This window comes from Pagrus major, chromosome 6, assembly GCF_040436345.1.
Source record: "Pagrus major chromosome 6, Pma_NU_1.0".
NCBI lineage: Eukaryota > Metazoa > Chordata > Actinopteri > Spariformes > Sparidae > Pagrus > Pagrus major.
The window spans coordinates 5,201,349-5,260,734 of NC_133220.1; the positions used below are offsets into that span (position 1 = coordinate 5,201,349).

Sequence of the window (59,386 nt, forward strand, 5' to 3'; positions counted from 1 at the left end):
ATAAATGAATAAAAATAATTTAATGTTAAAAAAAAGACAGAAAATTATAGACAGTGAACCCAGTTTGACTGCAGACAGCAGATGCCCCATATTTAATAAAATACATACCAGTGCAGTAAAGAAATTCAAAACTCAAAGAAAAAAAAATAAAATAACATTAGTTTCCTGCTTTACATTAGAAACTGTAATATCGCGAGATTTGCCCGAGAACACGTGCTGTGAACCTTCTCTAAAATAGAAACCATGCAACTGCTGTGATCTGTCTAATGATGCGTTCATGAATATGGGAAATAAAACCCACTGCATGATGATGGATCCATTTCATCTTCCAATGTCGTGGATTTTTTAACAAGCAACAACCAATATCTAATTTTTTTGGGTCAGGACTTAGCTGACTGCAGAACCCTCACACCCTGGACACAGCTGAAAAATCTGCACTCCTTACAATTTCACTATCTGGTACATATCAGTCTCGATTTTTCGATTATTATTATGTTTATTATAATATTCCCAAGCAAACTTGTTTGTGAACACACGCTTGGCCCATAAATCTGATTCCGATTCTGATATGGGATATTAACAGCTCCCTCACCACTGTCTCTCGCTGTTATTCAATGTGTCCACCAGAGGGAGCACTAAGGTATCCAAAGTCCTACTTTTTTCCACAGGACTTGAACGCAGCGTGACGAAGAAGCGAAACCGATACACCGGACTCGGCAGAAGTTACCAGACCCAGCCGGCACAAAGTACCCCCCGAGGAAGCCCATGTGGGTCTGAGCGAGCACGGGAGAGTAACGTACAGTAATGCCAGTATTAACAGCGAACACAGATAGTCTGAGGAGCCGGTAGCCGTGAGTCATTCGCGTTGAGAAGGAGCAGGACTTCCTCACTGCGTCGCTATCAGCCGGTAAGAAGCGCGAGCTGCCTAGCTAGCATTAGCAGAGCGGTTAGCATGCTAATGCTAGCGCTCCTTTAAAAACAACACTCGAAAGCCCCACTTTGAGCTAGCACAACTTAGCCTGCGAGCTAACTTAGCAATTGAGCAACAAAAGAGGGTATTTAGCAACGCGGGTTGAATTGATACGAGACGAATGGTGTTAAATAATGTGGCGGAGATTATCAGCAAACATTAGGTCTTTATTTTTTATACTGACAGTTGTGAGTCCACCTAGCTTAAACTAATGTTACATTCTGACGTTAGCTTTGTGAATTCAGTCTCTGTTGAAACTGTTTTCAGGAGGTTACAACCTTCTGGACATCACAACATTTGGCTAAAAGTGCCTCATAAACTGCCCCAAAATGGGTCTATTGAAGCTGAAAAAGTCAGGATGACTTGCAGTTACCATGTAGATGTGTAGTTATTTACAGTGTCAGTGGTGAAAAGTAGCAAAATACATGTATTCAAGTACTGTACTTAAGTACAGCTATGAAGTACTTGTACTTTACATGAGTATTTTCCTTTTTTGTGGCTTTATACTTCTACTCATCAACATTTATTTAATAACTTTTTGATGAATCATTATCAATACAAAATATGATAAGCAAGTAAATTATGTTAGTTATAATTTTTGGTTAAAGGGTAATTCAGCTGATTTTACATATATAAGTGTTAAAATTACCCACAATGCAATTTAGCCACCGAGTGACATCACTGGAGGCAATTTATCAGATTACATGCAGCTTCCTCTGCAGCCACAAAAGGCCTCGTGCTTCTCCACAGATGCAGTCGTACTCGTGGAGCCTTTAAGTCTTTTTGATTCAGGGGACAAGTTCACACAGTATATGAATGTGTCGCTAAAACGAGCTCAACCTTTTCCTGCCGTAACAAACAGTAGCGGTGATGTACACGTTAATTAATGTCGATGAAGGTTCTCAGTCATCCAGGTCCTGGTAAATCTAAGTGTCATAGGCAACTGGACTCGTTTCAGTTTCTTGAAAAGAGGAAACTGAAACGAGTTGCCTATGATACAGCACTTAGATTCACGTTAATTAATCAATAACTAGACATAACAGAGTATTTTTACACTGCGATATTGATACTTTCACGTAGGTAGAAGATTGTACAGTGTGATCCAGAGCAGCACACATTGTACAATAAGGACACAACATTCTTGTCTGTACAAAACCTGTGGTATGTCAGTGACATGACAGCTTATGTACCATCCCACCTCATGTAAGGGGTATGTTTAACGCTGACAGGAGAATGTTTTTAGATTTTTTTTAATTATTAACTGCACGCAGGCTCAGTAAAATAATTGTAGAGACACCAAAGAGTCCATAAATGTTGGTCAGTGCAGTAACAGTTCACACACAATGAAAAGATGCATGTGAGCAGTGAAGGCCACACAGTAAAGTAGTATGGGAGGTGACTTTACATGATCAGTCGACATATTTTTTCATGCACAGATGGTTAACCAGCTTTTTCTTCTTTCCAGATAACCATTAAAAAGACGAGATGCCTCAGAAGCAGAAGTCCAAGTCCTGGGCGGAGTTGAAACAAGCTGGAAATGAAAGTTTCAAGACGGGCCAGTACGGAGACGCCACCAATCTTTACAGCCAGGCGATCAAAGAGCTGGAGAAGTCCAGTGAGTGTGACTTGAATATTACCTGTCGATACCAAACATTACAGGGCACTTTGAGAAATAATGAGCATAAACACAACCATGTTTGTTTGCATTTAAAGCAGCCAGACTCGCACACGCAGTATGTAAAACATTCGGTAGTTTTAATATCTATCTGGGCAGCATTTTGATGAAGAAAAATGTCGACCGCATCAGTGATTTGATACCCAGCCAAGCAAATAAAACCCCAATTCAGAGACGAAAGGATTTGAAGCATCAAACCGAATCCAACATTTTCTTACTTTCCCTTTGTGGTATCAAGCTACACCGACGTGTCTTTACAGAAACTGTGTCCCAGTGAATCAACAGACGTCCCAGTCAGCAGTTTGAACAGTTTGTGTGCCTTTTTGATAGAAAATACTTTCCAGCCTTGTAAATATTTCAGTGTCCTTGACCCTTAAATCGATGTTTTGTCCGCTTCTGTCACTCACGACTGTCCTTGTCACTTGGCCTTCTCTTCTTTCTCGTACAGTACGTGTGAAATACTCCTCTGAAACAGATTTCTTTTCTCTCCAGGTAAAAAGAACCCAGAGGATTTGGCCATTTTGTACTCAAACCGCGCCGCAGGCTACCTGAAAGACGGCAACTGTGGAGAATGTGTGAAAGACTGCAACATGTAAGTGTACGACAGGAGTTACAGCCTCCTTTATTGTCAGTTTATGTGATGTTATTTTGAGCCTGTCATTCTCAGGGTTTCTGTTCTTAACACTCCAGATTTCACCGCAGACGAAGCTAAACCTATGAAAGAGTCAGACAATCAATCACGTCTTCATGCCAGCAGCTACTGTGTTGTAGCGAGGATGCCTTTATAGGCTTTGAAGGCTGTCTTTCAGCTGCAGCCTCGTTACATCCGTTCATCCGGATGAGAGTTTCAACAAAATGTCTGACTGTACATATTTCCTCCCTGAGGTCTCTGGAGTTGTCGCAGTTCAATGTCAAGTCTCTGCTGCGTCGTGCCGCTGCCTACGAGGCTCTGGAGCGTTACAGGCTGGCCTACATCGACTACAAGACCGCTCTGCAGATCGACTGCAACATCGCGGCGGCTCACGACGGCACCAACAGGTACCTGTATCTATAGTTTCTGATGGTGAAAGCACTCAGGATGTTTTACCTTTCCAGGCGTGTGCTTACTGGACTCAACACGACACCTCGGTGATTTCCTTTAACATTTTTTGACTGTTTTTTTATTGTTTCTCAGAATGACGAAGGCGCTCACAGAGGCAGACGGGCTGTCGTGGAGAGAAAAGCTTCCTCCCATCCCCACCGTCCCTCTGTCTGTTAGAGAGAAACTTAGTCAGAAAAGTCCAGCCACCTCTCCACAACCGAACCCGACACCGCAACAGAACCAAACACCGCAACAGAACGGCACCAAACAGACAAACAAACCTGGTGAGAGGAGTTATGATTTCTGTTGCACTCTCTACTTGCTGAGAGAGATCATGTAATTTCAGCGTTGATTTCTCCCAATTAAAAGGTTTCTTCTGTGCACGTAGTCAGAGACGCTAGCAACTTGAGAGTTTTTAAAGCTGTTTTGAATGTAAATCCATTTCTTTTCTTCTCCTCTCGTCAGCTCTTAGTGATAAAGACATGAAGAAAGGCCAAATCCTGAAAGAAGAAGGCAACGCCCTGGTGAAGAAAGGCGAGCACAAGAAGGCCATAGAGAAGTACAGCCAGAGCATCAAACACAACCCCACTGAGATCACAACCTACACCAACCGGTGAGTCACCTCTCCGCTCACACAGCCAGATTTTTTATCCACTTTAACGGTCTCTAGAATGATGGTTTAGCTGTTGATTTAAACTGCTCTAGGAGTAAAAATTATGTGAAACAGCTTTTAGATGATTGTGGCATATTACAATTAATAAAATAGTTGCCTTGCCTCAAAAGACTTATCTGCAAATGTCCATTCATCTGGAACCTCTTAGTTCATTTAGGATTGGACCAAAATGTCTCTGAATGCTGTTGGATAGACCTACATGCTATCAGAGCAACGAAACATGTAGTCCTACTCAGCCAGACCTCTCCACAGTGCTGGAGAAAGAGGAAAGGAGGAAAAACACTTTTTGTTTGTTTGTATTCCTTTAACCAATCACCGTCGTCTTGGGCAGAGCTAAGTCCAGAATGAATTTACAGTGCCGATGGCTAAATCCCCTAAAAGAAAAGGTAACGACTGCTAGCTTCGTTCAGGTTTGAACTGTTAGCGACTGTTGGGGCTGAAGGAGTTTAAAACGGTCCAGATGTTTTTTAATTTAACGGCTAATTTTAAATCCCTGGCAGTGATCGGCCAGTTTCATAGCTAGAGCCTTGTTGGACCTGCAGGCTGGACATGATTGGACAGACCTCCAACCAGTCAGATTGGGCTGGCCGTTATGTCCTTTAAAAAGGCATCATGCTGGTTTCAGGCTACATCACAATACACTTTTTATATCTTGATATTTTAAGCCAGTTCATAAATGCTGGGAATGGGCGACAAAATCAAATATTATTATATTTCTAACCTGATTAAAGGCTTTTAGATCATTATGTACACAGGATCAATCAATCATGTATACATATGTGTTTTTTTGGGTTGAGAGTTAAACAGACAGTTCGATGAATGTAAAGAAAATCCTTTCTAGAAGCTCTGATGTTTGATTGTGGTTTGTGTGTGTGTGTGTGTGTGTGTTATCAGGGCGCTGTGTTACCTGTCAGTGAAGCAGTACAGAGACGCCGTCAGAGACTGTGACGAAGCTCTGATGATTGACAGCAGCAACATCAAGGCTCTCTACAGGAGAGCTCAGGCTCACAAGGAGCTCAAGGTGAGAGCCTGAATCCTCATCAACCGCGCTCCGCTCTCCGATTCCCACACAGAGTAATCAGACGTTAGCTTTTCATGCGTGTCTGTGTTGGAGGTTTTCATGGCGGGTGACCAAAATAAAAGTGTTTTTCCTGCCTTGATAATTGCTGATGTTTCCCTCGGCAGCGTCGCCTCATCAGTATTCTACACACAGAAGAGGACACGGTTAGCAGCTTCGTACGTTGCAACTGTCGACTCCGTCTGGAGGTTTGACTTGTGTGAAAAATGTCCAGAAAAGAGAGAAAAAGAGACACGACTGGCTGATGTGCTGGTTTTTGTTTCAGTCGGTAGAAACAGACGGCAAAACACTGATGCGCTTTCAGCCTGTTTCTACCTGGTTTTAACATCTTGATCTGGATTAAGGGGGAGGGAAAAAAAAGCTTTTGTAAATGAACACGTGACGATTGTGATCAGATCTCAGGCAAATGTTGGACCTGGTGTGTTTATCTGCAAAAATAAAGTGGCCCTGCCAGAGCATCTCAAGCAGCAGACGGGCTCACTGAGAGTCAGCAGATCGAAGATACAGGCAGGAGACTGAACGTTCACGGCTTTAAAAACCTATAAAGTCGCTTCTAGAGCCGACAGGTGAACAGTGAAGGGCTGATAGGTGTGATGTGGACTCTTCTCAGAAGTCTAGCATCATTTTGGAGTATTGAGTGTCTCAAGTCTCGCTGAGATTAGACGTCTTTTTCAAGATGGGCAGTGGCGCAGTTACACGGCTGCAGACGTAGAAACTTGTAACAGTTGAAGAAAAAACAAAAAACAAATCTTAAGATATCAAAAACATCTACAGCCTGATGTCCTTGCGTCCAGGAGTGTGTGGTGCTGTTGGATTGTATCGCGTAATATTAACAGTTGTATATCATATTTTTGACGTCTTTGAGGGTTGACGTTATTTTATTCATCAGTGTAAACTGTTGCTTTTAATTTTCAAAGCACGACGCTGATCCACCTGTTTGTTTAGTGACCACAAGAGGGAGATTTAGCACAACGGAAACTTCACAATCTTACCACCTGATGAGTTCAATTATATTCATGCAGACAGAATATTTCAGGATAAACGTCATCTTCAGGGATGAATAAATTGAAGTGGATGAAAGCTTTCACAGGGTACGAGCCTGCGGAGGGACCTGCAGCTGCCAGATCAGCCTGCAAATGTACTGTTTCCTCTCCTCAACCATTCTCCTTGTCATTCCTGCAGGATGTTAAAGCCTGTGTGGACGACCTGAACAACCTGCTCAAAGTGGAACCAAAGAACTCGGCTGCCCTGAAGCTGCTGCAGGAGGTGCAGAAGAAGAAGTGAGGACACGTCAGGGACCCTGGAGGATACAGCGGTAAGGATCCGTCACTGCACTGCGTACAGAAGAGAGGAAGACGAAGGAAAACAGCTGAGCAGTGAAAGCGATTCAGCCGCTTTTAATCAAAGTCCGAGCCTGCGTTTCCCAAAAGCTCCTCCCCACTGAACGCATGTTTGACCTGTTTACTGTCGCTGGAACAAACATGAGCTCGGTTCTCGAGACGCTTCTGGAAAACGCAGCTCTGGTTGGTGAGAATGGAGGGTGTTTGTCAGGAACAGTGTTTTTATTTCACCAGTTTTAGTGTCACTGAGTATTTATGGTTATTTAAAAAGAGCTGAAATGATTTAAACACGTCATTTATTCTAACTGAGAATAAGCTTTTACCATCACCATTTGTTAGAGATCAGCAGGTGGATGCCAGATCTGTCATTCGTTACAGCGTGGAGGTTCATTCACTCACTGCCGTCTTCATCATTGAAGTTTGAGGCGTAACAAGTTTGAGATGAAGGATCCAGACAAAATGAGGTGTAGATAAAATGTTATTCAGAACATGAGACACCATCGATATACTGTACGTCGGCCTTTCACCATAGCTACCTTTGTCGGACAGTATATTGTCCCAGAAATGGATAATGAATGACATTATTGGCAAAGTGCAATAATCAAACCACAGAAATGTTTTCGTATCCAGATGTTAGAAAACACAACTGTAAAAAATGGTGAATCATATCACAATTGTAACATTTCTTGACCATATCAAGCATCTTAATTATCGTGACAGGCCTCAGTATGTGTCGTGAAAGTAAGATTCCTGGAAAGTCAGTTGATAACGGCCGTACGCAACCAATATATCAAGTGGATCTCCGCCACAGTGCAGCAAAATAATCTACCAAGCCATCCAGGTTCTCCTAATTAGAGCTACAACTGGTAATTGATCCTCCTGCTGATTACTTTGATTGGCCCTTTGTCAGACAATCAAGAAAGTTACTCAAAACTCCAGATTTCAAATTTATTGTGACACAAACTGAAGAAAAGCAGCATATTGACTCTTACTTCATCTGAACAGTGGTGATTGTAAATGATTATTCTGTATTTGTATTGACAAGTAAGCAGCCATTTTTCACATGTTTGACACTCAGGTAGTTTATTTATCCTACATTTGGTTTTCTGAGGCTTTGAGTATGTGTGAGTGTTTCTCAGTGGATTGATATTTCTGATGTTCATATCATTATGGGACGGATGGAAGAAAGTGATTACCGGGACAGATTCTTGTTAACTTAAATATAACACGACATAAATTAGGATTTAATTAACTTCCAACTATTATTTTGGGGCGTGAACGCAGCATCAGTCTCGAGTCGTTAGCCTTGTATTTTCAGTTTCGAAGCTTCGGCCAGCAGAACATACTGACGTATTGGTGACGTTTGGTCACAGCAGCACCTTCCTGAAATCCAGAGCCTGTTGGAGACAACATGATGTGTTCTTACCTTCTTTTCCTGCCTTGTTGCAGATGTCTGAAATGCATCTGTCACTCCACTGAGTTTTATTCGTGTTTGTTTTACTACGTTTAGGTTCAGAGCACCAGTTTGTTTCCTATTTCCATTTTTACAGACGAATATGTGAACTGAGTGAAACTTTCAAACGGGTCGTCACAGTACTGCCTCATCCTGTCAGTTTTTTTTTGTTTTTCCCCATTTCATTGTATTATTGTGAAAATAGGTGATCCTGCTGTAGCTTGGCAATCTCCATCTTTGCCTGAAGTGCCTGTCTTCATCATTCTGCTGCAATGTAAAACATCGGTTTCTGGTTTAAGACAAACAACAAGAAAATCGCACCTACAGTTCAGTTTATCATACAGAGAAACGTTTGTGATAATAGAGCCACACTTCTTCTTCATGTTTGCACAGTCGAGCCACGAGGCTGCACAGTGCGACGACAGCCTGACACTCTTAGAAACTGAGATCCTTTGTTTTATCACATTTCTGTTGTTTTTGTCAACCTGCTTCTGTTTGAACTGCAAATAAAAGTAATAAACAGACCTGAGTTACGTCTTTTCTTCATCTTTAAAGCAAAAGCTGCACAAAAACACAGCAACCGACACGTTTTGTCCACGTTGTATCACATAGACGAGCAATCGGTCGTTTCCTTTTCCCAAAAGTTGTACATTTTCATGCTTATTCACTTTTTTGGGGGCGACAAGGTCGATACCAATCATGTCTAGTTAGTTAATGTGATGCTAAGGCCAGCAGCTAACTTTAGCTTAGCATAAATGTGAGAAAGCAGCTGGCCTGGTTCGGTCTACAACAGAACTACATCTGACTTCCAGCACCTCTAAAGCTCGCCATTATCCTGTTTAAGTGTAAATTAAATAAAATGAATAAATCCCTGTGTTTTGAGGTGAGATGTTGCATTTCTTACCAGGCAACCGGAGAAAACTCCAGGAAGCTACTGGTCTGTACGGGAAATAATCCAAAAAACATACTGCTCCTTCATGATAACCATTATCGCAGCCAAACTAATTCATGATAAGAATGTTATCGCAAAAAAACAAAACTAGCAATCGAATCTGTCTTCACTTTGTTCACCGTGTGTTTTGTCAATGTTTTGCAAATAAATTACCCTCCGTATACCAGTGTAGGGAGGAGAAGAGAGGCTGTAACCGTAACTTAAAAAAACAATTACTGATTACTGTTTATTATTAGCATATGTCAATATTTCATTCATTAATGCAATAAATATCGCGACACCCCACAGAAGTCAGTTTTATATAAAAAAAACTTAAATAAGAATACTAATATCTGCCAAAAGCAACTTTTTCAGGACATTTCTGCACTCGCAGGCCTGAACCCTCCCACTGTTCTTCAGGATGTCGATTTTAAGAATCTCCAGCTATTTTGTTGAATTATTAGATCTGAGCTCAGCTGCACATGCAGACAAAAAAAACTGGAGTCGAAAGTGCAACTAGGAAATAAAGATAAGTCATGTTTGTGTTGGCAGCGCACCGAGACATGACTCTCTTCCCACATCCGGTCCAATTCAAACAAAGGAGGGGAAGCACACACACAGAAGCACAGGACACTCGATGGTCCAACAATGGCTTCACCGTCGGCGCTGGAAGAACAAAAGGTTCAGTCAAAAATGAAACCGGATCAGGACCTCACCTGTAAAACCCTCTTTTTTTAAAACCACTTCACTGATAAACTAGTTGAAACTAAATTAAATCTTTACCAATTTTCAATATGTACACTGTCTTGCTCGTGATTTCTACTCGGGGAACGGGTTAAACAGAATTTAAGTGCCTGTATTATTAATTTTCCTTCCTGTGGGGGAGAATAAAAAGGTTTGACTGACGGGCGTCGACCCATTTTGACCTCAGGTAGTTTTTTTTTTTTTTATTCTGCCGTTTTGTCTTCTGTGAAAACCAAACGAGAATAAAAAAAATTTGCATCTCGCCCATATTTGCATAAAACAGTTGGGAAAGCAGACATTATCCCGGAGAACACAGCAGCCTTCTGTTATCCCGCTCGACATTTGCATTTCTGTCCCCAAACGTCACGACTCGTTCAAAAAAAACAAAAAAACCCCAGACCTTCGGAGGTGTCGAGACGTGTGTGTGGAGCGTTTTCTAACTTTTTTTGAAATTTCTTGCAATCGTTCTCTTGTTTCTTTCCAGACAAACTTCCTGCCATGCATCATCAATCAGGAAACTCTTAATAAAGTTAAAAAAAGAAGAAATAAAATACAAACATGCGGCATTAACAGGCTACAGGTGGTAATAAACAGAACAGGGCTGATTCGGAACTGATAAAACCTTTATTTCACTTTAAATTGTCTTTTACATTTTGTCCTGTTTATAACATGTAAGGTGAAACTAGAGTTGGATTTTTTTTTTTTTAAAAGACATACACAAATCTAGTATTACGTCAATAACCAGGGTGCGGGGGGAAAAGGTGTTGAAGGGTCATTTTTTTTTGTCATTTTGTCTTTTTCTTTTTACTGGTGTCCTTTAAGCTAAGTTCTAAATTTTCACAACCACGTGCGCGCTAAGCAATAAAACCGTCACAGAAGCAAACTTTTTTTTTTTTCGTTGTTTTTTTTTGGGTTATTTTTTTTTATTCCTTTTTATTTTTAAGCAGAATACTGGTCAGTAAAAACAAAATGATTTGAGATACCAGATATACAGACAGGCTCGGTGCCACATTCACTACTGCATGGGATCATTTTTTTCCTTAAAAAGCGAAGAAGAACTGCCTTTGTTTTTTGTTTTTTTTGTTCAGCTAACGAGAAAAAGAGCGGCAGGGAGGAATTATTATTTTTTTAACCTTTTACACTTCAGTGCATGAAAACATTTGTCCCCAGCAAAAGAAAAAAAAACAAAAAACATTGAGACACATGACTTTTCTACACCTACAGAGTGGAATGTCGAGATGGTTAATGACAAGGTTATTGTGACACTGAGTGGAAGAAAAATAAAATACTCAAGTATTTCTTCTGACAGACTCGCGATGTCCGTTTTCTGGTCTGTCGTTTTTTTCCTAAGAGTTTAGTTTGGGATTTAAACTGCTTTTTGTGCAGCAGCCATCGCATAATCGTTTAAACAAGAGAAACCACAGTTCAAATATACATACTGTTAAAGATCAGATCTGAAAAGTGAGCTGGGAAAGTTACAGTTAACCGCCGACTGTTTTCTCTTTTTATAAATGCAGTCGAAAAAGATCGCCTAAAAAAGATCGATTTGACACAAGAGCCTGAAAATATTAACCGTGATCCAAACTACAGGTTCTCTCCCGTCCACAAACAGATGATTGGCTGAGCGGCTGCAGGGAGATTTAGCTGTCGTGGACTCAAAACTGCACCAACAGACGCACTTAAAATAACCACTTCCTTATTTTTTTCCAAATTTATTTGCACCTTTCTTGCTGTTATTACTCAAAGACACAACTTCTTGGAAATGTTTGAACTCGCAGTTAAAAGCTCTAAAAAGTAAATCTTGATTTCAGATCTTTACCTCCATCGAGGAGGTTATCTGGTTCGCTGGTGTCCGACCATCGGCTGGTTGGTTTGTCAGCAGGATTACACAAAAACTACTGAACAAATCTCCACGAAACTTGGATGGAGGACGGGTCTCGGCCCAGAACAGACCACATTAACTTCTGGTCCAGATCCAGATTTATTTAGGTGGCTGCGAGTACAATGAAAAATCCACATCTAGCAGATTTAAATATGTTTTCATGGAGGGCAGCCTTTTTTCCCCACCGCTGTACGGTAACAAATGCCGGCTGAGCTCATGGGGATTCAGAAAGGTACCAACGGTGGATCTTGGCGGAGGTATGCAACCATTCTAGTTTTTGCCTGTTTCCAATGTCAAGAATGAAATCTGACACTTAACGTTTGATTTCAAGGCTGATACTCTGTCGTTGAGGAACAGGACCACAGCTGCCGCTCATCATTTTGGTAAATAAGGAAGCAGGAAGTTTAAGTGCGTGATTCCTCACTCGACGCCTCGCAGTAGATTTACACGGTGATAAATGACGGCATGCATTCTCGATCACACCATTCAGCAGCGAGTGGAAAGTGTTTCCATACTTGTCAGAACAAGCAGTTTTTAAAATGGGGCAAAAATGAGTACCAAAAAAAAAAAAAAAAGAAAGAAAAGAAAAACATGATCTGGTCCAAAAAGCTAAAAGCAAAAAAACAGCAGCTGACTGTAACGGCTTCAAGGGTTTTCATTGCAAGCAGGTGTTAACGAACAACATCGACAAACCGTTTTTTTGTTTTTCCAAAAGACAGATTTACAGTTAAGCTCTAAAAATGTTTTACAATTTTACAGTTTTCAAAAAACCGGAAAGAAGAGTTTGATTTGTTAACCACACAGAGAAAAGGAGAAAAAGCAACCGCAAAAGGGGGGAATGAACATGTTAAGGAATTGAGTTTAGGGACAGCTGTACGATGTTAACAGCACCTTGGACACGAGGAGGTGGACCCGCAGGGAGCGGGCCGAAAATTTCAAGATGGAATGTATGTTTTTTTTGTTTTTAGTAAATTTTTCAGATCAGTTTTAGCTCCAAACTGGAAAATATGCAGAATGGCGTCAAATAAAACTCGGGGGAGGGGGAGGGGGGTCCCGGTTAGAGAGTAAAAATAAAAAACGGTGAGTGTTTGATTACACAGCAGGTAAAACGCTTTTGTTTTTAGATTCGTCAGTGTCACAATACAGCCTTGTAGGAGGACCCTTCTGTATAAACCTCAGCAGAAATCGCACTGCTGCTTCAGAGAACACACCCTTCTTCCCAGCTGAATATCATTTTTGACCTCAAAACGAGGCTCTGGTGGCAAGGTGGAGGAAAAACTAAGCATCACAGTGTTTGTTGAAAATAAACGGACAGTTTAATAACCTTTTTTCGTTTTGTTTAAAGTGGAATAAAACCAGCCATTCGCCAGTACACTAAGAAAAGCCAAAAAGAGAAGGGATGGACAACTATATAAATGCATTAAAACCGCTAAAGAGAGGACGAGGGCGGGGAGGGAGGGGGAGGGGAGGAGGGCGAGAGAACGTACTGAGATGTTAGGAAGGAGGGAAGAGGAGCGAGGGAAGAACGGAAGGAATGGAGGAGGAGGGTTAAATGAGGAGGGTAAAAACGGGGGACTGTGGTCTCTAAAAGACTTTTAAATTCATTTGTGGTTTTTGGATAAAAAACCCTCCCTGCGTGCTATAAGACTAGACCGGCCAGTGGTTTGAGTCTGCTGGCCTGCCTTGGAGTGCCATGATAAAAAGGGAGGGTGGGAGGAGGGATGGAGGGATCGTGGGCTGATGGAGTAGTTTCTCTTTTCCCCCCTCCTTTAATTTGTTGGGTTTTTTTTTTAAATCTGTGAAGGTCAGGTACTATTCATGCTGTTGGTTATACAGAAGGGAAGTCGGGAGGCTGGGCTTGAAAAAGTGGGACGAGGGAATGAACGGGCTGTTTATGTGTACGAAGAGAGGAAGAAGAGAAGAAAGAGGAAGAGAGATAAAAGGAGGAGGAAGAGAGTGGGGATGGGTTAACAGTGAAGTGCGCTCTAGTTATCTCCGTCGCCGGTTTCGCCCTCGTCGCCCTGGTTTTCTGATGTCCACAGCTGCAGAGAGAGAGAGAGAAAATATCTTTCAGTCATCCTGTCGCTGTAGAAAAGGATGTGACTCATTAGATTTGTTATGATTCACGTTGTTTTTTAATGACGAGCTCCAGAGAAAAAGTTGCTTGACATTTTCACTCAGGTAGTATTAAATATTATAATCTGTAATATTAGCAAGTTCCCTGAAAAGACCAAAACCAACAATGAATTTATGAGGGGTGATGACGAGCACAGAACTGAACTGAACGACAACAGAAAGCGTCTTCTCGTGCTGTTATTATGTCACCATCACAGGCTTGCTACTCAACGTGAAACCTACAAAAGGACGCAGTAAACTCACTATCGACGGGGGACACAGCCTCTTTCTTCCCTGATAATGCAGATAAATGTGTTTGAAAACACATGCATTTGGCTGGTTGGTTACCTGTCCTGCATTGTGTTTGGCTAACGAAGCTAACAGAGCTAATGAAGCCAACAGCAGGTCTGAGAGTTTCTGTTCATAGAAACGTGAACTGCAGTTTAATGTGACAACACAACAAGTTAACAGTAAATAAATGTACTAAAGTACGTAAAAATACTTTGAATGCTAACATTTTTAACTTAAAACTGCAGATGACGCATTAAAGAAATAACATTTTGATTTTGGGATGGTTTACATTCACTTCAGGTTTTTGGGGCAGCTGTGACAACAATTAGTCTGGAGAGAGAGCTAAAAGCTAACAGAGCTAACTGGGCTAATGCAGCAAACAGCTGAACACAGCAGGATTTAGAGTTTCTGTTCAGAGGAACACGTACATGAAACAGCGAACTGCAGTTTAATGTGACAGCACAACAAGTTTACAGTTAATAAATGTGCTGAAGTACTTCAGCTGAGTACATTTTGGGTGTAAAAGTACTTTGAATGCTAATATTATTAACTTAAAACGGCAGATGTTAAAGTAAAGAAATAACACTTTGATCTTGGGACGGTTATTTTCAGCCTGATAGTGAAGAAATGAGTCTCGAGTCCTGGAACTGATTCAACAAACACGCGTCTGTGTATCCACAGCCTGATATCTCTCATTCTGCATCATAAACCTCCTCTGTTGTCCAAAGAACAGATCGAGTGTTTGTCACTTATAACACTGTAGTTTATTGTGGTTCGACCCCACAAACACCACCATGCTGCTGGAAATATTCACTTGACAGACAACAAAGGCCAACTGTTAAAGGAAATGACTGCATCTCTCAATACTTCCTAATTTCCTACCCAACTTCCTGTCGGTGCCTCTCAGCACCAAGCCCATTGGTTCCTACTGAAGATGTACAGCTTTTTATTTTTTTATATTTACATCTTCAGTTTGAACCAAGTGAGCCACAGACAGGAAGTTATATAGAAGATCAGGAAGTATTTAGAGACAGAGCAACATGTTGGTTGGTTTGTTGTTGGTTTTTGGTCTTTGAGGGATTTCAAGGGTTATATAGAATATCACCTGCCTTATCCTATGATTTAAATAACATTAGATTTTATATAATTTAACTTGAATCTACACAATGAAATAAAACAAGTCTCACATGCAATTTTACATGAAACACATGAAAGCCACAGCACTGATTCTCTGATACAATATGTTGGGAATTGATCCAATTTCTCGTCTATTAAATGAAGCTTATTGTATTTAATGACTCAGTGTAAAACATCTTTAAGACCTACAGGTTAAAATCCACCCCCGTCCTCACACACTGCTCTCTAACAGGTGCTCTGCTGTGATGTTACTGGAGCAGCCACTTTCTCTTAATCTGCCCTCATCTTCAGTCTCACTCCAGTTTTACAATTTTCTGCTGATATGGTTGTACAAATTTGTCTGTCAGCCTCTTTTTTCTGGGGCAGTGCAAAAAATAAAATCATAGAAAGAAGCCTTTTACTCTTGGCTGATGCCAGAGCTCAACATGTACCGCCAACTGTTTTGGATCGCCGCACATTTTTTCTATCATTACACTTAATTCAGCTAAAACTACAAAACAAAGACTGCAGAAATGATCAGCTTAAGAAGATGTCTCATGTAAATGTGGACGTTGTTTAATATTAACACATGGTTTGTCTGCTATAAGACACTATGAGTGTGGTTTTTTTTAAGCCTAATGTAACCACAGCCTAACCCACGTGTTGCAGAGTTACTGCAGGATGTGACGTTTTAAAGGTTTGACATGTGCTTACGTCTCACCCTTAAACATGTTGCCTACCCAAGGATACATGTATAACTTTGTATTATGTGTACGCAGTCGAATGAATCACTTCACATCAATATTTAACATATCTTACTAACTTTAGGAAACAACACAGCAGATAAAGATATTCGCAGATAACTTTGTGTCAGTGTGTGTACTCACAGTCAGGTTGTCCCTTAGTAGCTGCATGATCAGCGTGCTGTCTTTGTACGAGTCCTCGTTCAAGGTGTCGAGCTCGGCGATCGCCTCGTCGAAAGCCTGCAGGGACGAGCAGAAAGAGTTTGTCAAAACATAACACGTATTTGGCTTTTTCAAAATGACTGTCAATAAAGTTGGATTTCTGGTTAAGCTTTTATGTCGGATTGACTTTTTCCCCCTAAACATGAATGAGTGGTTCAGTCAGGTGGTGCAAAGTAAAGGTGACTTTGACTGACTTTCGGCACAGCCTGCTCATTTCAACTACATCTTTTTAGACCAAACCACAAGTTACTGGGGAGTCTGAAAGCTTTGATGTCTGACAATTGTGTCCAGAAAATGGCTGTCAGTTGTCCAAGGACTACAGGTCTGTCACGAGCAGGAGCTCAGCAGCTGGCAGGGCCAGTGCTCCATGCTGACTGTGGAGGAGGAGGAGCCACCTGTCCGTAACCTGTATTACCATAAAACATTCAAATGCACCCACCTGCTTGGCCAGAGAGCAGGCCTGCTCGGGCGAGTTGAGGATTTCGTAGTAGAAGACGGAGAAGTTGAGGGCCAGGCCCAGCCGGATGGGGTGTGTTGGCTGCATGTCCTTCTTGCTGATGTTGAAGGCGTCCTGGTAAGCCTGCTGAGAGTTCTCCACCGTGTCTTCAAAACACAAAAGAAACAACTGTCACTTTTTGTATCTTACATCAACTTAACTTTATACAAAGACCGTCTTCATAAGAGTAACCGGTTCACTGTGTCCTGCAGTGAATGCTAGAGCTGCAACAAATTATATTTTTCATTTATCAATTAATCTGTCAGTTATTTTCTTGATTTCTCGATCAGTTGTTTAGTCTATGAAATGTCAGAAAATGGTGAAAAATGTCGATCAGTGTTTCCTAAATCCCAAGATGATGTCCTCAAATGTCTTCTATCGTCCAGTACCCAAAGATATTCTGTTAACTGTCACAGAGGAGTAAAGAAACCAGAAAATATTCACATTTAAGACGCTGGAAGCTGAGAATTTTTAAGTTTTTTCTTAAAGATTTACTCACTAAACAACTAAACAAGGCATCGTTGCAGCTCCAGTAAATGTTCTGAATGTTCGGCACCCACAACTCTTTGATATATGGGAACAAACAAGACCAGGAGTCTTCAGCTACAGTAGCAGCTTTGAGCTAAATGTTAACATTAGCATGCTAACATGTTTCCAATGGTAACTGTAACAAGCTGATGTTTTTACGCTGTATGCTTCCCACATTCACCATCTCAGTCGTTAGCACTAAACACAATGTGCAGCTGAGGCTCATGGGAATGTCGTCATTCGTGCAGGCATTTGTTCCCAAACCAAAGAATTGGACAAATCCAAATTTTGACCTGATGATGGCGTGAGATAAAAAAGTGAGAGGATCACCAGAGTTATTATAATTCACCCTGTGGGGAACACAGATGTCTGCACCACATGTTGTGCCAATCCATCTTGTTTATGCAGAAACATTTCACTGGTTAATTAAGAACTTTGACCTGCTGGTGGCGCCTTTTAAAAGACGGGGGATCAACAAAGCTCGAAAGTATTTTGTCCTCTAGAGAAAATGAAAGTCTGTGCAGAATTTCATGGCCATCTGTCTCATTATTTGTTGAGACATTTCAATCTGGACAAAAAGTGATGGACTGACCAGCTGAGAACAGAGGCCTGCTGCTAGCCTGGCTAGAAAGGACTCCTGTTCGATAAGAGACGTCGTGTTACTTCCACGTTAGACTTCATTTACTGCATGAAACCTCTGAAACCAAGACCCAAATGACTGCTAGTTTACATAAAACTAGCAGTCCGTTCAAGATGTCGCTGTTGGGAACATATCCAAGACGCTAGCGTTGTAACAAGTTACATAAAAATATGCCTCAGAAAGGTCAGACCACCGTGTTTAACTAAACATCTTCAAATGTTACAGTTACGGCCAAACAACTTTGCCGATTTCAGATATCTACACAACGCATATCACCTGTAGTCTACCAGAAAGTGACCGTTGGTGCTTTGGCTTATTGCCATGACAATCAGAGTCAGCTGATTGATAACCCTGGCAACAGCAACAACAACAGCAGCAGCAGCAGCGACGCATTGAGGGTAACTGTCTCTCGGCAACAGTCAGAATGAATCTGTCTCACCACTGATAACAGGAGCAGAACGATATAAATAGACCACAAAAGAACTGGGAAATTTATCTGTAATCTTAATGATGGATTTGACCTTTTTGAAGGCGTGACGACTGTAATTCTTAATCCCAGTCTCACAGTCAGCGACTTGTAAAACCTTGTTATGACTAATGTGAGCCGATGACCTCATAGCCGAGAATGTTCCCATAAACGCTGATGCTTCTTGCGCCTTTTAACCCCTTCCTGCCATCAGTCTCTTTACTGAGGAGGACGCACAAGGGACATATTTTTAAATCAGTTTGTTAATGTCCTATACCATCTGCAATTATGATTAAAAGCTGCTTTTCTGTCTCAGCCAGTTCTCTCAGTCTGTGCCTTAAAGCAATCTGGCAGTAAATGCAACACTGAGGCTGCTAGAGACGAACCATCTTCTCAGCAATTGTCTAAATGTGATTTCCATGGTATTTCTGGAGAATTTAAGCATCTATCACTGATAACAGTTGGTCAGGACTCGAGAGAGAGATAAAGTAGTATCAGCGGATCACCAATTAAAACAGAACTTCTCGCTCTTTGCAATAAAGGGGTCCCTGTCCTCCAACTGATAAAAAGGTTTACAGAGTCCTGTTTATTAAAAAGGAATATTTACACTGAGCACAGCAAACAGCAACTGACTTTTGTTTGAGCAATAAAAAGTCACTCTGGTGATTGATTAGCTCAGCGCCACACAGAGAGAGGAGTCCTTCCTTTAACTGGGCTGCAGCCTCAACAAACATCACTCTGCTCAACATTAGTAAGAATCCCACTGAGCTCCAGGGCTGCTGCACAACTTCAGTTCAACTGAGTGTCCAAAATGATGATGAGTACTGTAATTTAACTACTTTCTCCACCTAGAATAACAGCTTGCTTCTCTACCGAGTCAAAGAAAAATGGTTTTCGGTGGCTTGAGACCCAGATACTCACCCTTCTTTGAGTCCCCAGAGGCCACCTCTGACAGGTATCTGAAGTAGTCTCCTTTCATTTTGAGGTAGAACACCTTGCTCTCCGCCTGAGTTGCTTTGGGAATGAGGAATTCGCTGAGCAGGTTCTGAAACAGACAGACGACCAGAAGGGTTTATAAACAAAAGATAAAACCAGGCCAGAATATTCTGTATTTAAACAGCAATGGGAGAGTGACGAACAAAGAAAAAGGGGCACAAGCACGCTGACAGCTTGATTACAGATGGTTTTACTTAACGTGTGTTTGCGCCGCAGCCTCTGCTGAAACCAAACCTGTGACAAAAACAAACACTGCCACCAACAACAACGACAGAGGAGCCACCCAAAACCTCAATTATTCCTGTGTGGACACTGACCACGACCACTCGGTACAACTAGCATGGTTAGCTGCATGTGTCCCTGTGGTGCTGGTAGTTAACCAGTCATGAGCAGCTACTGGCAGGCTCCCGTAACTCAGGAGGGAAAGCGATCTTCTGGCTGTCACCTAAAAGCACATTTTGGCTGCCAGTATGCGTCTTCAGAAGTGCTTGTTAGACGGTTGAATAGTTTTCAATAGTAATATTTTTTTCGACACTTCTACCCATCTCTACTCTACTCAACTGTTACAGTGCCCACTCAGCTTGACAGTAGGCACTCAGAGGTTTGCTCTGTTGGTGGGTGTGTTACAGACTGCAGTGTGCTCAACCACAACATGACAAGTAGCAGCATCACTCTTATTTCTCGTTGCCATCCAGCAGTCAGCACCCGACTGTGGGGGCGTTCTCGCAGCGTTGCACCCATTGTGGTTGAATACAACATCAACATATCCAGCCACCATGAAGGGTTGTCGGTTGTTGACTATGACAACCATTAAGAAATAAGAGTTATTATTTTGACTAGGGCTGCAACTTTCATCGTCAGTTAATCAGTGGATTATTTTCTTGATTAATCGATTAGTTGTATGGTTTATAAAATGTCAGAAAATAGTGATACATGTCAATCAGTTTTTCCTAAATGTCTTGTTTTGTCCACATTACAAATATATCCAGTTTACTGCCGTAGAGTAATTAAGAAACTAGAAAATAATCACATTTAAGAAGCTGGGATGGAGGAATTTTCACTTTTTCTCTCTTGAAAAACTGCTTAAATCAACTGATTATCAATACAGTTGAAAACTAACTAACTCATTTAATAATTGCGGCTCTAATTTTGACAGCAAATTTAAAAATGTTCTGTTTACAGGACTGTCATTCATGAATACACGACTGTTATTCTCAACAATGTGCTCCTAACAAAAAAGGAAATAGCCACAGTTTTTAGATTAACATATATTGGTTAAAACAAAGTACATTTAGGTCAAAGTAATTGACATATTTTTGTGCTGCAGATGCATCAAAGCGTCGCTCCCTCTCCAGGCCTCCTGCTGCTTTAAGGACAGCACGCCTCCACCCGTCCTTCCCTCCCTCCATTCCTACAGCACCACATCACCGCAGAGGCTTCCAGTTTGACCTTGAAGATATTATTAGAAGTCTGCTCAGGCACCAAAAATCTGTGTCTGGATTGACCTTGAGCGATTTCTGTTCTAACCTGGTCAGGACCTGGCATTGTGAGGGTTTTTCACGAGGCCTCAGTCATCTCAACGCCTTAACTGTTGAAAAACTACACAAGATTTATTTTTCCACAAGACTTTTTGAAAGCAGAATCTTTGAACGCCAAACTTGAGCTGCTGAATGAAACGTTTAACTCCAAGTCTACCTAACCGCTTACAGATTATATTAAGGTCAGGCACAAGTTTTACTTCATCGCCGTTTAGAGCAACTAACCATGAACAGTTTAGAGATAATTGAACAAACCACACTTTGGGTTTTTTAAAACAGAACAGAAGTCTTTTGCACAATACTGCAGGGATGACTATTGGTGCTTTCACAAAAATTAACACAATGAGATCACAATAGATATAATATGCACATATTGCCCACATCAACTGCATTTTCTCCATTTCTCTATATTCAGCGCTATTTACGCTCAGGCCTCAGCCAGCAGAGTTCACTTTAAAAATAGGAAGTAATAAAAAACCGGTTAGTAAAAAGTATTCATCTAAAAACAACCCGTGTCTTTTTTTAATCTAATGCAGGAAGTCCACCTCCACCCTCTGCGAACACACAGACAAACTATAGGAGACGTCACGTGACCTGTGGCACCATGTTGCCTTTCAAGTGAAGCACTCTTTTGCCTCTGCATCAGGCACACACAGAAAAATGAAGCAAAAGCACCCGAGTGCACAAACAGAAGAAAATTAAAGCTTTGTTTGACAACTCTAAACAGCTGCCAGTGCCGCTGCTAGCAACATTATTAGAGCCTCCACGAGAAACACCATGTGACTCTCCCAGCAGCCAAGAGGGATCATATCCAATGTACTTTCATCCACCATGTTTTCCCTCTTCCTCCTCTGCTCTCCCTTTTTAATACCTTCTGTCCCACTCTTCCCAGTACCGCCCGCCCATCATCACCACCACTCGTCTTGTCCTTTCTCTCTCTCCCCATCCTCACACCCCCTCACTCCCTGCCTGCCCTTTCCCATCCGTCTCCGTACCAGCACGTCCTGGCAGATTTCTTGGAGTTCAGCCTCGATCTTCACACGGTATTCGCGTGCCATCTGCTGTTTCTTCTCGTTCCCCTCCGTCTTCTGCTCGATGCTGGAGATGACGCGCCAGGATGAACGACGGGCCCCAACCTAACGGCAAAAGAACAACAGAAAAACTGACGTTAAAAAGCGACATCTTATACACATGACTGCATAAACACAGCTTACATAACACACACAATGATACATATTTAGTACGATGGAGTAACCAAGATTAAAACCACAATTTTTGGTGTACTTGAAGTTATATTAACCCTAACGTTATTTTATTACCTCCGCCAAGGAGATTATGTTTTGAACCCATGTCCGTTTGTTTCTTAGTTGGTGGTTAGTTCGTTTGTCAGCAGGACTTCACAAAAACCCCTGAACAGATTTCCACGAATCTTGGATGGAGGATGGGTCTCAGCCAAGAATAGACCCTGCTAATTTTTGGTTCAGATCTGGATAAAAAGGGACGGTCCAGGATTTTTTCTCACTTTCTCTGACATTGCATCCATGGATCTTGATTAAAAAAACAAATCTGGCATATTTCGGTGGCTGGTATCTATGAGTGAGTACAAAAGGGGACTTTGGGGCCTTGGTGGAGGTATGCCCTCTACTGAGTACTAGTCTAGCTATTTTTTAACTCGGCTCAATTTGTCACGAGTTAGACCGAGCTAGAGACATGAAACTTTGACCTATAACCGAAAATTATATGCAAATGCTTTGAAAGAAATATGACTCCAATCGATTTGATGGCGCAGCTATAATTCAGGGCCATAAACAAACAAGCAGGCACACAAACATTTTGAAATGTGACGCATATTCAGCTCAATTTATTCCACAAAGAAGCCTCTTGTTGATTTGAAGTCCAAAATAATGGATTTTTGCTAATTTTCATATTCTGAAAAACACAATTCAGTTATAAAACAGGTAAGATCACTCAAAAACACTTGCCATCAATCAAGAATATTCATGATTAGTAGGGCTTAGCAGGAAATCGGTCATAATGCATATTAACTTTTGCCTTTTCGTTTGGAAATAGTTGCGTTTCCACCCTGACCCACAGTGGGCACCACTCATGCCAAGAACTTGTACCTTTAAACCCCCACGGACAGAATTCCTCCAATTTATCACACTGGATCATGACTCATATTGTCTTTCGCATTTTGGGATTTAACTCGGTGGAGTCATCCTGCCTATGTCCTGAAGCACTGTACGGATTTAACTTCTTGATTCACTGGCCATGTTGACTGGTGCTAAAAATCCAGCGCCTAAGCATATTTGTTGCTGGCCAAAATATTAAATTGCTTTTTTTACGCTTATTCCGATACATTTCATTGAGATAATAATGATAAATATATAAGTTAAAAAAAAAAGAGGCCAGAGCAAAATATGACGCAAATTTATTTGAATAAATTGATCAGTGGTTAATCATTTCAAGCCTACATACAACTCCAGAAGTCTCAATGTATGTAAAAAATAGTATTTATTTGCAATTAAATGTACAGAAGTACAAATATAAACATAAATTTGAAGTATTTGGATGCTTTATTAATTTAGTCAACATAAACCTCATCCTCACACTCCTCAGGGTTAAGGTTATATGAATTTAAAAAATCCCTTTGGCTCCTTCTCATTCTTTATGTATTCACAACTCTGTAGTCTCTGTTAATGTCCCACTCACACAGCTATCTGATTGGTTAAACATTGAGCAAATAGTACATGTGGGCGTGATCAATCATATATTGGTACAAATATGAAATATATTCAGACAGACTTCGGTGTTAACTCTAGCGAACAAGGCGCTTGATGATTCAAGAAAGCTACAAAGAGAAAATCTTCTCTTCACTTTTTAGCAATCTGTGTTGTGGATGAAAAGCTTTTATTCTCAGCTGTTCATCACATCTATACATTCTGAGTGGTTCGTGACACAAATGCTGATGAACGTTCTCAGTCATCTAGGTCATGGTTATTCTACGTGCTTTATCGTAGGCAACTGGACTTCAGTTTCCTTTAGACGTTTCCCCTCTCATCCAAGAGGCTTCTTCAGTTCTGAACTGTTCAGTGATACAACATTTTTGATGAATTGTGGGGAACAAATTTTGAGTATAAAATAAACTGATAAAAATAGAACTGAAGCAGATTTTTCACTAATGAGCTCCTCGATTAATTTACTGTATGGTAGACACGAAAAGATGTATTTTTTCCGCATACTGTACGTTCACAGAGATGAATGTAATGCGATTGCCCTCACTCCTTTAAAATTGAGCTAGCTGAATTGACCTTGTGACGGCTGACACCTGCTCATTGCTGCCTGTGGCTTTAATGTGGGGTCATTATAACTAATTGCTTCGGTCGACCGTGAAAGGTTTGAATCGCTGTTTGCAGCTAAATTTCAAAGATGATATTCAACTTAATACAAAGCCTCATCTTTCCCATCCTATCATTAGGATGTGAAAGTGCATAACAGTCTTCCTCCTTGTCATGTGAGATAAGTGTGGTTGTTCTTGTTCCATGCCCTAACTAAACATACCCACAGAGTGACTTGTACTATTGCTCCTGGTTGGATTACACAGAAACATGCAACAAAAGAAGTATTGAGTGGTACTCAATGTTGGCAAGCTTTAAAGAAAAAAAAAGTAAATCTCAATGATAAATAGAGCAGCAGTGCTGAAAAAAACCTCAGGCTGTTCTTACATAATTTGAGCTTTTATAGTTTGACTATAAAATCTTCATGAAAAACAAAACAGAAATTAAAGCAGCTCAGCAGAGGGACAGATACGACGCTGAATGCAAAGATTTTTACTGTCACTGTACATGCTATAAATAAACATCAGAAAGCAGGCTGTTTTTCTAAGATGTATTACACATACTGTAGAGTACAACTTTGTCTTTTAAAAATAGTGGCATTTTAGTAAATGACGAGCCCAGACAGGATCAGTTAAAGCATTAAAGCATGCAGTCGAACGCTGCAGCCTGTGCCTCGTGCAGTTGCCCCAAACCACCACAGGAAATCTTTCCAGAGAAAAATGTGGCAGTTATTCGAGAAAGAACAGACGCCCTGACTCCGGAGAGAGATGTTCCCAGCTGTCACAGGAGTTAAATCATGCTCTTGAAATACACTGCATGCGTTTTTTTTTGTTTGTTTCTTTTAAAAGTGGGTGTAAAAATATTAGAGCAGGGCTTGATCCAATCCAATAGGACGTCACAGATCCAGGATCCATAGTCTGATTGATCATCAGTTTCTCATTGCACTCATTCCTGTGCATTTGACTTGTTCCAGGTTTTCACAAACATTAACAGGAGTTAGGCCATCGCAATTTGCTCTCCTACGCCTGTTTTTATGTGAAGCCTACTTAACCGGCAGTTCAAATAAATTGCTTTGGAATACATTAAAATTTATAGCATTTTTATACATTGTTTGGTAATTAGCAGTGCTGCGTGTTTCAGTCCAATAACAACAACCAATAATTACCTCCTTCACATGGCCGATACTGATACTTTCACATTTTTGTATTTTAGGAAGAAGTTAATAACCTGGAGTTTATGCAAACTTCTCCCTCGTCATATACGGGTGGATCACAAACCAAATTAAAGGTGCATGCCACTAACTACTGTAACCGAGTGTGGATGCCGTCTTCCCCTCAATTTGTGTTCTTTTGTTTCCATCTCTTTGGATCTCTTCGCATTCATCCCACTTCTTAATACTGTTTTGCAGCTGCATTAAACAAAGTTAGTTCAATGTTAACTCAGCCAAGTCCGTACCTTTCTTCTCTCTCTACATGGGGGAGGTTCTCATTTAGGCATCTTTTTTCTTCTAGTTTTGTGAAATCAAATAAAAAAAGGAATCTTATGCAAATTTAACCAAATCAGGCGCCGACAGTAGAGTTAAATCCCAAGCATCTACGGATTTGGGGGGGAACAAACAAACAAAAGCCATTAGATGGATGCCATACCACGTTCTTGTAGGCGACAGAGAGCAGGTTACGCTCCTCGTTGCTCAGCTCCAGGCCCTGCTCCGTCACGGACTTCATGGCAGCCGCCATGTCGTCGTAGCGCTCAGCCTGCTCTGCCAGCTTGGCTTTCTGCACCAGGTCGTTCTTATCCATTTTTTAGGCTGCAGGGGAGAATAACAAGAGAAAAAGACAGAAAGAGTTGGTGTTTGGACTTGAGCAGGGAGGCTCTCCATATACCAGCTGGAACAGGCAAAAAAAAAAGGAAGACCGAGGAAAAGAGCAGAGAACGACAGAAAGTGTGAGAAGTATGGGCGTGCAAGATCTGAGGGCCTGCGATAGAAACTACTACAGTGGGAGAGCTACAGTTTTGGGCTTGTGGCACTTTTTAAAAGCTGTAACATACATAAAGCTGCTCAACTGTTCAATACATTAAACTAGTAGCACTGGTAAGGCATAAGCTAATTAATAAACTGTCACTGATTGGATAACATCACATAAAAAGTAACAAATACCCCAGGAAAGACCTAACAGTGCTTCACAGTGTCAAAAACCCTTTCAATTTCTGCAAAGTGGCTGCTCCCAGTGACTTCATCCCCAGGGGCTTTCTAGTCTCCAGATGATTCTGTAGGTCTAAGTAGGCCACAGCCTCGCCGCCATCTCCTTTATATCTGCACATTACACTATAGACTCCTCACAATGAGCTTTAACTAGCTTTAAGTGTCTACATTTGCATACCTAATTTATTTTAATAAGTTGTAAATCCCTCATCTCTACATTTTAAACTCACTGCTAACGAATAAACTAACACACCGTCACACTAGAAGTAAAAAATGTTAATAAACCCACACCAGACTCCAGCTTCACCCTCACATCTGCACACTACCAAGTGTGAGAGCTTCTTGTTTTACATGCTTTGTTTAGAGACCACCCTTCCACCAGTCGAACATTCAAACACCACCCTGATGTGTCCAAGTATCCTTGAAGCTTACCTGACCTGACCTCCCTGAGGGGCAGGGGGGTGAGGATGGGGTTTCCCTACGGAAGGCAAAAGAGGTATGATAAACAGGACAAAATTAAAGCATCATTCTTTGGACTTTGTGTAGTTTTTTTCCTGTATAAAATCAACCCAAGTTGTTTCAGTATTGATGACTTTAGTTGCAGAATTTGGATTGAACTGTTAATTATTTCCGTGGTCTCCGGTCTGAGCTGAGAAACTCAATGTTGCCACGGATACCAAATTACTGTGGTTGACAGAAAATCAAAAATAAATCCGAGCTATGACACTTTAAGTAACTCCAGTTAGTCCACAAAAAAAAAAAAAAGTCTGTGGACTGGCTTTATCGATTGCAGCAGTGTTAAAAAAAAAACAGTACTGATCAATCATCAATTCCAAAGGAGGTGTCCAAACATAAAAAAACATTAAACAGCAGATGTAATAAGGTTGTCAACATTTAGTAAAAGCTCCTTCTGCAGCTTCTACAGTATTTGGAAGTGTCTATATCAGCTAATGTTTTCCCTTATCACTCTTTATTGCACATTTTCAAGTCCTGCCACAAACTCCTGATTGAACTGAGGTATACTGAACGACTCCAGGACATAAATGTTTTTTTAAGCCGCTCCTGTGTGGATGTGGCTTTCTGTTTGAAACGCTCCCTCGCTGGAAAACAAGTCTCCTAAATCACAGCAGATAATTTCCCTCTTGGAATTGTGTTTTTATTGCATTCATGTCACGTCTCCACCTTCACAAGCAGCACCTACACAGCATCACATGCCACCACCAGGCTTCATGCTGTGCTACAGTACTTGGCTTAAGCCAAAAAAATCTCCACTTTTCATTTTTTCAGTTCATAGATCCTTCCTCCAGTTTGTTTCAGAGATTACGACATCTTCTTGCAGACACTAGACGAGGTACCGAGCCATATTTTTTACGCCACAGCAGCTTTCTCTTCTTTAGGCCCACTCTGCTGTTTAGTTGCAACCGGTAAAAATAAATAAATCCATCAATAGTTGGCAGAGCCCCGTTCATTTGTATGAAAGTTGCTCAATGGCGCATGAATCCAAAAAAGCTGTACTTCCTTGGTATAAAATTATCCTGATGGTCCGATTGTGGGGCGCACAGAGTGTGCGCACTAAAAACTTCCACCGGCCGAGACTGCTAACCTCCGGTTTAGCCTACAGCTAGCTTTACGTGGGATAATATGACTTCATTGCGCAGCTCTCCTTGATTTTTCAAATGTTATTAGTAGAGCCCGACCGATATATCAGTTGGCTGATATTGGCCTATCACAGATATATCGTTATCACCATATATGTCTTCAGTATCGGCTGATATGAAAATGTTTTGGTTTTAAAGAACACAGTGCAGAAAAAGATGCTTGAGATGATTTATAATTATTACATTTTGAGTTAAGTTTACTGTTTTAGTTCACTGACTCGTTAAAATGTCCTGCCACAGATATATTTTTGTCATGCGTTTGATATTTGACATATCTGTTTTTAAGCCATTTCTTTCATGGTATAAACTCTGGCTTCATGTAATGTTGTAAATTTGCCCACTTTGTCAAGCCTGGCCATCTTCCTGGGGGTTTGGTCAGTCAGTGATCACAGTATCCCCGTTTTAAATCACTCATCTGCTCTAAGACATTAGGGGAAACTACCGTCAATCCTGCATTTTCCAGAAAATGTACTAAATCATGCTATGATAGAGAATTATTTCCATATCGTTCACTGATTTTGATTCTACGCCGCTTCCATTCAATTGTGACTTTTAAAGCTTATTTTTCGGTCGCTCTGTTTGATGATCAGATTGTGTCGGAACAAAAATAACAGCAACAACATCCAGTGTGCTTCAGTATTGGCAGTGTTTCTTGACAAAGACTCACTGTACCCAAATGGTACACTGTCATGAAATGTTTATTCTTAGACTAATAAATTAATCAATATGACTTCTAGCTTTTAAAATGGTTATCATGATTGAAGAACAGAGATTTCTGTAAAGAGGATTTCCGTAAACGATACCGTGTGTTTATTCTGAGATCTATTTGTTATCGAGGGGATTCACATTACAAAAAAGAAAAAGACGTGCCTGCATCCTGCAAGTATGCTGAGAATGCAATGTTTTGAGACAAAACTGAAAGAAAAAGAAATATGCCTAAGATTCCTCTTTGACTTGAGATGCTTATCAAAAAATGTGCAGTTTGAATGTAACCAAATTCTCTTCATGTCAGTAGTGATATTCATTTAATATAAGACTGTTGGGAAACAAACGTTAATCGTAAAGCATGACCTGAAGGCGACAAATTAAAAAAAACTTTGTTCACAAAGTTTGATCCTCTTACGTGCTCCCCATGGTCTGCAGAGTAATTATTAGCCTCTCAGCTGGGAGCACACCAATGGCACATTTCCAGCGCTGATTCAAAGGCTGAATCGTAAAATCAATTATTGCAGATATTGAGTGCAGTTCCATTCGTTTACTGAAAAACGTAATGAGACCATTAGTGATTGAGATCATTATAAATTCAGACACCCATTTCCTCCATTATCCCTGCACTCATCGGGAAGAAACCGGAGGTCCCACCAAACTCACAATTACGTGACTGTTTTGTCATCGTCAATTCCCCAACATGAGCATCACAATGGTCAGTTTGACTTCTAGATCCGAGTGTGAGGTATTTTAGCAACATATTTTAAACACATTAAGACATTTCTATAATCAAACATAACCGATTTCATGTTGAAAGACCAAACCAGTTATAATAATGATCATGGTGAAGGCGGTGTATGCTTTATGAATTTTACAACTCTAAAATAAAACATTTAATGAATATTAAGCTAGAAATTACTTTAACGCAGATCTTTAACAGTCAAATAATCGATGGCAAGAAAATTCTGCAACTTTCGGATCACCAATTAATCATTTAAGTCACTTTTCAATCAAAAAACGACAAAGAAATTCCTGCCTTTCCACCCCCACATGATCGCGTACTAAATATCTGAATATATGGCATGGGTTGGAGAAAACAAGGAATTTGAGTACATCTACTTTTGACACATCGTCAGAAAAAAAGGCCATTTCACCATATATGATCGTCACTACGCCATACTGCATTGAGGTGAAGGATTGAATGCATTTTAGGAAACTGAAAGGTATTGGTTCAAGGTGGTTTACTGGTGCTTGATGTGTACTTACAAACACGACTATATGATGCACTCTTAACATAAAAATACAACCACAGACAAGATAGTTTCATTTAGTAGATCAAGACCAGTCAACTAGCTATTCTGATTTTATTTTACTTGCTTCAATAAAATAAATGTCACTATGCTGATGAGCATTTCATTTTAACTGGACACTGTCGCACCTCTTCACGTATTTTTCCTCGTCTCGTCTCATTACATATTATGATAGTCTAGGGTTGAAGTGATATGCCGGCTTCGAGGTATAACAAGGTATGAAAACTGACTGTTATAATCAGTGTACATTTGCTGATCTAATGTATTGACTTCTACCACTTAACCGATACCAAAAATATATACATTTCTAGTTTATATCAACTTTCAACGCGATCGCTCAACCAAAAATACTCTTCTGTATTCACGCCTTTGAGATTTATTGGAACTGATCATGCTAATGATGATGTAATACCGTAATAATGTGACATCATGCTATTATCCGAGACAGTTATCACAGCATGAAAACCTCCCACCACTGCACCTCTAGTTGTGTGACCATTAAAATCAATTAAATTCGTATAAAACAATATTTCCACTGCAGTGCCTTTAACCTGCGCTTTTATTATTTCATCCCTCACAGGTGTTTCACCTGAACAATAAACTGATGGTCCATTAAATATGCACAGATATAAATTATGCACAGTGTAAATACCTGGGAAATAGAGAAGCTTTACAAGGCTTTGAACGGAAAGTGATCCTTCAGGCTACATGTGGCATTCACGCAATGCTGTCATTTCGACAGCCGTGTTTCATTTTAGCACATTTTTAGCATCCTCGAGTTAGCATTTAGCATTTAGCATTGGGGTGGCTGCGCCTTCTGACGGTCTGCAAGCGCAGTCGTGAAACCGCCGCAGTGACCCGCACCGTCGGTCGAAATTGAGCCAACTTGGCCTCTTCGGTCAGCCACAATCATCTGGCTCGCCACCAACAAACTCAACATTAGCAAACGCTGTTATCCAACCAGCTAGCTAGCTAGCTAACTATTCTGGTTAACAGGCTTATGCGCACCGAGGAAAAAATGGGGAACACACCACCTTCAACGGCAAACCGGCCGAGATACAATGAACAGATTAAAAAAAAAACACACACACACACATCGCCCCAGAAAACGTTTTGACACAAGCGCTTAAAAAAAAAAAAAAGCAGCCTCCGGGCCATGGATATTCGGGGTTTGGCGTTCAGTCGGCCTGCGAGCAGCTACGCCCTCCTTGTCGCATTCCCCTGCGGAATTTTAAGATGGAGAGATAGATTACCGCCAGCTAGCATGCTAACATGCTAACCGAACGTCACAGAGCGGACATCGGCTTCAGCCCGCTAGCTTAGCTGCTAACGGGGAGCTGACCCAGTTCAATCTGAATGGCGATGGAGCTCAAACAGCCAGAGGGGGTTTAAACACGGCACCTGTCCCCGTTTCAACCACCGCAACGTGGACGCTGAACGATATCGAAATAAATCGTTTTTTAATGTAAGCACTCCCGGGGAATAGGGAGGGTGTGTGTTAGCATCCGTATCGCTCCGCTAGTTACGCCATGACGGGTCTGAGCTAAAAAAGACAGCGGCAGTCGCGCTGTTCTGTCAGTTTTCTGGACAACGAGGCCACATATATCGGTCGACCGGGTACAGAAGCAAGCTCATTGCTCAGCCTTTCGTTAGCACGTAGCGCTGGCTGCTAAAAAAATGTCCGTGCCGCTCTCACAGCGGCCCGGCCGCGGCTGCTAAGCTGTCAAAATGGCCAGACTCGGGTGCTGCTTCTCCCCCCCCCCGCCGTACACGGTGACCGCGCAGCACGCATGGCATCGACCCGCGTCTGGGCCTTCGGAACCAACGATCTACAAGCACAGTCGACAAGCCGAAGGGCACATGCAAACATCGTGGCAGGTGTTTTGTGGGTTATTTCTCGCCATTTGGCCACAAGTCTCGGCCTAAATCCTCACACCCAGCCCCTAACCACAATAGGCACCTTCCGCCGCAGAGGCAGGGAATGGGGCCACCGCTGGGGCTGCTGTCCCCCCCCTCAAAGACCCTCCCCATCCCGCGCATAAGACAATAATCGAGTGATATGCAAGTGAACTCACATTTAGAGCGTACTAGGAATCCCGATTTTATTCTCTGAACGATGGGAGTTTATCAAGCCGTCCTCCGCTCGCTGCTCAGGGTATTCAGGGCAGTACCACTTCCGCCTGCTCTGACACTTCCGCTTCCTCTAAACCCCACCCCTCCCCCCGCCAGTAACCATGGCGACCGCGCCAGGGGGTTTCCTGAGCATCTTGCGAGGGGCTTTGACGTCAGGAGGACCATGGCAACCGCTACGGGATGACGTGCGCCGGTCTCTATGGCAACTGTCTCCATGAGGCCGCTGCCGTCGTATCTGAGTTCAGCATCGTGTCAGCTGACGCAGCTTTGTGTGGGTTACACCACCTACACAACCACTGCAAACCCTGAAATCCAGTCCATCGACAATCATTATCTCCACCATACATCTCGATCACAGATTTTTCTCATTGATTTTTTTTATAATTTTATCATACAGAACGTAAAGAGACGGACAGACAGACATGAGAAGATGGAGGCTTGTGTCTGAAATCTCTCCGTTTCCTATATAAAAGACCTCTGCAGCATCCAAAACACTGTGACTGGAGCCAGTGAGAAAATCTTAATATGTAGGCCTATTGTTTCATCTGAACTAATGTTTTTATTTTTATTTTACCCCAGTATTTATATTGATTATTAGAGTAATTAAGGATTTGGCAATGCTGCAGAATTAAAGCATAAAAAAATATATTTTCATGTTCAAACAAGCACGCATTAGCTAACTTATCAACATGTCAACGTGAAGATTTATTTTAAATTCTATTGATTTATTTATCTATTTTGACAGCAAGCGCTCAAGCGGTCACCCCAAAACAACCTGACCAGTGATCTTCACCTGAGGTGTCATTTACACCGGGGGCACCGGGGAAAAATAGCTCTCTGGTGTGAAATTCATAGCAACATTTTAACCCCGGACCTGATATGTGCAGTGCAGTATAAACTGGGGCTTGACAACGGCCTACAACATGTGCAGGAAACGTGTTGAGGATCGTTAGATAAAAGATGTGATCAGCTTCACTGTAAAATCAGAATGCGATACTTTAAATGGACTGATTAGCTAGTTAGCTAGTATAGCCTAAGTTTAAGTGTTTAATTTGTGTCTTATTTGCCGGATTTCATGGTACACAATACAATAGTGACTTACAGCACAGTGCTACTTGCTAATGAGGGTTGTTATTTTTCTTTCTCCTAACCCGTGGACATTTGGGTTTTCTATAAATTCAGCTACTGCTTTTTGTTTATGTGTAGCTAACTACGGTTTTTTTCTGGGATTGAATAACCTGTGTCCTTATGCCTAGAGTGATTTATGATTGGTTGAACTTTTTGTTTCTTTAACGTTAATAAAGTATGCATTGACTGTAACTCGTGCACTCAGTGTTGCTGTGCATATTATGTATTTTTATAATTTTCTTCTCCGAGGCTATGCCCCGATTTATGCACGATTATGTAATTATTATTATTATTATTATTATTATTATTATTGAGATTTCACACAATTGTGAATTGTCAACACTTCACATCATCTCTGACAACTACAGTGTGGAATAACAGCAGTGCTTTGCATTTTGGGGTTGTTTGTAAAATGCAAAAAACATTTTCAGTTATGTTGCAACCATTTTTCAGAGCACTAAAACAGAATAAGGCATGATTTTGAGATGGCTTTGACTGGAGTTGCTCTTTGTAGAGCATAGGGACAAAGACAAATTGTCCATCTGTTGTCTCAGGAGATGAAAAAAGTCATTAGGATTCACTGTCTGGAAACCATAAATGTCTGTACCAATTCATGTGGATATCCATCGAAGAGTTTTTGGGTTGCTATTTAAAACAATATTAAATAAGACATTTTAGATAATAATCACTAAAAATCAACAAAAATAGGTTGATCAGCCAAGAAAGAAAAGCAAGACGTGGTGCAAGTGGGAGTAACACAAGACCAGGCGACTCGTTAATCAGCTAAAGTGAGCAAGCAACCAGGAAATTATTAACCAGTCAATAAATCGGTAAATCCAATCAGCCGGTGACGTCAGAAGTCACTGATTGAGTCAGTTAATTCTGACTGTCCGAGTGTAAATGGACTGTAACTGATTACCTGAAAACCTTTTGTTGTTGCTGTGCTCAGTGTGGGTGTGATGTCAGTGGAGGGACAGATCTGTAAATACTGCATAGGCCAGTGTTTACACGCATTTGTAGATTATTTATATTGTGTTTGCATGTGCATGTGTTTGCAGAGGCTCTGTTTGATAAGGACGACTAGAGAGGAACTGCAAAAAATGACGACAAAGAGACACATAAAGACCACAAAGAGACACAAAATGACCACAGAGAAATGCAAAACAACTAGAGAAAGATGCAAAGATGAAGAGGATGCAAAACAATGACAAAGGGATGCTAAAAGACCACAATGAGAGCAAAACCTTCATGATGACAGAGACACAACACAACTACAAAATGATCACCAAGTGACCCCGAACTACCGCAAAGATGCACAAAATGAACACAGAGACCCAAAATTATTATAAAAGGATGCAAAACAATGACAAAGGGAAGGAAAAAGACCACAATGAAACTACAAAGAGATTCTTACTGATTATTATGGGCTGCAAAACAACCACAGAGACCCCTTTACCACCAACATGGAGCTGCTTCTGTGTCGGTTCACACACCTCATTTTGAACTGTTTGGAGCATTTCCACCAAAACTAAATGGAAGTTTAAAAAAGGTTTCTTTCTTGACCTGCTTACAGGAGGGTGTGTGTTATATTTTGCAGGTTGTGGCGCGCTGCTAAACACCCTCCAAGAGGACACATTATAGATTACAATGGTCCCCCTCAAACCTGTTGGAAACACTGGCTGGTTCACCAGAGAACAAGAACCAGAGCTAAATTGGTGTAAATGTGGAGGTAAATAGACTACAGTGAGACAAAAATAACCACAAAGAGGAACAAAGAGATGCAAAATAACTGCACAGAGATGTTGAAAGACTACAGAGAGATGCATTGTGTCTCTTTTAGTTATGCTATCTAGGAGCTGTTGGGGATGTGTGTTAACATCCAAGGGCCCAACGTTTTTGTAACCCGTCCACGTGTATATGACTAGAAATGATATAACACATCATAAATGAATATATGTCTGACCTAAGCCACAGTATATCTGTTGTCTTGGTTTATTCTCCTGTGGTTATGCTGCATACGCCCCCAGTAAAATACATTATTAAAGCTCCAGATATTTTCTGAACAATATCTGACACGGAGCAGTAGACGGACGACTGTTGTAATGCATCTAGACGTAAGATTTATGATGCTGACAAGCGTACAGAGATCTGACACCACAACACCACTGTGTGGTAATTCATCAGCAGGCTACGGCTAAACTCAAAATTGCTCACCCGGTGCAGGTGCAAGGATTAAAATTTAAAAGTTTGTTCTGACTCAACTCCTTCACTTTGAAGTCAGACTTAGAAGTCTAAACTAATCCAGTTTAAGCATTCATTCATATCTATGACAGTCAGACTACGTAACGCCAAAAGTTAATCTGTCACTGGCCACTGGGGTTGTGCAGTATGTCTTAAATACCCTTGTCAGTGTACACATGTTTGGGGTTGAGAGGATTAAATGGGGTTATTTAGCGTTGTGAGGATGTGTGCATGTGTTTTTATTTATTGTTTCTATCAGGACGATTGAACACTGCTTTATTTAAAGTTGGAGAAACTCAAAATGAGGTTGAGGGATGAGCAGCAGCACCGGTGAGATTTAGACTCTGACACACATCTCTATATTAGCTGTTGTTATCGTTTAATCCTCAATATTGTTATCTTCCATGTCTGTATTTCTGTTATTTCTCCTACGAGGTTCCTCTTCTGTCATTTCTTGATATGCAATATATCATTTACACTGTGAATGTATTGATTTTGTAGCCTCTGGTAATGTTTGGATGCACTACAGTATTTATCAGCGGCAGGCAGCTGGTACTGAACAGTATCAGTGTGGAGGAGAAACTTAAAGAGACACCATACAGATGTTTTTGTCTTTCATGCCTCTGTCAATAAATGTCAAACTCCGGACATAAGGACGGTGAGAAATGAGGGCTGGCGTTGCGTGTGTTGCACTTATGTCTGTGTTTCATTATAGTTTAAATATCTCTAGAGAAAAATCTTAAATATTGAAAGTTATCATGTTTATATTGACTCTACTGCAGTAATTCCCAAAATGTGGGCAGCTGCCCCCTGGTGGGCTGTGAAGGTACTGCAGGTGGGCAGAGAGGTCATTTAGAATAAATAAATAAATAAATAAATACATTTAGATTTTCAAATTTTGTAAATAAGTTTTAAATCACCACAAAGTATTTAGGATTAAATATTTACATTAAAAAAATATTCTGAACTGAGAAAAGGGAGTTAAATCACATCCGTTGTCGCAATTGTGACACTGACACGTTAAAAAAGCCGAAGTATTTCATGGCAGTCGTTCCAGCTGTGGTTGTAATAACTGCATGAGTTGAAAAACATGCAAGTTTACAAATTGTTACATGCGTTTGGATGGATTATTCATTCTCACTGCAGAGTCGTAGGCCCAAAGAATTGTTCTGTGTATAAAATAAACATAACTTTAGGGAAATAGTTCATCTTAGCATCAGCGTCATGTGTTTGCGAGGGCCCCAGAAGATTTTCTGAATTCAGCTTGGCTTGTTTGGGAACAGCTGCTCTACTGAATATAATACAGCAGTTCAACAGTGGTAAAATATGTAAATATGTTCCCATTCTGTCTAAACAGTATCTTATTTCCAGGCATGGGGATAAATAGCCGGCAGGTGGTGTAAGATTTATTTTCCTCTCCTTTTCAATCAGGGAATGTGTTTCACTATGTTAAACATTATTGCTTATATTTGTGTAGAGCATTTTTGTGCACTGAAGTATACCACATGTATATGTTGCTATTCGTGGCCTCTCTCCCAGTGCATGCTGGGACAATCTTCTGCCTCTCATGCCCCTGAGCATCATAAGTGACCGAGAAAGAGGATGAATGGGGGAGAGATGGAAAGAGCGCAAAAAAATTAATAACAACAAAGAAAAAGGAAAAAAATAATCTTAATCTGACATGTCAATAACATTTAGTCTTAGTACCTCACTGCAGCAGCCACTAGATGGCAGCACAGACTGCTGGTAGTTTTAATGTGGCTCAGCTGATCTGTGGTGGCTCCTGCAGTGACTCATTTTATAAAGTTTATATTAAAAATAACATCTAAAATAATGTTGTATACTATATTATTTCTATTTTTTGTCATTCATTTTTTCAGATAAAGTGTAAAATAAGGACTGTGTATGCTTTAAATATACTGTAGGTACATGTATAAACACCACAGGATGATATGTTCAGAGTCAAAGGGTTTCATATACGCCGTGTGTGCATCTCTCTGGTTGTTATACGTTACAGACTACAGGCTGCAAAAATCCTCAGTGCAATTCCTCAAAAGTTGAGCTGCTCTTGTTTGAAGTTATGAGTCATCCTGAAACCTTCACTGACTAAACAGCAACATTTTTGAGGACAGGAAGTACTTGATTTTTCTTTTTTTTAAAATAGACTATTGATGAATAAATCCAGACCAACCTTTTCCAAACTGGATGTAGAACATCTCGAGATTAAAGCCTTCCTGCGGAGGAGGATGATGATGATGATGATGATGATCTATATTTAATACACTTCTGGGTCACAGTAAACTGGTTTTGCTGTCAGAGAAATGACAACCGGAACATGTATTTTAGCATCTGCAGAGAGGAAGTGACAACCTAAAGACCTGGTTTATTTTCACAAATTCTCAAACTTCTGCTGCTGAATGCAAAGTCATGTTTGAAAAGAAAGAAGCCTAGATGCAAAGAAACTGATCCATCAACCCAGAAATCTTTAAGCAGTTGAGTTTCACAAGCTACATCAGCTCTCACACGGACATATAACTTCACATGCAGGTCAGATTTTAATTTGAAAGTTGTTACACGTGTGTGGGGAGGAAAAACAGCTTTAAGGGAACGATGACATTCGATCACACAGTGTAGGTGTTCGTCAACATGTATGCACTCGACCTGCTCCTGAAAACATGTTGGATGTGACATGAAGTGATTGAACTGTTTTGCGATTGTTCAGGTGTTTTTTTTCATGGATACTAAAATGCAGCCTCTTGAATGCTTGTGGACATGATCAAATGCTCTCTACGGTGGCCCAGTGTGATGGATAATGTGCTGAAGTGCCCTCTGTGGTCCCTCCAGTGGAGGAAATGTGATACAGTGCCATAAATAAATAAAAAATAGTTGGCATCTATGAGCACTGAAATGGTTAAATTGTTCCCTGTGTGTCGTTATCACAGAGGTGTAGCAGTAATACTTCAAATCTGAGTCTCATAATAAAACAATTTCAGTCCAGCCAGGGTTTGGACTTTTTGTGTTCTGGTTCTTGTTGTGTTTTTGCAATCCACTGATACCATCACATTTGTCCGTGTTTTTGGAGTTTTATTTCTTATTTATATCGTTTATATTGTTCTTACTGCATTTGCACTTATATTTTTTTGTATTTGTTATTACTGTTTTAAGTGATGCTCCCCATTTTTTGCTGTAAAAACAGAAATCTCCCCACTGTGGGACTAATAAAGGATTATCTCTTTAAATCTTTTTTTTCTAAACATTTTTACGGAGCTCTAGGGAGAATTTCCAGCCGCGTTAGTGGTGACTAAGAGCGGATGTTTTTGACATCTCAAGCCGTTTTTGTGGTGATCAAAACAGGCATTTTAAGCCAAAACACGATCTTTTCCTCCTTAATCCAAGCAAGTGGTTTTTGTGTCCAATTCAGGGGTTTGGTTGGGTCATATACTGGACTTTCCCTCTGTAGACTGGGGTCAGCCTCCCATTTGTGACCAAGTTTTTAAGTTATGGTACACAAAACAGTTAATGTATGTGAATAACATCACTCACATTATGTCTTTGCGTCCCGTACGCTACGTCACGTTACATCACGAGACTGAATGCAGTTATTTTAACTCAAAGTACGATCTTCACCTCAACCGAACCAAGTAGACCATAACCATTAAAAGCAGAGCCTTTCTGGTGCAAAACTGACGCTGGAGGAATAAGTAGGGCGGGCGGCATAGTTTATATATCTCCTTCTGCAATGACTAAAGTGTGTGACTAAGTGTTATGTGACATTTTACACTGAATACAAAACAAACGTGTGTGTGTGGGAAGACTTGAAACAAGACTATGTAAGACTGCTCCTCAGGTAACCTTGGAGACATGAAATAAGGACGACTACGCTGAGCTTTTTCCCCGGCACCTTTCAGGTCACTCAAGCACTTCAATCATCATCAAACGAAACCGTTTCAGCCACTGAACACAAGAACGTTCAGTGAATGATGGAGAAGAGTGAGAGCAGTGTTTTACACTGTTAAACACACGATACAGAGATGGCAGGCAGGACGTAACACCGACAACAAGAGATTTATAGAAAAATGCTGGAAAAAACTGAAAACACAACCAAATTCAGTCGTGCAGAAAGAAGCAGTCGTTTCCAGGGGACATTAAAAAGTGAACACCCTGCGCTGATTTTCGTTTTTAAATATAATTTTGCAAATATTTGACATATTTTGATCCACTATGTGTTGATATATATATTGCCAAGACTTACATTTGCATCCTTTCACTCATTTCCCTTCATTCAGCCTGACACATGTGGCTTCTTTGCACTTTGCAAGCTCTGTGGTTGATCACAATGCATTTTTAATGATGGATCCACAGGTGGATACTGTTGAACACTCAGACTGTAAATAGCACAAAAATGCCGTGATCCTCCCGTTGAGGTTTCACTCAGTCCAGAGTCTCTTCATCCAGGAGAGTGACTGAAAGCTGCCTCGCCTTCAATGCAAGAGTCCAGTTCTCTGCAGTCCTCAATCAATCTGACAGAGGTTTAATCAATACGTTATGAAGTTCTATAACTCAGGTCTTTGCCGTGGGGCTCCGAGCAGGAGAAAAGATCTACTGAAAATCAATGGGGTCACAGTTTCTCCACACATCCATTCGGTCTGCACGGTGACAGCTTCGGAAAAAATAACGGGGAACCGGATCGAGAGAGAGAGAGAGAGGCGGAGGGATATATTTATACAAGCTGTGTGAACATAAGACAAACAAAACAGAAGCAAAAGTTTACAAAAAACAAATATAGCATAGAAGTATTGCAGACACATTATTATCATTATTACCAACATATACAGTATGTTGAAACTTTTATATTTCCGGAGGCACAATTTTCAATTTCGATTATTACAGCATTGTGCTTATAGTCTGGTTAGGTTTAGGCATGAAAAAACACTTGGTTAACATCATGATTGTGCTTTGAATACCAGGTGCCACAAACTTGGCTGGATTTTATTCAGACGTTGCGGTTATGGGCAGCAAAAGTCTTATCAAAAAATATCTAGCTTTGTCGCCACCAACAAGGCTGGAAAATGTCCCGACGTCTCTTTGAAGAAAATATCCAGTGGTTTAACGAATACGCTGAAACACCAACTTGTAAGGATGACGTGTACACATTTGAATGTATAATTGTTTTTTGAATACCATTTTTCATTTTTGTGTTTATATTTCTTTTTGTGTGCAATTTAAACAAATGATACAGCACGCTAATTTGTTAGCTTTAGATGTCCATCACCTGCTCTATTAAAAGAAAGAGAGAACAGCAGAAAGACAAACAGCCGAATGAATCAGAACACAGAGAGGCAGGAATTCAAGACCAAAGACCTGCAGTGATGAAAGGATACGAGCCCCTTTGGTTCGTACTGTATCTAGATTTAAAAAACAGAGCTCTCGCCTCAGTGTGTTTGCACACGGGTGTCTGTGCACGTTGTCAACATGTTAGTTAATGGTCCTCGCCTCTCTGCAGCAGATTGGATCTCCATCGCATGTAGAGAAAAATCCCAGGAGAGTGCAGGTTCAATCCCTCATCCCGGGCTTTTGTCAGCACTATCAGTCACTCTGACAGAGAGAGAGAGAGAGAGAGAGAGTGTGTGTGTGTGTGTGTGTTTTAGTGTGTGTGAGAGAGTGTGAGAATGTTTTTCACCATGTATGTGTGTTTTCTGTGTATGTGTGTACAGATTTTGTGCATGTGTGTGTGTTTGAGGAAGACCACCTGTCTCCTGTCTCCTGTCATTCAAGGTCTTTCAAGGTTTAACACAATATCAAACCGTACTACACATTCATTCTCAGCAGGTAACGTGTTGTGTAGTCACAAACTGTGAATGAGTATGTTTTGTCGATGTACACAATAAATCAAAGTTTATTCAGGAGACATTTTTTATGACTGATTTCTGTCTCAAAACTGTGCAGACGTCTTCTATGGAGCAGCTGCAACCATCGTGGTTTGAGTTTGACGTTTGTTATTTCCTGTTTTATTTTGAAGTTATATCCTCCGGTGTTGTGTCTCGCTTTCCACTTCCTCCCTTTGTTTCCCACCTTTCTGCTCCTCACCTGAGTTCAGTCTGTGTTCCCTTATACATTTAAGTCCTTGTCCTCCCCTCTCTCTCTTTGCCAGGTCGTCAGTCCTGTGGCTGTCCTGTCTTTTCCTCACGGTCAACCTGCATTTGCTGCCTGTGTCCTCGTGTCTTCCTGATTTGTACTTTGTTTGCTTTCATTTCCTGGATTTCTCTGGTTTTGTTTGTGCCTTTGCCTGTCTTGTTTTATGCATTTGGACATCAGCTTTGCTTTAAGTTCAGTCACTTGTCTGCCTGTGTGTCTTGCTGGTAATTGAGTCTGGATACAAACAAACTACACAACTTATAGCCTCCTTTTAAATGAGCTGAATCAATTGTGTTGTGATGATGTAACTAACCTTTTTGTCCACAGCTTTGTTGACAAACTTTTAATTTAAATAACTAATTTGCTGTGACAATACAAACCAGCTGATTAACAGTGATTAACACCAGTTGTGTCTCAGTGTCAGTCTTGCACAGATCCCTCAAACACAAGGATAAGAAACATGAAGCTTCAGCAGTCACAGTAAACACCAGTTATATCACAGAATCACAATAATGCACAAAGTTAAAGGCCAAAACCAACCTCAGTGGGTTACAAAACTAAAATTATATAAGAGATTTGAAGCATTATTATTCAAGGATTTAATCACTTGTGGCATGAAAGACGGTTATGTCCTGTTTTTATTATTAGAAGGCTGAAATCTGGGGTCAGAAAGTAACAGCTCAGAAGAACTAAAGAGTGGATGTCTGGGAATCACAGCCCGACGTAACGTGATCCTGATGTGGTCGCTCGTAGTTACAGTCACATCATCATGTGACATGAACGCAGCGGCTTCCTCCATTTTGGACTCTCTGGCTTCCTGTACCTTAAAGGTCAGCGTTAAGCACTTTCCATATGTTACTAGAGACCTTCTTGCGATGGAAACCCACACATCATGCCCATTAACATGTTGACCCATGAGTACTCAGTAATCATGAGTCAGACCTCACCCATCTTCAAACCCTGCCCTCATTTTGATCTCAACTACATATCCTCTGCTCACCCAGGAGGAAGAGTTGCCCTGAGGTCACGCTCTGGGTCACAGTGGAAGTGGAAGTTATCTCTACAGCTGCCTCCCGGACAACCAAGGTCACCGGAGAGATGCAGTGCCGCCGTGATAGAAACCAAACTCCACATTCTCCCAGCAAATGCAACGTGACTTCGGTAAGCAAGTTTCCAGAGTATTTCATAGTGGGGTTAATCAGTCACAGACCAGGATGTGTCCTGCAGAACGGGCAGCGTTGCATTGTGTTACTACGTGTACTGTTGCGCGGCCAAAGACATCACAGCAGCATTTCAGTTTCATTTCAGTGTGCAGACCATCAGTACATCATTTATCCTCATATTTGTTGTTTGGCCGACTTTCAACTGCATAACTTGAGTTGATGCATCAGAAAACAGCGATAAGAAACTCTGATCAGGTGTCTACATGCTACAGAAGTCTCTCTAAAAACATCGTGACTGAGAGCTAATCCAGGTTAACATGGACGTGGTGCTCCCATGTGCAAACACATACCTGCATGCTCCAAAAAAACCAGAGCATAACCAGAGAAAGCCGTTGTGAGGATGTGAGCTCCGAGGTAAAAACATTTAAGGAATGCAGGAAATGAGCAGAACCTCCAGTGAGGCAGGAAACTGTCCTTTGAGCAGCCTGTCTCTGTTTTCATGGCTCCCGCTTTGCTTCCTCAGATTAACAAGAACAGAACAGTTATTTATAGAGCATGGAGAACAGGGGATTAGAGCTATTCCTGTTGTGTTTTGGATGCTTCTTTGATGACTCAAGGTGTGGAAGTGTGTACTTGTGCGTAAACTGTATGTCTATGTGCATAATAAACCCTCCCTGCTCCCCCACACAGCCCTGCTGTCTGTGGGAATGCAGTGTTTGTGCTTACCCACCTGTCTGTTCGTGTTTCAAGTGTATGTGTGGTGTGAGCGTACATTTCTGTTCATAACTGTATCATCTACATGCGTGTGTTTGAATCTCCCTGCCGTCACCATTAACTTCTTTTTTTTTCTGGTCGATGAGTCGAACAAGCAGCAGGTCCGTGTTTATTTTTAGGACTGCTGCATACAGAACCAGGACAGGATCTGAAATAACTCACAGGAGGGTGCTTGTGGTGGAGTTTCTTCTCAAAATAACACAAACGTAACGGCACGGACTGATATCAGTGGGCAAAATTCACAACACGTGCAGCTACATTTTTTTCAGCCGACGAGCTTTAAAAAAATAAATAGCAGGCTATAAAAAGACTTCAAAGGACCTGTTGGCTTCAACATGAGCACGCTGTATGCAGTTTGACGGACGTGTCTGCGCAGTAGTTGTAAGTAAACAGGCCGCAATTAACAAGGTGGCACCCCACTGAAGGATTTCACTTTTTTAAACCAGTTTTATCAGGAAATATCTCCGGCAGATGTAGTGGAATCAGAAATATAAGATGAATGTACTTTCACAGCACACTTCTCACAGTGAAACTCGACTGTTGACGGTTTTGTTGGACATTTGGGTTTGTTATGGCAGACTCTTTTCAATTCTAAACTTGTAGTCTTCAGTCAACGTTGACTCAAGTGTCATCACATGAGGGAGTTTACCAGATTTTCCAAAACTCCTTTTTTTTTTTTAAGATGTGCAGTAGTGCTTCCTACAACCTGTAAACTGACTTTCAGCACAGCACCCAGGGAATGACAGAAGACGTTACATCCTCGAGGCAAGTCTTGCAGCTTGGCAGCCATCTTGGCAACCTCCTCCCCGACTGTTATTTTGTGCTAACAAGACCGGACCCCGATCTAAATGAATGGGGAGAGAGCAAGAGCTTCAGTTTTAATTCACCAGGACATAAAAACTGCTTACTTCTACTATGTTTGCACACGGTTTCATGACGCTAACTTATTTTTCCAGAGTGACACTGTCAGCACGGCTTGAACAAATGCAAGTTTTATGCTTAATGTTTGAATCACCTCACCTGTCTTGTAATCCTGTGCATTCGTGTTATAAGAAGTCTGTCTGCAGCCGCACCAAATCAGCTGTAACTGTCTTGAAGCTCACACACGAGATTTCAACACCATTGGTTGATCTGTTACCTGGTTTAGGCTGTGACAAAGCAGACGATTGGCTTTTGGCTGGTTATGTGTCATACAAGAATTTCTCTCAGCATCTCTTAGTCAAGAAGAAAAGCAACATTCGCACCACTTCTCCCCGAGGACAGCCGGATCTCCCGTGGTAGAGCTCCTTAATCTCAGGACAGTGTCAGTGTGGCCTTCTGGGAAATCTGCAGGGACGAGCGGCGGGAGAATACAGAGCTGACGTCTCGTTGACTCAGCAGAAAACACAATGAACTCCCGGAGAGGAGGAGCAGATGGAGGAGCAGGGCAATCATCTCAACAACGAGTGTGTGTGTGTGTGTGTGGGTGTGTGTGTGGGTGTTTGTTTGTTTACATGATGCTGATTGGTCCGAGGCATTGACTACACCGCTAACTGCTGCTTTCCAAGAAATTGCATCGTGACCTCCTCCATTGATGATCAGTAATGTCGAGGGGATGGACCGATAAAATAAATTGATTTGATGGATAGAAAATGTGGACAAACCTTCACTGTTTCAGTCATTTTCTCCTGAGCTTGTATCTCTTTTAAACAGCGTAGGATCAAATTTAAAAATATAAAAAATGTTTCTGCATTAACATCTGGAGGAAAACAAGTCAAGAAAAAAAGTCTGTAAAAGTAAAACCTATTTTTTTAAGGTCTGCCATTAAATGTTTTGAAGTATGACCTGTCAGGTGTCCATGGATTGGATCTGTACCTGCCTGTCCCCCCGGATGCTGGATCTACTGCTGTCCTGAACACCATTTTTTTTGGGGCTTTTTGAAGCTTCAGTGAGAATTACCTGCGAGTATTCGAAGTTTGAGCGGCGGCCGGGGACTCGTTACAGGACCAAAAGCCATAAAATGTCAGCCAGGCAAAAAAAATTCTTGCAATTGCAGGACGGCGAAGCTGTAACTTACAGTTTTCAGGTGATTAGCTGAACTCATACAGTAGTACTTTTTGTGATATGGCAGTTTTCCTTTGGCACATCTGACACTCCACTTTTTAAGGGTCACCTATGCAAATTTTGAAGTTATTCCAGAAGCTTAACTTTTTTGACATCTTGCTTTTTCATTGTGACTTGCAAACCTGGCTGTCGCGCCGGTCACAGCCACAACCGATTAGTCTTTCACCTCCTATATCCAGGTCGGACGAGCAATTTGCAGGTCAGGCCTCCACCAAAGCTTCCTGTCCTCAGGCGTAGTTCACCATCATTTGGGTTCGATCGCACATGTTCAAGCTCCACCTCTCTCCTCTAAAGTGCACTGCTGGTGACGGACAAAAAGAATAACTAATGATAAATAATGTGATACGTAATGAATAATGTTGCACTACTACTACTGGGTTATTTGGGATTTTCTGCTGTAATGCACAAGACAAAAAACACAGAAGCTGCAAAGCGTTCGGTGTCAAGTGGTTTCCATACGAATGTCAGGACATGAGGTTTTTTTTCCCAGGAGAACATTGCATTGTAAAGACGTGATCAAGCACCTTATTAACACAGGGTACACAGTGCTTTTCATCAACATCAGTACAGAGAGTGTGTGTGTGTGTGAGAGAGAGAGGGGAGGTGATAATTGTGAGTCTGAGCTCTAGTTTCTAGTTTCTATATAAGCTGTCTGTCTGAGGCCGCGGCCCACTTTTTCTCTCCAAACTAGGCTGAAAAGCCCTAAAAGGAAGTGACTGCTACACTTCAGACACAAGAAGCAAGTTGTTGAGGTTTGACAGTCAGGGACACACACACACACACACACACGCGCACACACACATGCACACACACACACACACACACACACGTTTAGACTTTCTATACCTCTAAGGACCATCGTTGACATTATACATTCAATAGTCTGTAGCCATAACTTTCACAATCACAGCTGCACGCCTCATCCCAACTCTGCATATAGGACAGAAACTCAAAATAAGTCACTTCCTCAGACTGCAGCCTTTTTCCTTCATTTTAGTTTAACAAGTCTGCAAAGCCTCATAAGTTTTAGCAATTTAAAGAGCGAGAGAGCGTGAGATCAGATACAGCCTTAAACAAATATTTCCCAGCAGCCACATGAGCGTCACTTTCAGGCCAAGTGTGGCTCACACACACGGAGATGTGATTTCACGAAGTCTAGATCTCAAGAATCAGATCTCACCAATCAAAACCGAAATAACAAGCGTAACCGCAGGCGATGACACAGAACAGCGGCGCGCGACAGGCCTCGGCTATGAGAGGAATGCATCCTGCAACATCTGCAACGTCTAACCTTTACGATGGAAATGTCACACCAACAAATGACGACGGCCTGCGAGCTATTTATGGTGCGAAGTCGGAGCCACCTGCATTCTTTCACCCACCCGGGGAGGATCATCGCTGGAGCAGGTATTTACCTATATAATAACACACTGACATTAAGGAGCTGATGATGCAGAAACTCTTGATTGTGGAGTCTCATCTGGTGTAATTAAGACAAGAAAGCATTATGTTTATTAGCTCTAATGATAAAGTTGCTGGAGTTTTGACCTATTTAGACTTTTTTCCTTCTCCATGCACCTTGGAAATGAGTTGTTGTGCATGAAACCCCGACTCTACTTCTGTAGACGTTAGGTATCACGGTGCTGCAACTGTGGTGTATATGTGTGAGACATTTATGTGATATTTGAAGCTGAGCACACAGCTGTCTCGCAGGTAAAACTCATACTTATGTATAACTGTTTTGTGTAGCTGCAGGTGATGTGTGCTGCACGAGGAGGATGACGATGTACATGCAAAAACATGTAAGAGCTGCATTCAGCATCCGAGCTGCATCATGGGGATGTTTCACGAGTGTTTTACGTAGCAGGTTGTGTATCTGCCTGCGAGCGTTTCCCCTTTAGAGGCACAAACTAGCAAACTAAAACCACTTTTATACCAAAATTGGCATCTATGTACAGTTTTCTGAACGCTTGTAAACCTGCTAAAAATAGGGGATTGACTCTTTTTACAAGTTTGCCTCTCTGTCATCACGAATGTGCCGGATAAACAGTGGAAAGCAGCAGATCGTATACGTCATCAGACCACATCCACAAGAGGAGGAACTTTTAAGTGTTGATGAAACAGTCTTGTGATTCCTCTGATGATTATAAATGACCTGTAACAGCAAACGAGACCATCAGAGAAAAGACTGCTGTTTTTATATAGTTATTATTAATGCCTGTTCTCTGGTCCGATCACATATAAATACATTACCATCCCGCCGCCTCTCTCTCTCGCTTCCAAATCAAATGCATGCGCCGCCGGCACGAGCTAGTAAAGCAGGCGCTGGCGTTAAGGAGTGAGACATCTCACTTCTTTCTGATCTCTGTTGAGTCGCACATGCGCAGTATCGATCAGGCAGCTGACTCGGCTCACACATGGAAGCCAATACCAGCTGTTACTTCATTTAATCTTTAACTTTAGTCTCTCTTTCAAACTCACCGCTGTCTGAACGATTGTTCAAGCGCTGCTTGACGGAGATGGATGGAAAGATATTAACATGCTAACGGCCTTAAGTTCAACACGCATCATAGCATCACGCCTGCAATGTAGAGTGAATTAGCGAGTTCACCCGGGTCCATCACAGCTGAGCTGAGCCGGAAGTGATAAATACCCGTGATTACTGCAGGGTTAATTGACGCTGGTGTCCCGATTGTATACATTCACATTGCACAGATGTTAGTGGGAGTTAGGCTTTTTTTGGCCAGTGTGCACCTTGTATAAGCTAACTGAGCTAGCTAACGTTACAGCTCATCTGTGGAGGATGACATTAATGTTTACATCCTCTGCTGTCTGGAGCCTCTCGTCCACGAGCAGACTCACGCTTCCCTCTTGGCTCCTGTAGATCGGGAGAAAGAAAGAGTTCCTACGTGAAACTTCTCACGACAAGGTCTGTGGATTACCTGAGTAAGTGGGTCACTATTCTTATAAAGAGACACTGCTGCTGAGTTTTAGAAATGCCTTTTTGTTGGTGCTTTGAGCGCCACAAGTCGAGTGCTGTTATGTTTGATTATATTGGAGAAGAAGCAGACGTCTCTACGGACGAGATATCCAAACCTCAGCAACTCACATCAAAAGAATCCAGAGGGATGAATAACACCGCAGATAAAAGGGAAAATACAAACTTTGATTTTGGGGTGAACTGTCTCTGTGCTAGTGTGTCAAACAAGAGCAAAGCTGGACTGTTGTGATAGTGGCAGGGAGGATATATTTTGGTAGGCTAACTCAGAAGTTAGCATCTCCCTGAAATTGGTTTTGGATTATTGCAGAAAATAAACTCTGTTACAAACACAAGTTTATGATAGTTAAACGTTTTGTTCAGCAGGATAATCTTCACAGATGATTTTTGAAGCATAAATGCAATCACCAGAAGTAAAAAGCTAATGTTAGGCTATAAACGAGCCGCCTCTCGTGCAAAAATGCTAACTTTCTGTGTGTTAGGACTCATTCCTGTGGCACTCACCTATTGTGGTACAATAAATGATCTTGCAGAACTTCTTGTGTTGCGTATCTTTGTACTGAGTGGCTGATTGGGGGGGACGAGGTGCAGGTGTGCAGGCAGGTGGAAAGCGATACTGCTGGACATGCTGGGAACAACATGATTTGAAAGAACAGGAAAAGTGAGAAAGTCACTGCATGCAGACATGTTGTGATGAAGGAGTCACTTTTTCTAATATGTCACTGAGATGTTAAAATTTCCTCAGTTCACATTCGGAGACTGAATTTCACATCAACACAACACAGTGCGGCTGTGAGCCTCCGTAAGCTCCCAGGGATCATCAGTCATCTGCTGCCCAACCTGCACACTTCATGCTCCACACAGATTCAAACTGCAGCCTTCAGCCTTTCTGTGTGTGTGTGTGTGTGTGTGTGTGTGTGTGTGTGTGAAGGAAATACACTGAGCTGAATCCAATCCTGCAGATTTATGTCGTGTTAGGAACACTAGATCACAGTAATGCTGCTTACACACACAAACTGTTCCGGGTCTTTCTTTCCCCTCTGTTTATTATTTCTTATTCGTCCTCTCAACCTTTTCCTCACTCCGCCGCTCGAGTCAGTTCACTTCACTGAGCTGTGATGCAAAACACTGTTCACGGCTTTAATCTGCCAAACTCGTATATTATAATCATGACCACAAACTTCACTATGATGTTATCATGACACGAAAGTCCCGTGACCTCAGCAAAGTGTTTATTTTACGTAAACTTAACGAAGCCTTGAGTGTTGTCACATCATTAAACTGATGTGTGACAGTAAATACTCTGTATGTTGTCAGAGAACATGGACAAATGAAGTGTTTTGTCATTTAATGTGGAAAAACCTGCAGTATAGTCAATGCAGCAAAACAACAACAACAAAACAAGCCTCGGACGACCTGCAGACGACTCTCTCCCTCTCTCGTTATCATTAATTTCTTCCTTCCTCGTCTTTTTTCTGTCTCACAGGTCTCCTCTTTACCTTCCTCCTCCAATAACCCCTCTCCATCGCCCGCTCTCTCATTATCCTTCTCAAATCTTTTTGATCTTGCGGGTGTGATCTCGTCATCTGCTCCTGCTTTACATCTTTCTTTCTTTCTTTCTTTCTTTCTTTCTCAGCTCACTTCTATGGAGATGAATGTGCTTCTTCCCTCCGTGTTCTCTGCCGTTTCAGAAAACAGGCTGATATTACAGAGATAAAATAAAAAACAGTAACGACTGACCGACGTCACTATCTGTGGGTCCCAATGCAGAAAGATCCCTCTAACTAAAATAGTGAGCAAAGAAATGAAAGGTAGGATGAGAGGGAATGTGTGTGTATATGTGTGTGGGTCTGTGTGTGTGTGTGTGTGTGTGTGTGATCCGGTGTAAGTGGAACAGTTGGACAACATCTGTGTCCTTGACAAGACAGTATGTTCCCTCTGCCCCGACAGGACCTGCTTTCCCTTTGTACCGGCAGCACAGGACACACACTCATTAATTGAACAAGAGGACGGACGGACAGACTGACACACACACACACAAACACACACACACACACACACACACACACCTGCCTGTTACAGAATGCCGATGGGTGGGTCGTTGAATGTGAAGGTGAATTTTGTTACAAGGAGCTCGTCATTGTTTGAAAATATTTCGCAGTGGACGTTGTCGTGGATCCAGTCGGTGTTTGCTGCGTTCAGGAGGGAAAATCTGTTTGGATCCTTTGCCAGCTGCAGAATCAGAACCAAGAGACAATACGACTATAGTCTGCCAAAGCACCAGTGTGGCTGCATGAGACACTATTAAGGCTTTCTGTCTTTATCATCCCGGGACTCTACATGTTCAGTATTTCTATTTACTGATGAAAACTGGTAGATGATCATACAAATACACATTGTGTATTGAGTATTTTAATTAAAACTCTTGTTCTTGTGTTTTTAGCAACTTTAATTAGGAACTTTTATCAGTTTATCCAACACTTTTGGTCCACAGTGATCCCCAGAGAATGAATATCATGCTGTTTTTCCACCAGCACTTGTGGTCAAGCCGAGTCAAACCGAGCCTGATTTGCTTTTCCATCACCATCACTGCCGATGGACCTGCTCCGGAGCAGGCCCAAGCCATGCCCGACATCTTGCAACTGTGGCCAACCTGTAAAAAAATCACCCATCTCCCTCTAAAATCAATACTCAACTCACGTCTGTGCAGGAAACCTGAGAGAAAGACATTTTTTAAAAGTCAGTGTGTTCAACTCTCGGTACTTTTGTAGCCTCTAACTGAATCTCTTCTCTTTAGTCTCTCTCGTCCTGTTTGTTCTTTCAAACATCGTCGTGTTCACTTTCAGCTGTTTCAGGAGTCGTGTTTTGTTACTGCTGCTGAAAACACAACGTTTCCTGTAACGTTGCTTCAAAATAAAAGCTTTTAAATGACTACTTACGGGGGGCTTTTATGTGAAGAAGTTATAGGGAATGAAACGTGTGTGTAACCACTTTATTAGCGGTGATTCTTTGACAGTACTGCGGGGATCGAGACAAGCCTGCTAACTGCAGGCCTAGCTAGCTGCCTTTAGCTAGTGAGGAGCCAAACCCGCCACGAAAACCACTTTCGTACTGTTATTCCCTGTCGTCAAATTAGCCTCCATCAGTTGAAGGCTGCGTTCAGTCCCATTAACATATCCAGCCATTTTCACTTGGAGACAGCAGAGTGCATGTCATACATCCGCAAGCAAGATAGCTCGACCATTTCCATCGTCAGCTCCGGAATAAACAGTGTGTTTCATTTAGAAAGTTTTTACTCTTACTATTATATCTTGGAGAAGTTTTTCAGTTAAGTCAGTGGCGATGTGGGAAAATGTCCCTTTCAAGATTTCCTCAATTGATCCTCAGACCTGAAAAACATTTGCACACTCGTGAATCGACGAGTGCGTAGGAGATGAACACGGCTCGATAAAATTATTTTTAAATAATCTCATGAAGCTCTGTGTACCGAAAAGTTTCAAATGAAATATATCTGACAGGAAAAAGTGAAGAGGACGGTGTTTTTTCATCTCATTGATCCTCAAAAGGGAACAAAATGAACCGAAAAGCTCACAAACACGACACCTCAGATATAACAGCCTGTCACAGCCCACACATCGACTGTATGACATCACTGAGGCGCCATCGGTGGCCATGATGTACGGTCATGGCTGGTTGATGTGCGAGAGAGATATTTAAAGAGACAAACAGAGTGTGTGGCGTCTCTGTTCAGTCAGGAGGGAGGAGGAGGAGACGCAGGCACAGATGGAGCAGAAGAAGAGAGCAGAGTGTTTGTTTGCTTTGTTTTGTGCCAAAAGCTTTTTATTTTTGGCCGACGTTAAAAACCAACAGACTTTATTATTGCTACAAATTCAACCCAGCGAGCCAAGTGTGCAACAAACAAGGTTGGCAGTGACAACGCGACTCTTCACCTGATGTTACCTGACGCCCAGGTAGCAAAGGTCAAACAGGACGAGAGACACTGAAGAGGTTCAGTTAGAGGCTACAAAAGTACTGAGAGCTGAACACAATGACTTTTAAAAACGTCTTTCTCTCAGGTTCCCTGCACAGACCTGAGTTGAGTATCGGTTTTAGAGGGAGGCGGGTGTTTGTTAGCGGTTGGCTGCAGTCGCGAGACGTCACCGCGGCCCGCTTGGAAGTGTGGTGGCTCTGTCTGACTCGGCGCAGCCAAAAGTGCTAGTGGAACGACGGCATTAGCTTACTCTACCAACAAGTAAAACTCCCTAAATACTTATTTGCTGTTGCCAAATTGGCCCTATAAAATTTAATGAGATCTTAATGACGCGTCCAAACTAGATCACTTTAGTTGAGGTCAAGAAAAGTATATATTCATTACACAATTACAATAGTCTCATGACGGCCATGGCAAAACCAACCACACATGACAGTTTAAAGTAATAATCTCGAAGATTTTGATGTCAATAAATATCTGTTAATCGAACGGCCGAACAAACAAGGAAAACACCGATAACAATGGACGATGAAACTGTAAAAAAAAAAAGGTGCAACTCCAAAGAAAAGAGAAAGCTATTAGGCAAACAGTCTAAAAAGGAAAGCGGCCGTCACCGAGGAAGAACCAGAGTTTGTATCGGCGTTGCCTCGCCAAGGTGGAGAGCACCGAAAGAAGAAGAGGGACTGAGGGAGGTACAGATGTTGCTCTCTTTCTATTGGACTGGTAGGTACCGCTAACGTTTATAATGTCAAATATAAAATCTACTCCACCTAAATTGTGGACCTTGTTTTGGGGTAATGTTAGTCACCACAGTTTGAGTTTGTCTCCAGGAGGTTATATTTTCTGTGCCGTTTGTTTGTCAGCAGGATTATGGATTTGTTTCATGAAACTTTGAGGAAGTCTTTAGTTTTGCAAACAACGAACGCTCCGTCTATATTTTATACAGTCATCGGTCGGTACCTTTGCTTAATGCTGAAGAAGGCTGTAAACACAACATTAAGGTAAGCAGATGGTCCAAGTCCTGTGTTGTGCATTTTCCAACATGGAGCATATTTTACAGCTCTAATTTAGTTTTGTTTTTTTCTCACCAGCTGCCGCCGGCTCTTCAGTTTTCACACTGGAACTGAAGCTCTCGAGGACAAACAGAAAACGTTTCACCTTTAAATTCAATGCAGTTTTCCACTTGTTTCCCTCTTTTCTTCCCCCCTTTACTTTTCATCCATCTCTTTCTCTTCTCTCTCTTCTCCCCCTGAAGACACACTCACAGTCACATGGCCACAAAATCATTATTTACACACACACAGATGAAAGGGTAGGAACGAGGAATTGAACCTGCGCTCTCCTGGGATGCTCCCAACATGTTATTGGGATTCAGTCTGCAGCTCAGAGAGACCAGGACCATTAGCCAACACTTTCCAATACACTCTCACACACACACACACACGCTATGGCATATAGCACATAAGGTGTGTGTGTAACAGTGTTTGTAGAGCACATTAGAGATGCTGAAAGAAAAAAATCTGTTCCTTCGCAGTTTCTGGGTCAGAGAGGGAGGGCGAACAGAGAGAAGGAGTCGATGTCCAGTACAGATACAGTCGTCTTTCTCCAGTGAACTGATTTATTAAACCTAATTGGACAGGGGATTAGAGGAGGAGTTATGCTGGACTCTCTGGAGATGGTGATGGAGGACAGGTTGCTGTCTAAGTTGATTAGCATCCTCCACAACGTCTCCTGCCTCCTCCACAACATGGCCAAAGATGTATTACTCAGATGTTCCAGCACCAGGAGAAACAAACTGTTCAACTCATCCGCACTCTGTCACGGTGCGGACTGAGAGGATGCTGAGGGTCTTAATGGATTTGCTCACTAACCGAGTGGTTTTTGTGCCTAAACCTAGGCTGAGGATAAGCCCAGTGTTGTGACAGAAAATAAAAATTTGACCTGAACAAATGTGAAGTGGCAACATAAACAAATGCTTTAACTTATCTTGGGTTTTGCACAAATGTACTTAGCTAACATTTATTCTGGTGATTGGGTTGTAGCAACCAAGGACGTTATAACACAGTCATGGAGGCGAAGTCCCATTCATTTCTATGAAAGCTGCTCAGTGGCGCATGAAGCCAAAATGACTGTCTTCTGCTGACCGAGCCGGCTAACTTCCAGTTCAGTAACCTGCAAACTCGAATGGGCATAAAATAATTTAATCGTGTGGCTCTTCTAGACTTTCCAAATGTTATTGGACTGAATGGCTCAAATTATGTCAGTAAAACGAGACATTTCTCAGGGGTTGTGATGCTTGTGCATCACGTGAAGATATAATTACACGGTTTGGCCACTATGTAAGTTGGCCTCAAAGCCTGGCGCTCTTCCTGGGGGCCTGTTAGCAGGAAGTGGATACCTATTGTAGCAGGAGCTACCACAGAAGAAGTTTTGAGTCAGCCTGACAGCATCACAACTGTGCAAGATGCAGTCAAGAAACGTATTTATGTGTAGTTCACATAAAAATTAAGGCTGAGTTTGAACATTGGCATCGCGGCCTAGTAATCCAATTGCAAGAGTAATTATAGATTATATAGAAATTGCAAACTACCTCAATTTTCACTCTGTCTGTCTGTCTGTCTGTCTGTCTGTGTCTTGTTTAAAACTGGAAGCCTACTTTTGTCGACCTGAAATTTGTCTGCAATCTAGGACTCGTTTCACCAACATCACAGTGTGTGACTGTGAGAGCAGATCAAGTTATCCATAGTCAAAACATAATTCCCATCATCGAACCAAATCAACACAATAATTACACTTTCCTAAACAATCCCAGCCCCGTTAAATAAAACCACCTCCCTCCATCCGACTGAAAAACAACTGATTTACTCTCCTGCTGCCGCTTCATCCTCCTCCCATCCCCCGTTTCAGCAGGAAACTTGACTTACTGAGGAAGAGCCATTTTATAGGACTGAAACCAAATTACTCGTCTAATGTTTCAGCGAGGGCGCAACACATTATGATTAGAGATGAGAGGAAATGAGGATGGACAGAGCGGCAGGGGTGAAAATGGAGAGCAACAGGGAAAAGAAAGGAAGGCGAGGAGGAGGTTAGAGGTTTGAGATGGAGGGGTGAGAAATAAAGACACAGAGCCACACAGGAAGGAACGCCTGATCCTCAAAGACAAATCAATGTCACCTCTGTGTTTGCACGCCCAACGGGACACACACACACACACGCACACACACACTGTTAGACAAACAGCTGCACACATCACGTGCTGGTGCAAACCTGCCCACCTCCTGTGGTTGAACACTCAATCAGACACACACAGTTTCTCGATAGGTCACTCACACTCTCTGTTTTCTGTCTGGCTTCTTTGCACTCATTTCTGTTTTGTTATCACGATTATAAATACATTCCTGTTTCCTGTGTGTATTTGTGTATATGTGCATGTACAAATATCCAAGCGGGTTTGTTCTGAGCGCCGCCTGTAATGCGTCGGAGGATCTGCTTTATGTTTTCAGTACGATTATTTTATAATTTTGAGGGAAACTCTGACTCCACACATCAAACTCTTTGAGCAGATCTTTTCGGGGGGGACTCGTGCTTTTGTAGTACTGATAAATTGCCTCAGCTGATGTCACTCGAGTCAGTGTCTGAAAATGAAAAAACTCCAGTGGACGTGAGGTTACGAGACGTCTGTAGCCTCCTCACAAACCTGAATCTCCATCCAACCATCATCAACAGTAGTATGTCCCCCAGATCTACATGTGTCCCCTCCTAAGGTCCAGTGTACCCAGGGTTAAGGTTCTGACTTGGACACAACAGGAGGGTTAATGTGTGTTAACAGAATATTGAACTGGGGAACGTGGCTACAACTCCCAGAATGCAATGCTAAATCGATACTCGAGTACTCTTAATCAATGTTTTTAACATAATTACTTCATCAAGCAACCTCAACACTAATTACTTCTGTCTTGTTGAGGAACCAGTTTGAGTTGTGGAAACGTGGGAGGGAGAACAGCTTCTCTGGTCCAAATGTTTGTTTGTTTTTTTAGATAGAGATATAAACAAAGATAAATGTGTGTGTGTGAGAGAGAGAGACTAATGAATTGGTATTTTACAAACAGCCAATAAACAGATCACTTACAATAAAAAACAACAGAAATCACTCAGTTTGAAAGTTATTGTTGCATTTTTACTGTATTCTTTATTTGTGCATGAGTCCTTTAGACTGAATAACATTTACATTTATAGCTGTCGGTGCGGGCAGGATCATTATCAAATCACTTACAGTCGACAGGGTTGTCTCGCAAAGACGAGGATTAAGAACTTGCTTCCACTTGCAGACGCACTTGCGAGAGAAAACACACAAAGGCTGCTGGTAAGACTGCAGATTAACCACATTAACCAAATGTCAACACAACAAAACTACTGCTTCTAATAACACTTAAAAAATAACGAGCACCGGCTTTCTGATGTAACGAAGAGATTTGCTCTTTGTGTGTGTGTGTGTAGATAGATTTGCCCTGACTGAGCCTACAACGACACACACACACACACACAGACACACACACACACACACACACACACACACGGCTACCTGGTGATCCATCCTGACACGGTTATATAAGACATTTATCTGTCCCCTCCCTACGACTGCACATGAACACACAGAGAGAAAATCATGGTGTCACAGAAGGACAAGCATAAATAAAGTAAAGCTCTTTGTGTGTCTTTATCAAACACACACACACGCACACACACACACACACATGCACACACCCACCCACACTCACACACACACTGTGGTTGCTCAGTGGAGGTCTTTACCTCTGGCTGCTCAGCCTTCTGTCTCTTCCTGGATGGACCCCAGAGACACAGCAAGACTGACAGACTGACGTCAGTGTTCGTGTTCGTGTGTGTGCGTGTGTGTGTGTGTGTGTGTGCATGCGACAGCATAACTGAGAAGCACAAGATTCCTGCCCGATGCATGATCTTACGCATACTCCACTGCCTGCTAGTCTTCAGACCAAATACCTGGTCTTTTTTTTTTGATCATTTGAAGTATTTCATGAACCCGTGTCTGCAACCAAGGACGGAAATCTGATATCATCTTTGAAGGGGTCATAAAATTTTCTCAAGAGCATCTGCTGAAGGGGAAACCTCACGTACTGTTGTAATTCTGCTAATGAACACTCACCCTGCCAGCTTAGATAACTTTGAAAACTGATTTATATACGTTTATAAAAATAATCTTCACATTAACTGTGAACAAAAGTAAAAAATTAGCCACCCTGATAAATGACACTGATTCAGACATACCTTGTTGATTCTTGACTTCATCAATGCTCACCTGCTTAATAGGCAACATGAGTCCTGGACAAGCAGGTGGGTTTGGTGGAGAATTAGTTGTGGCTAACATCATTGTATGATTTTATAACATTGGTAAAACAGAGAGAATATTAGTAAGATATTTCAACGAAAATACAGCAAAACTTGATGGATAAGGGATTAAAAAAACATTCCTACAAGAAAAATAGCACTCAGCAGAGCGCATACCTGCACAAGGGTCCAGCAGTCCCCTTTTTGTACTCACCCATAGATACTAACTTCCTAAATACGCCTGATTTTTCCATTAATATACGTGCATTACTCCCTGAGAAGTTGACAAAAATGTTGAAAGACGACCCTGTCTCACAATGTTAAAGAAAGTGAGAATAAATTCCTGGACCCAACCCTGTATCAAGATCCGACCCAAAAGTTAAAGGGCTATTTTGGGCTGAGACCCGTCCTCTATCCCAGCGTCGTGGAAATCTGACAAACCAACCGACGGACAAATGGAAACGGGTGAAAAATAAACCTCCTTGGCAGAGATACAAGTTGTCTAGTTGGTCAGAAACCTAATCTGAAAATGTGACAAATGTTAGAGAGTAAAATTGAAAAAGGAAACAAGAATTTCGACAAAAAAAGATAAATACGTATGAAAACGACATATTTAATGTCCTGCATGTATCTATCACACACTTAGCTTAACTATAAAACAGTTTCCTCCACCTGTGATATTAATGTCCAGTATCGTTCTGTACTGTATCTGATGTTACTGGTTCTTTTAAGAAAGAGATTTGGGTCAGTGACAAATAAGGGTTTGCATTATGAGCAATTCAAAAATGTTTTAAAAAATTGTTTTCAAAGCTTGCATCAGGTTTGCTAAAATGTATTTTTTGTATTTATGTTGGTTTCATGTAATTTGAAATAGCATTTGAACTATTTTTTACGAAAGGTAAGACTGATTGCCCCTGAAAATGTCAAGTGGTGTAACCACAACAAAGGGAGAAATATTAAATATTTCTTTCCACCTAGAGTGTATGCAAGTGTACTGATGAAAACAGTTACTTAATTTTAAAATATCACATGAAAATAGATTTTATTAGGATTATTTTAAATTAAAATTGTATGCGTTTTTGTAATACAGAGCTGTACAAATGCTGAAAACACTTCTAAATAATATTTGACAAATTATGTATAAACTGTTAAAAAAACATG

General features: G+C 41.5%; 2 protein-coding genes across 3 annotated transcripts; one reads left to right on the forward strand and one right to left on the reverse strand.

The window, feature by feature from the left end:
- The first annotated feature begins 687 nt into the window (after positions 1–687).
- On the forward strand, positions 688–8,799 carry tomm34 (translocase of outer mitochondrial membrane 34). Its single transcript, XM_073468845.1, has 8 exons — positions 688–907; positions 2,436–2,585; positions 3,138–3,237; positions 3,531–3,683; positions 3,820–4,010; positions 4,192–4,339; positions 5,294–5,420; positions 6,660–8,799. The coding sequence occupies exons 2-8, from the start codon at positions 2,456–2,458 to the stop codon at positions 6,759–6,761; spliced, it is 951 nt and encodes a 316-aa protein (XP_073324946.1). The 5' UTR covers positions 688–907; positions 2,436–2,455; the 3' UTR covers positions 6,762–8,799.
- A 1,751-nt stretch (positions 8,800–10,550) lies between these two features.
- Positions 10,551–32,395, reverse strand: ywhaba (tyrosine 3-monooxygenase/tryptophan 5-monooxygenase activation protein, beta polypeptide a). Of its 2 annotated transcripts, XM_073469279.1 has the most exons (8): positions 32,271–32,351; positions 26,952–26,997; positions 25,963–26,123; positions 21,974–22,114; positions 19,366–19,489; positions 16,754–16,917; positions 16,237–16,332; positions 10,551–13,869 (listed from the first exon to the last, which is right to left on the reverse strand). In XM_073469279.1, the coding sequence occupies exons 3-8, from the start codon at positions 26,113–26,115 to the stop codon at positions 13,813–13,815; spliced, it is 735 nt and encodes a 244-aa protein (XP_073325380.1). In that variant the 5' UTR covers positions 26,116–26,123; positions 26,952–26,997; positions 32,271–32,351; the 3' UTR covers positions 10,551–13,812. The 2 variants fall into 2 exon arrangements, with proteins under 2 accessions (XP_073325380.1, XP_073325379.1); XM_073469278.1 differs by lacking the exon at positions 26,952–26,997 and having other exon boundaries at positions 32,271–32,395.
- Positions 32,396–59,386: the final 26,991 nt, after the last annotated feature.

Coding starts and splice junctions, on each gene's coding strand:
- tomm34 (XM_073468845.1), top strand. CDS start 2,456: ATGCCTCAGAAGCAGAAGTCCAAGTCCTGGGCGGAGTTGAAACAAGCT. Junction 2,586..3,137: donor CAAAGAGCTGGAGAAGTCCA/GTGAGTGTGACT, acceptor TTTTCTCTCCAG/GTAAAAAGAACCCAGAGGAT. Junction 3,238..3,530: donor TGTGTGAAAGACTGCAACAT/GTAAGTGTACGA, acceptor TTCCTCCCTGAG/GTCTCTGGAGTTGTCGCAGT.
- ywhaba (XM_073469278.1), bottom strand. CDS start 26,115: ATGGATAAGAACGACCTGGTGCAGAAAGCCAAGCTGGCAGAGCAGGCT. Junction 16,918..19,365: donor CTCTGGGGACTCAAAGAAGG/GTGAGTATCTGG, acceptor TGTGTTTTGAAG/ACACGGTGGAGAACTCTCAG. Junction 16,333..16,753: donor CCTGCTCTCTGGCCAAGCAG/GTGGGTGCATTT, acceptor TCGTCCCTGCAG/GCTTTCGACGAGGCGATCGC.